Source organism: Ursus maritimus, unplaced genomic scaffold (assembly GCF_017311325.1).
Source record: "Ursus maritimus isolate PB19 unplaced genomic scaffold, ASM1731132v1 scaffold_10, whole genome shotgun sequence".
Taxonomy (NCBI): domain Eukaryota; kingdom Metazoa; phylum Chordata; class Mammalia; order Carnivora; family Ursidae; genus Ursus; species Ursus maritimus.
In genome coordinates this window covers 7,990,009-8,051,429 of record NW_024423344.1, presented here as the reverse complement: position 1 = coordinate 8,051,429, position 61,421 = coordinate 7,990,009, and the positions used below count along the sequence as shown (strand labels likewise).

The following is a 61,421-nucleotide window of genomic DNA, read 5'->3' as shown; positions in this document are numbered from 1 at the left end:
CATCTGCAATAAAGCAGGTAAAAACTGACTGAAGGAGTTATTTAAGGAGAACAGAGCAATGTGTTCGGCGGCACTATATCCTGTAGATGCAGTTTCCTCCCTCTCTAATTAGGTGGCTTCACTACGTCACGATTGCAGATGCCCACTGGGTCGCTGAGGAATTTCCTACTGAAGACGAGGTGAGAGGTGAGGTGACTGACACCAATAGCGCGACGGCGGGAAGAGCAGCCTCGCGGCAGGGGTGTGCCCCCATTCCGGCAGGTGACAGCCGGAAGCACCCGAGGTTTGCAACTGCCCTACTGACTCTTAACAAACCACTTCGCCACCACAGGCCCGTTTTCACCTCGGTGAAACTGACGGCCTGTCCGAAGCTCTCCCAGTTACAACATGACTTGAATCTTACACGCCTGAACCCACCTCCGGATCGGTCTCCGGTGACCCCGCGCTCGAGAATCTAGGGCAGTCTTTCACTTTCCGAGTCTGTTTGCTCAACTGCAAACCGGAGGAAGTGCTCCTTAAATTACAGGAACTATAAGAACATTTATGAATTAATTTATTCAACAGTAAATTAAAAGAGAGCGCCCGCAGGAACCAACCCTCGCCTCTGCACTTTTTTTTTTTTTAAAGATTTTTTATTTATTTATTCGACAGAGATAGAGACAGCCAGCGAGAGAGGGAACACAAGCAGGGGGAGTGGGAGAGGAAGAAGCAGGCTCCTAGCAGAGAAGCCTGATGTGGGGCTCGATCCCACAACGCCTGGATCACGCCCTGAGCCGAAGGCAGACGCTTAACCGCTGTGCCACCCAGGCGCCCCCGCCTCTGCACTTTCTGTCGGAGGACTTCCGCCTTCCAGCAGGACGGCGCTCCTCCCTGCGTCACCTTTCCTTTAAAAGATGTGGTCCGAAGCCCCGCCCACTACGGAGGACGAAGGGGGCTCCCCGCGGGGGCTGTCCCCCGGCTTCTTCCGCCAGACCTTACCAATTGCCGGCCCGGCATAGGTAAAGCTAAAGGCGAAGGGCGCCGTGCGGGTGAGGGGAGGCCGGCGGTGGGAGGACGTGGGCTTAGGCACAGGCCTGCGGAGGAAGCGGTTTCGCGCTCGGCTGTGTCCCTCGAAGGTCAGTGCCGCCCCTGCCGCCGGACAGAGCGCGGAGAGGCGCAGCAGACCCTGTCGCGGGGTTGGGGATTATTCGCCCGGTCTCTAGAGCCGTCTTTGGGCCCAGAACGCTGTCCCTACATCCGGGAACCGCTGGACCTAGACCCGGCGCCAACCCTCCGGGTCCCCTGGATGTCCCGCCCCGCCATGGCGGCGCACGTACGGGCACGCGTGCACGCACGCCGTACGTCCCCACGCTCCCTCTCTGGCCGAGGCGCGCCGGGGGACGCCTTCCCGGTGTGGGCGTGGCCACGGCCGCGGCTGACACACGTGACCGTGCAGTTCCCCCGCGGCAGCGGCGGGGGAAGGAGTAGGGGCTAGGTTGTTCAGTGTATGAGGGGTTTCTTTTTTTCCCTATCTGTCGTTTAATAGGCTCTATGGCATAAGACTCTTGAAAGAAGCAAATAAACTTTCCTACTGAAAACTCGCAGTTCCACATTCGTATAATGAAAGGTTTCAGTCTTAAGAAAGTACTGAGAGTGGAGGGGCGTTTGAAAAGTCAACGACTGCTTATTGTACCAGGGACGGGACAGTTAAGAATAAATCATATTCTTTCCCAGCCTCAGAGAACTTACTGTCTAGTGAAGGAGAGGAACGGCAATAAAATAATCACAAAATTGTGATCGTGATAAGTGCTAAAAGGGAAAGAGAAACTGTACTACGCGAGCATTTAATGTTGAGCATTAATGCTGAGCTCAACAAACAGTTGAAGGAGCAGGGGGAGTGGGGGCTGATTGGCCTAGTTTGGAAGGTAATCAGAAGAATGTCCGGAGAAAGGGAGCACTAAGCAACAATCTGGCGTTTCCTAAACCTAAGGGAAGAGCATTTCAAGAATCTGGACTGCCAGTGTGTTTTAGGCAAATAGGAGATTTGGTATAGAACGAGGCTGGAGAGGTGGCCGAGCCTCTAGGTTTCGTGAAAGATGTTGGCCTGTAATCTGGGGCAGTTTTATGGTGGGGAGGGTGGGGGTATGTGGTGACAGCAGTGCAAAGACAACGGATTGCAGTGTTTCAAGTGTGTAAATCCTACTTAGGAGACTGGTGGGAATACACACGAAATGGAAGATGTCTTAAACTAGGGTGGTGGCAGTGGGTATAGAGAGAAGTGGCTGGATTTAAGTGGAATTAGGAAGTAAAATTTATGAGACATGGTGTTGGGTTAGCTAGGAGAGTGAGGGAGAGCGGAGACGCAAAAGATGGCGCTCTGAATGGACTGTGATGCTGGGCATTGAGATAGGAAGTTCTGGAAGAGCAAATGACCATGTAGAAGATTCATGTACAGGAATAAGTCCAACTTTAATACTGAGTCTGTAGCTCTGGATTTAAAAGCTTTTTAAGAAACATTTCCTGGATGGTCATTAAGCTAGTTCAATAGAATAACTAAAATATAAAATAAATTAAAAATCTTACAGGTAAAGAAATATGGTTAAGTAATTGACCAAAGATATATGTTGGCTTTTTCCAGTGTTGTAAGTCGGTGTTAGAGCTCTTAAAAAGCCAATCTGAGTAAGGAGAATACTTTGTACCCCTTATGGAAGAGCAAAACCAGAGCCAAGGGGGAGCACCATGAAGGCTCAGTGACCATGGTTCAGTCCTCTGGTATGAAGGCTGGAACCCACTGGAACAGAGCAGAGGGACCTTTGGCAGGTCTGCAGGCAGAAACAAGGACTTTGTGAAACTCCTTTGAAAGGTGTGAGAGGGGATTCTTAAAGTCACAGGAATTGGCAAAATTACTTTCACAAATATTTAGTCCACTAGAATCTATGTAACTTTGAGCCAGCCTCCCTGGAAATAATATCAGTAAGTATGAGCTTGTGAATATCAGCTGTATAGGCTAGAAGAGCGGTGAGCATGCAAGCGACTTAATTTCTTACAGGGCAGGACTCCCTCATAACCACATACTTAAATCATATTCCAGGAAGTTTCATTAAAAATACATTATCAGTACCTCCTGAAGAGGTGCTATAAAACGTAATGCAAAATAACGTGTCGTGAGGGGAACGCAGCCGTCCTTTGGAGCAGTAATCATTTGATCACATTTTTTTTCTTGTACAAAAATGTTCGTAGCAACTTTATTCATAATAGCCCCAAACCAGGAGCATTCTAAATGTTCATCAACAGAAAACTGGATTTAAAATTTGTAGTATGTTCCTATACTGGGACAATTCTCAGAAATAGAAAGGAACAAAGTAATGACACGTGCAGCAACAGAGATGAATCTCAAAAACACGCTGAGATGCCTTACAGCAGAGCACGTACTGCTTGATGACATTATATGAAATCTGAGAACAGACTGATAGAAAAATATCAGAACAGTTGTTGCCTCTGGGGATGGAGACTAACTTGAAAGAGGCATGAGGGAACTTTCTGGGGTAGTGGTAATATTCTACATATTGACAGGAGTTTTGGTTACAGAGGTGTTTATACTTGTCAAAACGAATTAAAAGGTATGTTTAAGATTTGTACATTTCTTTCCCTTTTTTTAGATTTTATTTATTTGAGAGAAAGCGGGAGACAGAACACGAGCCGGGGGGAGGGGCAGAGGGAGAGGAAGAAGCAGACTCCCTGCTGAGCAGGGAGCCAGACAGGAGGCTCCATCCCAGGACCCTGGCATCCTGACCTGAACTAAAGGCAAACGCTTAACCGACTGAGCCACCCCAGTGCCCCTGTACATTTCATTGTATGTAAATTTTGCCTCAAAATGGAAAGAATCATTAACAAATATTGCACCCAAGTTAATGGAAGGCGTGCTCAAGTATTTGAGGATAAAGGATTTGAGGATGCCAATGTCTGCAGCTACTTTGAAATGCATCAAAACATTAATGAAATGGATAAAAAGAGGAATAAGTAGATGGGTAAATAAAGATAGCAACATGTAGAATCTAGATGAATGGGTATTGGGGTGTTCAATGTACAGTCTTTCAATTTTTCTGTATATTTAAACATTTCCATGATAAAAGTCGGGGCAAATACTCCTCAAAGAATATTGTTCATTTTAAACAACTGCAGACTTAATGTGAAAGTATAAAGAACACAGCCCCAAGCTCTCCTGAAATACACAGCGTATGAAAGTAGCCATATATTTATTTTGTAATTTCCCATTTTATGGCGTACTATTTAAAATCCTTTCAATTTCTCATGACATGTGTGGAGCAAACACTGAAATTACTCTGTGTTGTGTGCATTTGGAATAATGCAATTGTCATTTTTCTTACGTGGTCCCAGGCAAGTTAGTGATGGTGTTGAAGAGGTCCAAGCAGAGGAGCGAGGACTGAAATTAGTGGGAATTGCTAAGACAGAAGAGTGAAGGGGCTTTGAGGGCGCTTGTACATTTATCCTCCAGTGCTTGCAGGATATGGCGTTTTTCAGTGATCCAATCTCACGTAAATAAGGAACAGGAAAAGAGAAGTTCTATGTTTTCTCCCTACGATGTGGAGTCAGCTGCGGGATTTAAAACTCCCACCAGCTGCAGATCCTTCAGCACAGGATGATCTCGATCAGGTCCGAGTTACCGTGAAACCAGACATGGAAGTCTCATACTGTACAATCGTGCACTTTAAGGAAATGACTTTAAGATAGTTGGCTTTTCAAATAGTTCTGGATGTCTCAGGAGGGATAGCTGTGGAAGTAAGTGACTAAAGGCACCCATATTGTCCTAAAAACATAAGAACCTATTTCAGTTTAGACTGCTGGTTCATTCAGCCTACTACTTGTTTGACAGAGCTATCAAAGATATTTAATTGGAGAAATTTCATGAGAGAGCAAGGCTTTCTATTTTGCATCCACCTTGAAAGCTTTCTTAACCTATTCTGAACCTCTGCTCTTAAACTCCCAGGCAGCCTAGCTTAAACCACTTGAACCACCAACGTTATAATGTTTTATCATTTATTTTCTTATGTCTTCTTTTTTGAGGGGTTCTTGACCCAGTGGTTCTTAACAAGAGAGGAACAAGGAAATATCTCAGGTTTTGAAAAAGCATCCCCAGGTGATGCTGGTAGGCCTCCAGTTTCTGAGAACCGCTACTGCAAAACATGTTCACTTTTAACTACTAGTTAGGCAAACATTGCAGAAGTTCTACTTCGAATTGAAACCATCTTGATATTTATGATGGTGAGACTGCTCTGATGAAAACCAGATGGAGAATAAAGATGATTTGCATTACTAAACAATTCAGGCTTTGAAATCTAGAAAGCTCCCTAAACACAGGCTTCACTTAGATACAGCCTTGAAACTAATGAAGAGAACATTTTTTGAAGACGTATAAAGCCAGAATGCCAATTGATTAAATTATAGTGACGTATGTAACTTACACAGATTGGAACAGTCATATTGACATGACTAGTGAACATTTTCCTTCCTGTGCGCAGCTGCTTCTCTTTTAACTTTTTAATTATGAACAAAATTAAACATACAGAACAGTTGGAAGGCTCAATAACTGAACATCCGGGTAACCATAACGTAGATTCAGCAAATGTTGCCATGCTGCACGTGTTGTTTTCTGCTAAACCCTGTCAGAGCAAGTGGCAGATGTCATGGTCCTCTACACTGAATACTTCAGAGTCCCCTCCCAAGAAAGGCATTTTCCCACCTGAGACAATCACAATACTTCTCGGATGGCACCCGGTCCATCAGGAATCTCGTCACCATTCAGCTTGTCCCCTGTATCTCAACATCTCTTTGCAGTTGATTTTTTCAAACACATTGCATTTTATAAGTATGTCTCCTCTTTTTATTCAAGAATAGCCCCCCTTTTTTTTCATTCCCCATTAACATTGACTTTTTTTCATCACCAAGCCAGTTGGCTTGTCCCACAGTCTGTATTTGTCACATTGTTTCCTTGTGGTGGTATCTGATTTGTTCCCGAGTCTGGCCCTTGTATTCCTTGGAAACTGGGAACCAGGTCTAGAGGCCGGACCAGGTCCTGGTTAAACCTCTTTTGGCAGGACTGTTTCACAGAAGGCACCACACTCATGCCGTGTCGCAGAAGGAGGCGTGCGCTAGGGGGTCAGGTTGTCCCATCGCTGGAATGCTGAGTCTGACCTTAGGTTAAGGAGGGTGACAGCCAGAGTGTGTTTTTCCCATTTCACTTTGCAAGTAATCTTTGAGTCACCCTTTGGCACCATACGAATACCCTGTTTCGTCATTAGCTTTTTACCTAACGGTTTTTGCATCCACCTTTGCCTGGATCTGTGATTTGACTGAAGGTGGCAAAATGGTGATTTCTAAATTACTTTTCTTCTCCATTTATTAGCTGGCATTCTCCTCTAACGAAGAGCTTTTCTTCACCACCTGGGGATGATTGCTGTTTACAGTTCTTCCTAAAGAGGTAGGATGACTGCATAGTCCTTTTCCTTTACCAATTTTCACAGTAAGGAGTCCGGGTAATAGTCATGTGCAGTTCTGGCAAATGATCTTTCTTTTTTACAGATTTTTACATATTCTGTGTGTTGAAATAACCTTCAGCCATTGTTCTTTAATATTGAAATTACTGTACATTTGGCCAGTGGGGAGTCTGTCCATGCTCCCAACCTGTGAAAGAAATGTAAACAAATGAAATTACAATACTGTGGGGGAAATCAGAAAACTGGATATTTGATAATATAAAGGAATGATTATTAGTTGGGATAATGTTATTATGGTCATTAAAAAGACAAAAGAGGCCTCACCGCTTAGAGATGACATACTGAAGTATTTGCTGGCGAGATAGGATTGACCTTGAAGTGGTTCATGGGTGGCTGGGGGTGCAGGCGAGTAGTGGAGGCAGAGAGGGAGCAGGTTTGGCTACATGCTATTAATTAGGAAGCTGTGTGATGGGTGCTTAGGGCTTTATTATACTATTCTGCCTGTACATGTTTGAAACTTTCCCTAATAAAAAGCTTTTTAGGGGCACCTCGGTGGCTCAGTTTGTTAAGTGTGTGCCTTTGGCTCAGGTCATGATCCCAGGGTCCTGGATTGAGTCTTGCATTAGGCTCCCTGCTGAGCAGGGAGTCCGCTTTTCCCTCTCCCTTGTGTGTGTGTGCACTTGCTTACTGTCTCTCCAATAAATCTTTTTTTTTGTTTTTTAAGATTTTATTTACTTATTTGACAGAGAGAGACAGCCAGCGAGAGAGGGAACACAGGCGGGGGAGTGGGAGAGGAAGAAGCAGGCTCCCAGCAAGGACCTGACGCGGGGCTTGATCCCAGATCGCTGGGATCACGCCCTGAGCCGAAGGCAGACGCTTAACAACTGAGCCACCCAGGCCCCCCGAAATCTTTTTTTAAAAAAAAGCTTTTTAATTATTAGAATTTAAGTTGATATTTGCAAATCAAATTTAGTAATCTCACAGCTTTATTTCTTAACGTTGTATTTATATTCTATCTGTGAAAAGCTTGTTTTGAAGAAATATGTATATGTTCAGCTTTGCTGACATAAAGCCAAAATTTAGCTAGTATTGGAGCTTAATTGCTGTATAAGTCAAGAAAATTTAAAACTTTTTAACATTTAAATAACGGTGCAGAACTTAAAGAAAAATATAGTTACAGTATCTTTCTACTCTTTACCTTTTTCTTTTCCTAGAAAGTGTTTTTAAAGCTTTAAAAAAAATTCTACATCATTTTTCTGAAATCATCTCTATTTTGTAAATAAATGTATTTCACTTTCTAGTATAAAAAATATTTCTTCCATGTAAAAGATCGAAAGGAGAGGGGGAAAAGATCACTTGTGCCCTCAACCACAAACATCCAGGGTTTTCATAAATTTCTCTTCATCTTTTTCCTGTGCCGAGTCTATTTATATGCTTACTTGTTTTTAATAATCCTACATTTTGAAAAAAAAAAAACGCTACATTTTGAAATAGTATTGTCTGTTTTAACGTGATGAGGATTCACCACCGAGGCCGCAGGCGCTGTCATCCATTATTGTCAGCGCCATCCTAACTCAGTAGTGAAATTTGGTGCTGCTGCTATTTTTCTGATGATAAATGGAAGATAGTCTTCTCTGGTCTCCTCAGGCTCTCCTGCTTTTTTGGTTTGGGGGCTTTCTCCTCCAACAAATATCTGACTTCTTTCATTAAACGGTAGTGTCTCAGCTATTTAAAATCCAGTCTGGTCTATTCTAGAGCCTTGACCACACCTACAGCTGGAGGCCGCAAGCAGGTAAGGACAGAGCGTTCATGTCCTTCGCGGTGGGTGGAACACCTGGCCGTAGATCTCACTAAGGGCAGCGGACATCTGAAAGGCCAGCCCGAATGTGAAGAGCACGGGTTACCAGCATTTGTGTGTACTGCTAGGGAATGACGCATCTGGGGACCCTGGGGTCAGACACCAGCAGACATGGCCTTCTCTCCTGGCTGTTCCCTTTGGCTCAAGCGTTCACCATGTCCATGCTGACCAGGGCTCTGGGCTCTAGTGTTAGGGACACAGCAGTGAACAAAATGGACAATTATGTTTTCTCATGAAGCTTGCATTCTAGTGAGGAAAGATTATGAACATGTGTGCAAATAACTGTGGAATATGCCAGGCAGTGGATTTGAAAGTGATGGGGGTACAGTATTCTACCAAGTGGATGGGGAGTCCCTGCTGAGCAGTAACACTTGAGCCGAGGCCTGAGGTCGATGAACCAGGCAGCTGGGGGAAGGGAACTCCTGGGGGGGGGGCAGTAGGCCCCTTCACGGGCTTGGCGTCTCCCCCGCGCGAGATGAAAGCCGGTGGAGGGTCCTAAGCAGAGGAGGGACGTCATCTGCCGTGTGCATTTTGAAGGGATCACTGTGTGTGCCATGTGGGTGATAAATTATAGGGGGTAGGGGAGAAGCAGGAGGGCAGTCAGGAGGCTGTGAGTGTAAACCGGGAAGAGAGGGTGGTAGTTTTGGAGTGGGGTGATAGCAACGGTGAAGGTGAGGAGCGGTTGGATCCTGGATGTTTTTAGAGGTTGAACAGCCGGACGCACTGCTAAATTGCTAAGAGGAAAAGGAGAGTGAAGGATAACCTTGCTGTTTGGGGCCAGAGTAGCCGGAAGGGCATGTGGTCTTTCTAGGACCTAGGGAGGACAGAGGGAGGAGCCGGCACGGGGGGAGAGGGAGTAGATTGAGAGTTCGGTGGGGGACGTGTTCACTGGGGGTGACATTAGAGATCTAAGTGGACAGCGTGGGCCGGCATTCAGCCCTACAAGTTTGGGGTTCAAGGGAGAGTCTGGAGGCAGAGCAGGAAGTGTGGGTGTCACCCAGCTCAGTGAGGACAGAGTGAGAGTATGTGCATCCCATCACTTCCCATTCAGTTTACTGTGTCTGTTTTGCTTTTTTCCATATCACTCGTCGCTAGAGGCATGAGGGAGGGGTGATGATGGGGGTAGGATACGTGGTTGTACAGCCTGGTGGGATCAAAGCTAGGGACCAGAGGGCTTTTCCAGTTGTGGCAAACGCTCCAGGTGACTCTCCTGCAGGTGACCCGGGGACCATTCTTTGAGAAGCACTGCTGAAGGCCCCTCATCCCTCCCTCTTTGGTCGTGGACAGGCTCACCTCCCTGAGTTCTTGTGTCGCTCAGCAAACCCCAGGTGACCCGAGTGGGTCCTCTCTTCTGTCCTCCAGCCTGCACCTCTAGGCTTTGCCCAGCGGGTGAATGGAAGGAGAAAGACACTTACCTGGGGAGAGAAGCAAGGACAAAATCAAAATGCCATTTATAAGAGCAGCGGTTATTCCCATGAAGTAAACCAGGATCACCACGTGGGCCTAATGCTTAGTTCACGTTTGCTCGTCGTGCCGTCCCTAGTGAGTCATCGTACAGTTCATGAGGTCAGCCCTCCGATTCACGTCAGGGTATTTTCTTTCTGAGAGTCTCACTTAGTGCTCCCAGGGGGTCAGCTTCCTTCATGGGGCGTTCCCTTTCCCAGAATAGTGCTCTTGTCTTCTGTATACCAGCGGATGTATTGATAAATTGTTAGTAGTTGATTGTATTAAAAGCTTATGAATTAGTATTTATGAATCACCAAGGATTTTATATACTGCATTCTCTTAAATAAACCTTTAGGATGATCCTTGCTTTTGGAGTTGGCCCTACAAGCTTGGGAAGTAGAGTCAAATGAGGTAGGATTGGGGGGAGAAACGATGGGAAACGACAGTCCTGTGCAAGTATGTTCTCACAGTAACTTGCTCTGGGGACAGTACCTCCATGAGTCAGTGTGACCACAGTCACCTGACAGTCCACGTCATTGGCGTAAACTCCCCAGGCCGGATCCACAGCGTTCACAGATGACACAGGCCTGCAGCCTCACACACGCCCTCCCTGTACCACGGCATCAGAGCATGGGGATGAACGGACTGAATTGTAACAAACCTTCCCCCTCTTTTTAGGATGGCTGCTCTTCTTCTAAAGAGGCTAACATTACAGACCGTAAAGACTGAAAATAATTGCCTAAGAAGGTATCTTGGTAAATACATCCTGCACGAGACCCTAGCAGCGCGGCTGCCCCTCGGCGCTTCGGTCCCCAGACTGTCCCACCTGATTCACGCAAAAGCTTTCGGTACCGTTGCGGACACCCAGGACGAAAGAAAGAAGAAGAGAAAGAGTGCACCAGCTTTTAGCAACATCGGCAGAAAAATTCACGAGCGAGTCATTCACGTGCTGGATGAGGCAGGCAATGACTTGGGAAACATGCACCGAGCAGACGTGATCAGGCTCATGAACGAGCGGGACCTGAAGCTCGTTAAACGGGACAGCGGCGCCGAGCCTCCGCAGTACCAGCTCCTGACGGGGACGCAGATTCACAAGGAGCAGCTGAGACTGCGGGAGCTGGAAAAGGCCCACCCCAAACCTGGTAGGTGTCGTGCTGTCTGCGCCCTGAGCCCTCGGGACCGCACACCCGCAGTTGAGAGCGGCATGGGCCAGGCTGCCCCATGACCACGGGGGTGTGACAAAATGGGGCAGTTCACAGTCTCACCACCGCCGCCCACATCTTTCTTCAGCTCTCCCTTATTTCCATTCGTCGTCTTGTCTTTTTCCCTTCATGCCCTGTGGTCGGCATCTCTTCCTTTAAGCCTGTATAAAAGGAGGGGAAAATGAGGTAAACACCCCAAAGTGATGGGACCTCTTTTCCCCTTGGATCTTGGCTCTGTCTCTGATGCCGGGGTGGCAGAGCCACTGGCGGCGGGACTGAAAATTTGAGACTCGGGAGAGGTGGATTGGAGTCCCTGTTCCAGGGCCAGGCCACCCTTCCCCCCCGCCCCATCCCCCCACATCTCTAAAGTGGAGGTCCTTGCTTAATTGCTCGGAAGCACTTCCTAATGTCCGAGCTGGTTCGTAGAGCAGCTTTCACACCCCAGTGTCCTGTTACTGTATTGGTGAGCAATGACACCCCAGTGCCCTGTTACTGTATTGGTGAGCAGTGACACCCCAGTGCCCTGTTACTGTATTGGTGAGCAGTGACACCCCAGTGCCCTGTTACTGTATTGGTGAGCAGTGACACCCCAGTGCCCTGTTACTGTATTGGTGAGCAGGACACCCCAGTGCCCGGTTACTGTATTGGTGCGCAGGGACACCCCAGAGCCCTGTTACTGTATTGGGGAGCAGTGACACCCCGGTGCCGTGTTACTGTATTGGTGCGCAGGGACACCCCAGAGCCCTGTTACTGTATTGGGGAGCAGTGACACCCCGGTGCCGTGTTACTGTATTGGTGCGCAGGGACACCCCAGAGCCCTGTTACTGTATTGGGGAGCAGTGACACCCCGGTGCCGTGTTACTGTATTGGTGCGCAGGGACACCCCAGAGCCCTGTTACTGTATTGGGGAGCAGTGACACCCCGGTGCCGTGTTACTGTATTGGTGCGCAGGGACACCCCAGAGCCCTGTTACTGTATTGGGGAGCAGTGACACCCCGGTGCCGTGTTACTGTATTGGTGCGCAGGGACACCCCAGAGCCCTGTTACTGTATTGGGGAGCAGTGACACCCCGGTGCCGTGTTACTGTATTGGTGCGCAGGGACACCCCAGAGCCCTGTTACTGTATTGGGGAGCAGTGACACCCCGGTGCCGTGTTACTGTATTGGTGCGCAGGGACACCCCAGAGCCCTGTTACTGTATTGGGGAGCAGTGACACCCCGGTGCCGTGTTACTGTATTGGTGCGCAGGGACACCCCAGAGCCCTGTTACTGTATTGGGGAGCAGTGACACCCCGGTGCCGTGTTACTGTATTGGTGCGCAGGGACACCCCAGAGCCCTGTTACTGTATTGGGGAGCAGTGACACCCCGGTGCCGTGTTACTGTATTGGTGCGCAGGGACACCCCAGAGCCCTGTTACTGTATTGGGGAGCAGTGACACCCCGGTGCCGTGTTACTGTATTGGTGCGCAGGGACACCCCAGAGCCCTGTTACTGTATTGGGGAGCAGTGACACCCCGGTGCCGTGTTACTGTATTGGTGCGCAGGGACACCCCAGAGCCCTGTTACTGTATTGGGGAGCAGTGACACCCCGGTGCCGTGTTACTGTATTGGTGCGCAGGGACACCCCAGAGCCCTGTTACTGTATTGGGGAGCAGTGACACCCCGGTGCCGTGTTACTGTATTGGTGCGCAGGGACACCCCAGAGCCCTGTTACTGTATTGGGGAGCAGTGACACCCCGGTGCCGTGTTACTGTATTGGTGCGCAGGGACACCCCAGAGCCCTGTTACTGTATTGGGGAGCAGTGACACCCCGGTGCCGTGTTACTGTATTGGTGCGCAGGGACACCCCAGAGCCCTGTTACTGTATTGGGGAGCAGTGACACCCCGGTGCCGTGTTACTGTATTGGTGCGCAGGGACACCCCAGAGCCCTGTTACTGTATTGGTGAGCAGTGACACCCCGGTGCCCTGTTACTGTATTGGTGAGCAGGGACACCCCAGTGCCCTGTTACTGTATTGGTGAGCAGTGACACCCCGGTGCCCTGTTACTGTATTGGTGAGCAGGGACACCCCAGTGCCCTGTTACTGTATTGGTGAGCAGGGACACCCCAGTGCCCTGTTACTGTATTGGTGAGCAGTGACACCCCAGTGCCCTGTTACTGTATTGGTGAGCAGTCACTTACATGTATTGCCAGTGACCTTGCAATGCCCTTGTCATGCATGCCTCATGGGGCCATGAACTGGAAGGTAAGGGAAGATTTTTCATGATTCCTGATATGTGCTGATCGTTAAGAAAGCTTGTTTTCTGGAAAACACCCTGGGACAGGGACCAGGAGACTGGTCCCGAAACTGCCACAGTGAGGGTTGTGTCTCTTCAGAAAATCACACACTCTCTGTGGCTCAGTTTTGTAACATCACAATCAACAAGGGTGTTGACTAGAAAACTAAAAGTATTCAGAGGAGGCCAACTAGAATGATAAAGACTTCAATCTGTATCACAGAAAAATCGCTGAACAGCCCAGAGAAGCTTGGAGAAGACACATGTTGCTGTTGTGAGAGATACGTGAAGGGCTAAGGTGTTAAAGGTATTATTTTGTTCTGAGAGAGATCTAGGACCAGCTGCAGGGGCTTGAAGGAAGAAGGAGGTGTTAATAAAAGGACTTTTTTAAAAAGAAGATTACTTTTGTTTTGGGAATTAGAAAGCATACAGAAAAATATGAACACCTGTTATCCATCATCCAAAAGGAACAAGCATTAATATTGTTGTGCTTCCTTCCCTGTAAGGTAATTTTCAAATAGTCGGGATTTCCATTTCTGGAGTACAGGACGTAGGGAGCTCCCTCCTGTCTGATGCGGTCTGGTTGACCCCACTGTCTCTAGGAGGCCATCACAAAAGGAGTCAGAGGAGAAGAGTACTTCCCAGATGCTGCTCTGATCAGAAGGAAAAATAAGGATAGTCAAGTTTATCATGAAGCTAGACTCGTTCCTTTTCAAGGACCATTCTTTTGTTCTTTCATCAAATGAGGGTAATAATAATGGAAGCATTTCATACATTACAGAATATCTGTTTTGCTTTTAAAGTCTGAGACCTAAATACTCTTACTTGGCAGGTAAAAAATTGGTACCTTTAAGTCTGTCCATCTCCCTTGTTTAAAAAAGTGTTTACTGGCCTGTGAAACTAAGTCAGAGAGGAGCGTTTGGGCCCCTGTGGCAACCTGATCTCTCACGAAGTGTGTGATCCAGCTCAGGTCTCGTGAGGAGACCAGGAACAGTCCTAGCACCAAGTCTTCCCTGTTCCAAACTAGGACCTGCCCTGACAAAGGAACTCAGTTTTTCTTCAAATATTGGACAACATGATTTGGACACAAAGACTAAACAGATTCAGCAGTGGATTGAGAAAAAATACAGAGTTCAGATCACCATAAAGAAAGGGAAGAACACAGAGGAGCCAGAACATAAGATGGTGAGTAAAAGCGGGTATGAGGGAACTGCTCGTGGTGTCCGTTTTCTGATCTAAAGATACAATTGTAGAAAATCTGGGGAAGGTAAAGGCAAAGACAAGTAACTGCTAATTCTACCCAGTTATGGCAGTAGCTTTCCAATTCCTTTTTCAAAAATGTAAGCATACTCGATGTACATCACCTTTTTAAGTATTTTGTCACGTGAAAACACTGCACTTCGTAATTTCAGGGCTATATACTATTGCTTTACAAATTGTGCAATATCCATAGATTCGTTTTTTAGCCTGTCTCCTGTATCTAATGTCCCTGAGCGGCATTATATATAAAGTCAAATTGTCTATCTGGAAAGTATCAGTTCACACTCCCTGGTGAGTTTATAGAATATCTCGTTTGCTTTTGGAATCAGAGACCTTAGCAGCTAAAAGGCAGCACCAGTCTGGTGGTTTCCGACTTCATTCCAGGTTAGAATCACGTAGGTGTGGGTTTCAGTCCAGAATCTCTAGAACTGGGTGTATTTCTCTAATCACCCCGTGTTAGCAATGTTAGGAACTGCACTAGACTGACAGTTTGGGAGATAAAGAGGTCCGTCGCCAATGCCCAGACCCATTGCTTTGTACATCTTTTTTCTGAGAGGGTAGCTGGGGCCAAACAGCCCCTCAATGCCATGACAGATGGGAATTTAAAACCATCAACCTTTAGTGCATTAGTTTAGTTACATGGCGTTTGTAAAACTGCCTCGTTATCGTACCGGTTTCAATCAGCTTAACCAGATAGGCACAATTTGATTTAGATAATCACTTAAATAACATCAATTCAGGAATGCTGATTTTTATGTGTATTAGAGCATTAAGAAAGAATCAAAGACATTGGTTTTACATTAATCTTTGGCTGTTTTCCCTTTCTAGGAGGAGATCTGTAATCAAATACTTCAGACTATGCCTGGAATAGCTACCTTCTCATCCCGGCCACAAGCTGTTCGGGGTGGAAAAGCTGTAATGTGTGTTCTTCGTCATTTGAGCAAAAAGGAAGAGAATGCGTACAGAGAAACTCAAGGAACCCAGAAAGGAGACCCTTTGAACACGGAAAATCGAAACAATCAAGAATCAGATGTTGTGCATCAGTGATTTTAATAAAGAAAAACGTGCTTCTGGGAGGAAATAATTGAGCTGGCTGGTGTGTATCATTTAAACCAAGCCATGTGAGGTTCAGTTGAGGGTAAGAACTGCAACTGTCGAGAGCACCTTGTCCTCAGTACAGTTCAGTGTCTCTCCGTTTTTAGGTGCAGATAAGCCTCGTTCTTGCTTCTTTTTAGGTGGAATATAGCCACTGAGACGAGAGGCCAAACTCCGTTTTTCACGAGACCGTTTTACCTTTGGAAATAAGAAAACAAGATAATGGGAATTCAAAATCAAACTGTGAGAACTGATCTTCTAATAGCTGTCCCCACCCCCCCCGGCAGACAGCGCTCCTTTAGAAGGAAGCGAAGGCCGTGCCACCCCTTCCACAGCAGTGCAGGCTCACGTGCTAATAAGGAGCTGAAACATTCTAGATTGCATCTGGCTGAGGTCACTGATATTTGAAATTAACAGCTGTCCTAACTCAACTTACTTTGAGCTTCATTTTCTTCTTGTCAGGGTCATGCACAACGGCATGCCTAGTGAGACTCTGCTACAATGAAGGAAAAAGAAAAAGTTACATCTTAAAAACACTGCCATTTTGGTGTCTATTAATATGAAAACTCCGTAAGTTATTTAAATAAACTGTCAACCTTCTTTCTGTTACATACCACTGAAGGATGTGACCTCTACCTACAAAGATGCCCCCACCAGAGCAGAATTCTTCCTCAAATCCTAGACCTAACCACTACCATTCACAAGGACCCAGGTTAGGAACTTACACAGCTCACTTTGAATGAGCTATTCCAAGCTGAAGAAGGTTCTTTTAACTGAATCTATGTCAGCAGCATTCCCAAACACCAGTGGAAAATCTGACCAAGGTGTTGCTGTCCTCGATAATGCTGACTACCGTTAGCCCCCAGTTGTTTTCTGATGGTCTGGACACATGCTGAGCCTGCCTCACTGGTCTCTTCGGTCTTTCTTACAGCTCACAGTTCGCACTTGAGAGAGCACCTGCCAGAGTGAGGGTCTGCAGAACTGCACAGGCCCTCCGTTTACTGTCACGTTCTTACCTATTCAAATCACACCAAGATCCAGACTAGATTCCCAAGTGCTATGGTCCCTCATGTTCTTGTTTGCCCACTTCTCTCAATCCCTAGAAGATGACAGTCTAAAAGGACACCCAACTGTCAGCAATCTCTTAGAAGAGCAAGTGGTACCGCAGGCCACTGTTTCTCAAAGCTGGACATGATCGCCTAGAGGGTTTGTTAAAACCCAAATTACTAGGCCCCATCTCCACAGAGTTTCTGATTCAGTGGGGGGAGCCTGTGGATATGCATTTCTAGCAAGTTCTCAGGTGATGCTGATGCTCCTGGTCCAGGGCCATGCTTTGAGAACCACTGGCATAGGCAAATCTGGTTGTCTTGCAGACTTGAGTTAAGCCAGAGTGGAAGGTCCAGACCACTGGGCTTTCCCCATCTGTAGGCCCTGGGGCACCATCTTGGAATCCAGGGCTCCCAGAAACCCAGCAAGGAAGCCACAGACCTAAAGGACTGCATTTGTGAGCGCGAGTACTTACTTTCATGGCAAATGTTTTGCCACAGCCGGGATGTTCACACATAAATGGGCGCCTTTCCTCGTGAAAAGAGAGAATGTGGCTCTGGAGATTAAACACCGTCGTGTAGGTTCTACCACAGCCTTCTCTTGGACACCGGCATACGTCCCTTTCTGGGGCATGAGTTTTCATATGCTGCTTAAGGTAATCCTTGCGCTTAAATGTTTTCTGGCATACTTCACATTTTAGGTCCTCTGGTGGAGTAGACACACAAACTTAACCAATTTCGCCAGGTTATCACCCAGAAAGAATCAATTTGAATTTGTAAGTAAGGTATTTGATGCTGAAAATATCATGATTATCGTGAGAAAATTAACTCCAATTTTTATTGCTTGGAAGTTTGTCTCAATTTTCCCACGTTCTTGTATTACGTAAAGTCACTCTGTTCCCTTACCAGGGAGCAGGGGTTCTCAGCATGGTGGCAAGGGGAGATGAAGAAGACCAGTTTCCTTCCTTGCCCTCCAACACCTAAAGCACTGTTTCCTAAACTGTCCCACAGAACACCAGTGCTTCCCAAGGTTCCTGACTTGCCAGAGCCTTTCAAACTACTAATTTAGGGGCCCCTGGCTGGCTCAGTCACTGATTAAGCGTTTGCCTTCAGCTGAGGTCATGATGGGATCAAGCCCCGTGTGAGGTTCTCCACTGATCGGGGAGCCGGCTTCTCCCTCTCCCTCTGCCTCTCCCTCCCCCACTCATGCACATACTCTTTCCCTCCCTCTCTCTCTCTCTCGAATAAATAACATCTTAAAAAAAAAAAAAAAAAGAACCTAATTGTGCACAGCAGCTCCTGGCATAGCTCCTCCCAAACCTGGAACCATACCTCTGCTCATTCGTCAAACAGCTGAGGTACCCAGCACGTCACAAAACATCACCCAGAACGGTTATTATTTTAAGGAACATGTTTATTATTTCACTCTTTAAAAGCAGTTCTATAGCGACAAATATTTACACTGTGCCATACATGTCTGCCTTACCTTTATGGGTTTCTCTCACATGTTTTAGAAGCTCTGTCCATGTTTTTGCCACAAAGGAACATTCTTTTTGACACATATAGCCTGATTAGAAAAAAATACATTGGTACATTGTCTTTTGTGAATATTTAGTGTAAATACCAATTGTAATTAGAAAGGAAACTTACAAGCCTATATAATTTTTCTCCAGTCTTCCAATAATATTCTGTTAGTCTTTAGATGTGGGAATAAAAACTAAGTCTTTTACAGTGAAACCAAATAATCGCATAGCAAGGTACTCCACACAGAGTTTTACGTTCACAGACTTCACAGAAGCACGCCGTCCCCGGGAAGTTGTGTTTAGCGCACGTGGACTCCCGGCTGCTGTCCTTCCCCCACCTCCATGGCTCGCAGCCCCTTGCCCCTCCCTGCTTTATGTCTGCCTCTTGTTTTCCTCAGTGAGAGAGCTCTGTGGTCCTCTGTGCTTGGCAGACCAACACTAAGTCTCAGCGGTTGTGTGCCTACCCCTGGCCTCTAGTCTTACTATCTGGTAAGTTCCACAATACAGGAAAGACTCAGGGTGCAATTAAGGGAGAAAATAAGAACCCAGAGGAAATGCTGCCAACAAAAATGGACATCGTGTGAAGCACCAGAACTGGAAGAATCCGTCAGTTTTACAGCCAACCTGTGTTTCACCCACTAAGCAGAAACGAAAGGGAACGAGGCTACCTCCAGCTCTTCAGCTACTAGTCTCTTGTTTAAAAAAAAAAAAAAACAACCACCATATATTCTATACTTAGAAAACTGGAATACAGAATTAAAAAAATCCCTCATGGAAACAGAACAGATTTAAGCAGTTTAATCAAGTCTTTTTGAAAAAGGCACAATCTGATTACTCTACAACGTCAAACTATTATCCAAGCCTGGTGAGTGCCAGTGAGGAGAAGAAAGACCCAGGCCGTAAAGAGGTAAACAGGGGTGAAAAAGCCAACCGTGGCTGGAGCGCTAACACTCTCGGAAGCACAGAGCGCCACCAGGCACTTGTGGCAGACAACGACACATTCGCTGTGAACAGCGATGACAGGAGCGGAAGAACAGGCAAGGATGTGCAGTGCCCTGGTCGAGTCTAAAACCTGAACCAGCGCACGCTGCCCCTGCTGAGATAGTGTCGAGTTTCTCCGCGTGACCATGGAATAAAACAGAAAGCACCTTCCAGTCGAGGAACCAGACACACACACACTATTGGGCTCTCCTGGAAGCGGGGGCCACCGGGGAGCGCCAGACATACCCTCGTGGACCTTGCTGTGTCGCTTCAGCCTGCTGGGTGAGGCGAAGTGTTTCCCACATCCTTCATGGGCACACCTGGGTTAACAACACGTCACGTGTGAGCCAATCCATTTCTGTGGAGCATCTGCTGAGGGTGAATATTACTCTGTCCTCTTCTGCTACCAAAGTCTCCCCACAACCAAACCAATCATAAAAAGGAGATTTAAAATTGAGACCGAATCACAAGTGAAATTCAAGTTATTTGACCAGCCTTGGGACAAAACAAACAGAGAAAAGAGGGAGGACTGTTTTGTTTGGTTTTTTTTTTGCCTCTGTGATCAAATTAAAGTTTTCATCTTTATCCTTCTGAGAACGGACTGTTTTGCTGGCAACACGATGGCTGAGGTAAACCCCCAAGGCATTCTGAACCATCTTTGCTGGGTTTAATGCCGCCGCCTGGAGACGGTGTGGGAGGAAAGCAGCAGCAGACCCGTCGGCTCTCGTAAGCCACACAGGGGCACGGCCGCTTCCATGGGAAAGGCCCCAGCGGCACAAGAGGTGGCAGGCCTGCCAGCGAGGACAGACACAGGCCCTGCAGTGACCCCAGGCAAGGCGCAGCTCTGGGGGAGCCGGGAAGGCACCGGGCAGGACGACAGCACACAGAGTGGCCAGCCAGTGTCCTTCAGGACGCCCCTCTGGGCAGGCAGCTGGGGCTCTGACACCCTCGGCATGTCCACCCCCATGTGTCCAGTCACCGTTCCTGTTCCTCAGGAAGGCCGCTCTGATGCATGCTAAGCCCCATGACTTCTGCTCCGTAGGAAAGGAATGCTTCGTGTCTGCATAAGGACAGTTCACACAATTAAAAGGGCTCTTTGGGCTGCCTGGCTGGCTCAGTCGGTTAACTGTCTGCCTTCAGCTCAGGTCATGATCCCGGGGTCCTGGGATGGAGCCCTGCATTGGGTTCCTTGCTCAGCGGGGAGCCTGCTTCTCCCTCTACCTTCCGCCCTCCCTGCTTGTGCGCATGCTCTCGCTCTCTCTCTGACAAATAAAGTCTTTAAAAAAAATAAATAAACAGGCTCTAACTGAATAAAGTCATTTCTTAGTTTTCCTTCAGGCTTAACCACAATTGTAGTAATCTCACAAATCATTTAGAAACATTGATTATTTTTGTTAGAAAAGAAAAGCAAAAGCAAACTTCGGAAATGCCCCACTCTATAAATGGGCATTCACGGTATAGAAAAGTGTTGATGAAGAGATGGTTTCTGAACACCTGCATCCAACCTTCACGTCTCAGTCTTACTCCCACCTGAACTGTACGAGATCTCAGGCACACGAAGCACCTACTTGAACAGCGGCTCACTGGTGTGCTGGCACTGATGGATTCTCAGCTGCTGGTGTTTCTTAAAGGCCTTCGTACAACCTTCAAAAGCGCACTGTTTAATAAAGGTTCATTAGTCTGGGAAAAATCAAAGAACCGTTCACAAGAGAAGTCCCTCAAGACTCTATATCGTGGAGACTTTGTACTTGCTACTTGCTCCCATGGAGTCACCGTCAAATTCTAGGCCAGGAAGCTTTAAAGATGAACACATTTGAAACAGCAAAAGTGTTTCGTTTTGGGGCAGTCTATTAATAATAAACTTCCTTAGCGCAGAAATGTTTGGTTTCAAAATAAGCCGTTATTATGATAGCTAGTAGTTGGGCTAAGTTCAGGTGTTTGGCAGACAAACTCTGGTTGATGAGCATTTTAGAAACATAGATAATAAGCATAAAAATATTCAGAGAATTTAAGCATAGAAAATCATTCATACTTACTACATATTGTTTTTGCTGATTTTCATGTTTGCGTTCAAAATGTTTCTTCAAGTTTGATTTTGTGTTGAATTTCTGATCACAACCACTAGCCGTACAACTGTAAGAAAGTGTATAAATCAAAATATTAACATGCCGAGGGAAGAGAATTTTTAAGATGCATATATCCTCCAACTTTATAAAAGTACTTTCCAAAGTATAGTATAAAATAGTCTTTAGTTTTAAGTCAGTGTCAGCCTCTCAACTCTGATGTGATTACCATGTAATGAGATGCATTTTCATGAAGTCAGGCACAGTGCATCAGAGGGAAAGTGGAAATCACTAGCTCCAAAAGCCCAAACCCTGCTTAGGCTTCAATCATATTTAAGTTAAACTGTTCCCAATTTGGAATCTGATAATTTTGCTTGAAATGTCACAATAAGCTGCATTTCCCAAAAAAACCTCAAAAACACTGGTTTCAGCTTACCATCAGAGGTAAAAACAAGTATTTAGAGCAAAACCACAAACCATCATGCCCTCTGGCATATCATCAAGCCATTCTAGTCCCCTTTAATGAGCGTTTCTATATCTTGCCCTTGAATTATCTAAATTCTTTGTGCAGTTGCGTTTTTTTAATGTGTGCTCTTCTTGTGAGGAGTTCTCCTAAACCTGGGGGATGAAGCAGGACCTCCCTGAGAGCCCTAATCTCAGCGATCACTCACGTATAAACACCAGATGATAGTCCTGTCAGGCACCGTGCTGTCCACAGGGACAGGCGGAGACACACGGGGTGACAGTGCGCAGGGCTGTGGGAGCTGTGCCACCAGAAGCACACGGGAGGGGCGCTGTGGCAGACGCCACTACGAATTCCAACAGGTGCTGTTTTTGACCGCAGGAACAGAACGCGGAGTTTAGCTGGGTACACAGTCAACAGAAATAGAGCTTTTTCTAGCATCCCCTGCAATTAGGGGTGGCCACATGGCTGTCTCTGGCCCGTCCTGTTCGACAAGCACAAAGTGTCTGAAAAGGGGGCACACCTCTTTTGCTCCTTCGTCCACCATGGTGTCTGGAACGCCAGCAGTCCTCCTGGACCAGGATGTCGAAGCCCCAAGACGAGGATGGCAGAGACAAGTTACAAGGAGCCCAGGTCCTCCTGACTGTGGAACGCCCTCAACTATCCACCTCTGCACTTTTGCATTTCAGTTAAGCAACAAAAACAGAGACTGTCTTGTTTAAGCGGCTAGTGTGTTGGGTTTTCTGTCACTCTGGACCTCACTCCTGACCCAGGCATCTAACCCAACACAAGTGTGGGGCAAGAGGACAGGGCCCAGAAACATCCTGACAGGAAGCAGACAGCAGGCACAGGGGCCCAGAAGATGCAGGCGGAGATGCAGGGGGTGCTGCTGGTCAGGGAAGCACTGCTGGACCACAGTTTCGTGTCGGAGAGTCAAGCAAACGAGGCAGGATCATAAAAAGGCCAGTCACCAAGGTCACTGACACAACTTACTAAGATCCCGGATATTGTTATGAAAGCCACGCTGAAAACCCGTGCCCAGCTTTAAGAAGGGAAGCAGTGTGGACGGAGAGAAAACACTGTTCAAGTGGGAGTAAGAGGCTGCAGGAAGACCGTGGCAGCTGGAGGGACAGGGTCTGAGGAATGAGTAACAGAGCCTGATGAGCCGCCCACTGCAGAGGATGTCTGAGAGGGTGAGGCGCCCCGGGGGGCGGCCCTGCCTCTGCTGGGAGTCGTCGGGTAGACAGGGATGCTGCCTGACAAGAACGAGGGAGAGGAGGACCAAAGGAAGCAGAGCTCAGACTGGACTGGGAGGGATTCGGCCACAGGGAATTTAAGGAGCCAGACAGACAGCTGGGGACCTGGAGCTAAAGATAGGCTGGATGAGAGAGAGAGAGAGCGCGGCAGGGATTACCACAGAGCTGGCTCGTTCCACAGGGAAGAACCCTCAGCTTTCCCAGTCACCCTGTGCATCTGTACCCAGCCCCAGTTTTTCTTGAGCATTTCGTTTTTTAAATAGTATACGGTAACTTAGCTCAGAAACCAAAAAGCATAAGAAGAGACACGTTGCATGACTCCCCACCGCTCCCAGGACAGGTGACATTTTCGGTTTTATGAAGTAACTTTTAGAGTTTTATACAGACAGAAGCAAATACAGATTCTTCCTGTCCACCTCTCCCTCCTCCTCTTTATACACAAAAAGGCAGCCCTCCGTACACACTCTTCTGAACCTCGGTCTTTCAGTGGACATGCCTTAGAGATTCTCGGTTTCGCGGACGACACCTGCCTTCGTTTTCCGGCCGCAGAGTACTCCACTGCGCTGATACACTCTTCAGTCCCTCGTGACGAGCTGGTGGCCTGACTGCAATGCTCTGCGACTACTCACAGTGTTGCACAGAACCCCGTACGTGCATTTAATACACGCACGAGCGTAAGTGTAGAATAAATTTCCCAAAGCAAAACTTCCAGGTCAAAGACGATAGCCCAGACCACGCTTAGTGACTCTCTGCTGGGCTACTTGAACTACATTTTGAAATACATGAAGCTTTGCTTGGAGTCATTTATTTTGATGATACACTGTGAGCTTGAACGGGGGGTGAGATAAGGACATCTTCCCCCTCAGTAGTTTGTCCCATTCCTGCTGGCTACCACGCTGGTCACACAGACAGGTGGCTCTCCACATGGAAAGTGACGGTGAAGACGATCCCGTGTCAACAACTGACAACTCACCCTCCTCAGACTGTTGGGACCTCAGTGAGACATGCGACACCTCACCTTCACCATCATCTTAAAACTAAAAGAAGTCAACTCAGATCATCAGAAAACCTCACTGCGCGAGGAACTGTCTCATAGAACACAATTATGATATCAAAGTCTAACATCTGCAAAACCGGCCACACAGCGAGTTCTCGATATGGTCTCCTTTACGGAGCTCTGCAAATCTAATAAATTATTATTTTTTTCAATGAAACTAAGTGTTTGTTCAGTGGTTCTCCAAGTGTGGATGTCAGACCAACAGCATCAGCATCACCTGGGAACCTGCTAGAAATGCAAATTCTCAGGCCTCACCCCCTACCTACCAAATCAGAAACTCCGGGGTGGGATCCAGCACTCTGTTTTAACAAGCTTTATTGGTTCATAAAGGCCCAGTGCCTGTGGAGCCAGGACTCTGTCCAGCTAGTCTGCATGGAGTTTTCTTTTGGGGGTGAATTTCCCAGTTAGTATATACTTTAAAGGGAGAAGAGAGGCTGCAAACCTAAGAGAACTTCAGATGAACTCATTCCTGAAGTTATCACACACAAAGGACCCACAAAACCCCCTCCTCTCTTCCACACATTCAAACCCAGTCTCCTCTTATACCAGGGGATGCAAATGAGAGAAGGTGCACACTCTTGGTCTCGGGAGTGAACAGTCCATTTTCTTACCGGGTCTATATGCCAAACACAACCACCTCAAAGGCCTCAAAGCTGTTCTCTACTTACACAAATGGCTTTTCCCCGGTGTGAATCAGGACGTGGCGGCTCAGATGGTAGTCCCTGACAAAGGTTTTGCCACACCCTTCGTGGTCACAAACAAACGGTCTCTAGCAGGAAGGAAAGAAAAAAAAACATGTCAATCCTGCCCTAGTCACTCCGGTATTATTTAAAGACCTAAAATGTGTAGCAGGCAGGGCCATGGACGCTGCCTCCAGAGATGGTCTCCATTCCGTAAGTGCTGAGCACCCAGCTAGATAATGGTGTTTTACAAACGCCACAATGTTCTCACAGAGGCGGTGCAGCAGATTTTGTTCTCTGAACAGCACAGCAAAGAAGCAGGTAGCCTTCACAGTAAGAGACAGCACTGCTAACCGGCTCCTAACCTGACAACAGGCCTCAATGGCAACCCCCCGAAGATGACTTGTCCGCTATCAGCACAGCCTGTGTGCACGCGTCTCCACTACAGCGTGTTTTTATCCATTCGTAGCCTAGGGCAGAGGAACATGCAGATTCCGTCTCATCCCAGACAAGCCCAGTGTCTGCTAAGAGAATGCCTGGCACACCTCCAGGAAGATGTTCACAGGGGCCAGAGCAAAGCAATCAGCTCTCAGCCTAACTGCAACCACCACTTGGGACCCAGGGAGGAAGGGTCTCCATTCTGAACCTACAGGAAAAGTCAAAAACATCCCCCCAAATAACCAGTTTTGTTTATTTAATTATGAAAAACATAACCTCAGGAGATTCTAGGAAGGAGGTACCAAAGCCTCAAATATTAGTACTAGCAGCAAAGCAAGTAGACAGGAAGACAGAAGAGTTGTATTACTAGCGGAAGATCCACAGAACTTTGCACAGTATTTATCAGTCTTTTTTTGTTGTTTGTGTTGTTGTTGTTTCAAAGACAGGGCAGAGCTGAGGGATGGGGTTGCAGAGCTACTTTCCTTATGCCCCAAGGATACAGACAATCTATCCTTCCCCTGGGCCATGGCTCTGGGGGTGGCCTACAGAAGGGAGAGGAGGCTCATGCTGCCCAGGGGTTCTCAGGGAGGGACACAGAAGTGACCACATGCTTCCCTACTTGGACATACAGGTTTCAGAACCCACAATTTGAGGGATGGAATGGGCAAGAGAAAGGACAGGGTGGCCAAACTTAATGGATGTCTTGAGTGAAGATAGTCACTGGGTAAGATTGCCACGACAGCTGGGTGGCATGGGTAAAGTCAAGGGCAGAAAGGAGCTGTGAAAACAGTCAGTGAGGAAGAGGAAAAGAGTTGGAGGAAATGGTCAACCTTCCAATGCTGGAGAGGGTAAGGAAGATGGGGACCATGAGGACACATGAAGGAATAGCCCGTTATACAGATGCTAGGAGCAAAGGCAGGGGCTGCAGGTCCCTGGTTTAAGACATTAAGGGCCTTCAGGGGCACGTGGGTGGCTCAGTTGGTTGAGCATCTGACCCTTGATTTCAGCTCAGGTCGTGATCTCAGGATTGTGAGACCCAGCTACACACTGGAGTCTGCTTGAGATTCTCTCTCTCTCTCTCTCCCTCTTCCTCTTCCCCTCCCCACCATGCTCTCTCCCTCTCTAAAATAAATCAATCTTTAAAAGAAGGAAAGGGAAGGGGAAAGGTCAAAGGAAAAGGAAAAGGAAAACGGAAAGGAAAGGAAAGGAAAGGAAAGGAAAGGAAAGGAAAGGAAAGGAAAGGAAAGGAAAGGAAAGGAAAGGAAAGGAAAGGAAAGGAAAGGAAAGGAAAGGAAAGGAAAGGAAAGGAAAGGAAAGGAAAGGAAAGGAAAGGAAAGGAAAGGAAAGGAAAGGAAAGGAAAGGAAAGGAAAGGAAAGGAAAGGAAAGGAAAGGAAAGGAAAGGAAAGGAAAGGAAAGGAAAGGAAAGGAAAGGAAAGGAAAGGAAAGGAAAGGAAAGGAAAGGAAAGGAAAGGAAAGGAAAGGAAAGGAAAGGAAAGGAAAGGAAAGGAAAGGAAAGGAAAGGAAAGGAAAGGAAAGGAAAGGAAAGGAAAGGAAAGGAAAGGAAAGGAAAGGAAAGGAAAGGAAAGGAAAGGAAAGGAAAGGAAAGGAAAGGAAAGGAAAGGAAAGGAAAGGAAAGGAAAGGAAAGGAAAGGAAAGGAAAGGAAAGGAAAGGAAAGGAAAGGAAAGGAAAGGAAAGGAAAGGAAAGGAAAGGAAAGGAAAGGAAAGGAAAGGAAAGGAAAGGAAAGGAAAGGAAAGGAAAGGAAAGGAAAGGAAAGGAAAGGAAAGGAAAGGAAAGGAAAGGAAAGGAAAGGAAAGGAAAGGAAAGGAAAGGAAAGGAAAGAAATTAAGGGCCTTCTGATGAGACATTGTGAAGCCAGGCTCTGTCAAACACTGGGAAACTGGGCAGATTCCTCAGTCTCCATGAGCTTCCCTTTCCCCAGGGGTCATCTTCCAAAGGCTTCTTATTGCCCTCAAAATAAAACCTAAACTCCAAACCCTATTTCTACCCTGGCCTACAAATGATCCCACCAGACTTGCTTCTCAGACCTTCTCTTGTATGGTCCCCAACTCAATCACACCCAATCACAGGTTCCTTTTCTGCCCAGACTCTTTTTCCCTCGTGTCTGCATGAATGGATCCTTTCCTTCTCATTCAGGTCAAGAGAGACCTTTCCTGACCATCCTTCAGGAGCTCTCATTTTACTGCGTCTCATTCTTACTAATTCCTTTGCTCCAATTAAAGCATAAGGGCGGTGACAGCAGATGCCTTATCTGTTCTGTTCACTACTCTCTCTTCAGAGATAGAAAGGTACTGAATTATGAAGCAATGAATGCATGCTGCTCGCCAAACCTCCAGTACTTAGAATTCTGTCACCCTCCATGAAACATGAGAGACTATGGACTCTGAGAAACAAACTGAGGGCCTCAGAGGGGAGGGAGGTGGGGGAATGGGATAGACCGGTGATGGGTAGTAAGGAGGGCACATATTGCATGGTGCACTGGGTGTTATACACAGCTAATGAATCATCGAGCCTTACATCGGAAACCGGGGATGTACTGTATGGTGACTAACATAATATAATAAAAAATCATTATTAAAATTAAAAAAAAAAAAAAAGAATTCTGTCACCCTCCATTCCAGTTCCAGAAGGCCAGGGATAGTCAGGTGTCTGTTGGGGGTAAGCGTAGGGGATGTAGAAAGCGTGAGAGTAAATGAATCCTTCCTCTGAACCTATTTAGATTATCGGGAGGTGATGACTGGCCAAGACTGAAGATCAAAGGGGTGGCTGCGGTTTAGTAAGCCCCAAGCCTCCTCCGTCTCAGTACGCGTCCATCCCTTCTCAGCTCTTTCCTAACCGAAGGCCGAGCTGGTTCGCCCCTGTGATCCAGGGTGCCAAAGGTGAACATATCTTGCAAAGGCATGTGCACCCACGTGCTGCCCGGGGCCTCACGGACAGAGCCCACCTAGCGGGCCACCGCGTCCTGAGTCCCTGGACCTGGACGCCACGCCCCTCCGCGGCCTGGCCGGCGCCCGGTTACCTCCCCCGTGTGCTTGCACAGGTGCGCGTCTAGCTTCCAGGCCTTGTTGTAATTGGCGCTGCAGTCAGGGAAGGAGCAGATGAACCTCCTATTGAGCGCGGAGGGCGGCGGGGCGGGGCTCTCGCCGGCCGCGGTGAAGGCGTCGGCGATGGTCAGGTATGACACGGCCTCCGCGACCGAGGCCGGCGGCTCCAGGGCGCCCGGGGCCGTGCCTCAGCCACGTGGCTAGGCACGTGCAGCGAACGGCTGCGCGCGGCCGACGCTCGGCTCCGCGCCTTCCGTTCCCGGAGGACCCAACGCGCGACCCCGTCGCACTTCCGGGAGCACGACACCAGCGGGGCGGGACTGGAGCGCCGGCGCGCGCGCGCGCGGGCAGCAGGCCCCGCCCCGCGCCGCGCTGGCGCCACATTCGCGCATGCTCCCGGAAGCCGCTCGCGGGCAGGCGCCCCTCCCGCGCGCGGTGCTGGGTGGTAGGGCTTCCTCTTCCTTAGGAAGAGGCACCTTTACCTAAGCTGCAGTACAGAGCAGGGGCACAGCTGGCTTGCGACCTGTCTCCCATCCGCCACCACCTTCTGCAACGCACTAGCCGTGCATGATTTAAACGATCTTGTCCTGAGTCGGTTGGTTAAACGTCTGCCTTTGGCTCAGGACATGATCCCAGGACTCTTAGATTGAGTCCCCCGTAGGGTTCCCTGCTCATAAGGGAGTTTCTCCCCCTCCCTCTGTGCTCCTCTCACTCTCTGTGTCTCTAGCCCTCCGTCTCTCAAGTAAATAAGATCTTTTTAAAAAATAAACTATCTCGTCCTTAGGACATTAATAGTTTGTCTTCTTTATGGATGTATTTGGTCGTATGCTTTTTGTGTACTTTCTAAACTTGTCTGCAGGTTAGAATCATGTGGAGATCTTTAATCCCAAACCCAGAGTATGCCCCGGACCAATTTCTGGAGGTAGGAAGTAGGAATCAGAAGTTTTGGAACCGACCACAGGGATTCCCGTGTGCAGGAAAGTTTGGGAAATACTGTCCTAAGGCCTTGCTTCTCCAAATATGGTTTGCGGACTGGTAGCACCGTTAGAAATCAGAACCACAGACCTACTTGAATCAGAGGGATCTCCAGGTGGTGCGATGCACATTAAAATTTGAGAAGCACTGTTCAGAGACTTGAATGAATATAGGTGTCTTGGTTTATGTGGATCACATGTTTAACGGATGTCTTGAATGGGGGATTGTCTGATGTTGTGCCAGGTGTGTTTTTTTTCACATCCTATATCAATTGAAATCATGAAACAGGTCTTTGTCAGAGGGTGATGAACAGGTCCCTGCAGAGAAGTGCAGTTTTGAAAACAAGCCAGGGCCTATTGGCCAGCCCTGATCTGGGATCTACGCACGTAGTACTCACTCCCGAGCTCAGTCCCCTCATCTTTACAGTGAAGATGATGATAATAATGCCTGTCTCAGGGTGTCATGAGGACTGCGAGAGGGTGTCTGGGACGTGGGTCCACCTGCTGCTTTTCTTGATTGCTGCTCTAGCCCGGCTCCACGGGACAAGTCCACACACATCCCTCCTTCCCACAGCTCGGAGAGTCTTAAATGCTTTCCTTTGTGTTGGTTTTGGCTCTCTCCTCCTCACACCCCCTGCACCCTGGATATGGCATGGGTACTGGGTGAATCTCTTCGAGATACTCCCTTAGCCTCCTGACCCCATACAGTGGACCCATGGCTCTCCTGCCTTCTTAATTTTTCCGTGTCTTTAGTTCTTCCAACCTTCTTAGCTCAGTACCCACATTCTCGTGCTCAGCCCTCTGCTATGATGTATTGTGGTGGGACAGCCTCTCACTACACCTAACTTTGGAGTCCAAATTTATTAACTGTAGGAGTTTGGCTAAGGTTCTTTGACTCTCTTTTCTCACCTTTCAAGTGGTCTGTTAATACCCACCTGTTAATGGTCATTTTTGGGATGAATGAGATTATACGAACCAACAGTTCCGTTTATTACAGGACACTGTGCTAGGCCCATTGACCACCAAGTTTCGGTTTTCCCAGCAATACCGCATATAAAGCAGCTAATAGGATCCAGGCCATGCCTTTTCCCCTCTGTCTCTTTCTTTCCTGGAAACAGATTCATTGCTCCACCTCTTTCTTTCTGCAGTTTACTCCCCAGTGTGTTTTTCTAATGCCCACGTTTCAAATGACAAGTGGATTTTTTTTTTTTTTTTTACTTTAACGCCAAGCAATCAATCTTATCTCCTCCAGCTGGCTATACCTCCTTCCCTCTCTTGCCCTGTCAACAGTGGTAGAATTCTGTCTCCCACCCCTAAAATCTTAGAAAAGTGGTTCTCAACCCTGGCGGCACACATGAGAGTCACTTTTGAAAATGATGACAGTGAAATCAGAGTCCCTGACCCTCCTCCTTCCTCTGCCCATCACTGGCCTGGCTGCCTTTTATGCCTGTCCTATCTATTGCACTTCTCAGGCTCTGTTTAGCTTTTCTGCACTCAAGATCTAGACACCCGAAACAGCGTGTCATGCAGCTGCCAGCATCACCTCCCTAAACATCCGAGATTTTATAGGTTTACGTGTACAAGACTGGTAATTGCAAAGCATTTTCAGTCCTCTTGGCTATTATGCCTGCAGCTCAGGTAACAGCCCTTAGGTGGGAAATGGGGGCCCTGAGCTCAGCCCCCCAGCAGGCACCTTCCTACTCTGGACAGATCGGGTCCTACTTCCTTACCTGGTTACTGCAGCCCCCACCTATCTTTTCTGCCTTGGAAGTTCTGTAGCCCTTTCCTTCTATAGCACTGAGTAGAACGTTTTTGGATGTCTGGGTTATCTTTAACTATTCAGGCTGTAATTTCCTGTTAACTCTTCAGGCTATAATTTCCTGTTTCCCCAATCTTGATTTAATCTCCATAAGGGCAGAGACCGGATCATATTTTGAATCCTCAATAGCAAGATGGCTCCTGCACCATATTTGTTAGTTAAAGGTCACAGCCATGAACTATTGCGTGAAACCTTAAATTTTTACATGAATGTCTTCACCAAGGAATCTTTCTGTGCAAGGAAGACTCAAACTCATCTACGTGAAAAGAGATTTAGGGTAAGCATCCAAGGGGATCTCCCTGCACCGACTGCAGAAAGGCCTCATAGGATCATAGTCAGCCGTAGACAGTCCACTCCTCAGTCTGACTGTCGCTAGTTGGGTCTGCCATCCTCCTTAGCTCTCTCCGGCATCTCTTAGACTGCTCCAGAAAACTACGTGTTTCCTGCATAGGTGTGTGCCTGGGTGTGTATGCGTATGTGTGCATGTGTGCCTGCGTGTGCATGTGTTTTTCCCTTCCCCCTTCTCTGCCAGACTTCATGCCCTCAGAGCCCCGGGTCTCTGGTCATCCCTATCTGTTTCTCCACTCTTCTCTGTAAATCAGCTTCTTCAATGAGATTCCGAGTTTCTGCCCTTGTGACTGCAGTTTTTCAAGGGCTTTGGCTCAACCCAAGCAATGCTGACTTTATATAATCTGGCCTCTTAACTCCCCATGTCTAATGACTCCTGAAAGAGAACCTCGGGCCCACCCGAGGTTCAAGCTCTTTTCTCCAAATCCAAACAGCTTCAGCCTGGAAGGGATAAGACTATGCATCTTGTAAGTCAAGCCAAAAGGTTAACATAGATAGAATTCTGATATGCCTCTTCTAGCTAGAAAATTGCATTTACTAGCCTCAGCTTTTTATCCACTCTTTGCCAAGGGACTTTGTTCCTCCCATCAAGGGAGCTGGAGATATTTTCTCTCTTCTTGATGCTAAGCTCAACTGTGTGACTTGCTTTGGCTTGTAAGTTAAAGGTGACAGTGTGCCTGTTCCAAGTGTAGGCCTCAAGAGAACTTATGTGTTGCTCTCTTAGGCTTCTTCCATTGGCCCCAGGAGGACATTTCTGCTTTAGCCTGTGCTAGGGAAAAGAGAGATGTGAGGAACAAAGCTGAGTCATCCCCGCTGAGCCCAGTGTCGATCAGTCTACCATCAGCTGGCCCTCCACCTATCTATACATCTTGACCATAAATGGTTGGGAGCCATTATGTCATAGGACGGCTTCTTACGCAGCAGTTTTGTGTCAATGGCTAAGTTGTACTCTCTTCTCTAGTGCTTTCCCTCAGCCAATAAACATGCTCTAGTGTCTCATCTTTAAAACAAAAAACAAGAAAGAACAAAAAACAAAAAACTCCTTTATGTCTCGGTGCTTCTCCTATCCATTGCATGGTTTCATGTCCTCCCTTCCCAGCCAAGTTACTGAGAGGAGTAGTCTGTGCCCTTCTTCCTCTTTGCCTCTTCTTCCTCTTATCATCACCATCATAATCATCTTCATCATCCTCAAAATTTTAAGCCTACATAAAATAGAGTGAATAGTACAGAGAGACTCCTGGACCCATCACCCCACTGTGACAACCATCAATTTGTTGTCATTCTAACAGCCTCCGTCTCCAACTTTCCCCATGTTTTTTTTTTTTTTTTTGCTAGAGTATTTTAAAGCAGTCTCTACATCATCTCATTTTGAGAATTGGCTCTAACTGCTGGTTCTAATTATATAATTATATCTTCATTCTATTAGCAGACCCAGCAAAATGAACAGTAGATCCTTAAAATCATCTAACACCCAGAGACGCTCAAGCTCAATGTATTCGAAACTTCTCTCCTCTTCTCTCCTCCTCCAGGGTCTTCTGGTCCCAATGAGTGCAGCCACCAACCACGCAGCAAACTAAACCCATGGCCTCTTCCCTTCTCTCACGTCCTGCATTTATTAAATGGCCCTTCACAGTGGATTTCACCACCCCATCTTCAGTTACACCCAAGGAAGGCCCTGATCCTTCCAGTTGCCGTTGTGGGCTGTGATCCCATCAGAAAAGCAGTGTTCAAATTAGGCGACTCCCCAACCGTGTGGAGAGAATTTTGCTCAGAGCTATCCTCCTTCAAATGCTCCAGATCTCCCCAGTCCTCCCCCAGTTATTCCAGCAAGACTTAGACCTTTTAACATGAACAAATATGGTACTAAAGAAAAAGAGCGCAGATAATAGGATTAGAACGGTGAGTCCTAAAGTCAGAAAGGCACACTAAGAAAGATACATTGTTGTCAACAGAGTGGGAGGTCCAGGCTCAAGGGCGTGACCACGGGGCCAGAGAGAAGGAGGCAAGTAGGAGACATTTGAGAGCACAGGTAAAAAGGAACCTCAGTGATGGATGGGCTTTGTAGTTTGGCAGGTCTAACTTTGAATCCTGGCTCTCCCATTTACTATTTGACCTTGAGATAGTTCCTCAATCCCTCTGAACTTTGTATTATCTGTACAATGAGAATAATAATATATATGCCACAGAGTTGTCATGAGAATTACATGACACAGTTAATTCTTGTGTGGTGCTCAGCACAAGTCTCAGCACATAATAAGTAATCCAAAAATAGTAGCCTTTTTTTTCTTTTTCTGCCCATTTGCTGCTGCCTTAATGCCTTTCACTCTCAAGCTGGAGTTGTGGTTGGCAGGCTTCTGTGATAGCCTCCAGTAATCACTACTTCCTGGTATTCGTGTCCTTGTGTAATTACCTGTGGACTGGACCTTGTGAGTTGCTTCTAACTCATAGACTAAGACAATGGTGATGGGCTATGATTAGGTTACAAAACATTGGGACTTCCCCATCTTCCTAGCTGACTCCCTTCCTCTTCTTGGCTTGTGCACTTTGATGAAACAAGCTGCCCTATTGGAGAAGCCCACCCCAAACAGCTGAGGGTGTCCTCTGGCCAACAGCCAGCTAGAAGCTGAGGCCGTCACTCCACCAGGGCTGAATAGGAACCAAATCCTGCCAACAGCCATATGGGCTTAGAAGTGGATCCTTCTCCAGCTGAACCTTCAGATGAGATCCTACCCCTGGCTGACTCCTTTATTACAGCCAGGGAGAGACCCTGAAGCAGGCAGCCTACTAATGCTATGCCTAGATTCCTGACCCACAGAAACTGTAAGATAATAAATGTGTGTTGGTTTAATCCATTAAGTCTGGGGGTCATTTGTTATGCAGTATAAGCAACACATAGAGTCAGAATCTTTCATTACACAAAGTAACTGTAGACCTGGTGGTCCTGAACTCACACTAAGGGGAGGGCATCTGAACAAGGAGCGTTCTGGCAGGTGAGGGGACCCTGACACAGCATCCAGCCATTATACCAGTCTCTTCCTAACCAAGTCAGGTGCACAGTGTCACAAGAATCAGTGCAATTGCAGTGATTACTGGACAAAGTAACTCAAATGTGTACTGCTTTGGAAGACCTTTAACATGTGGTTCCTTTCACCCCAATTTTACTCTCATCTCCAATGTTTACTTCTCTTGGATTGGTCCAGCGCAAGCAAGGTGGTTAGCCAGAGCCATTGCCCTTTGGATCAGGCAAGGAACCAAGACATCACCCCTGAAACACACCTTTAACTTAAAGAAGCAGAGCCACATGCTCTTTCTTCTCTTATAGGAATGTGATAGCAAGAGCTTTGGATTGGGCCCAATCACCACTACTTGAGTATGACTTTGGGCAACTCTTCCCAACCTGCTTTGCCTCATCTGTAAAACAGAGGAGACCCTGCCCTACCTCCCTCACAGAGTTGTTATGAGCATCATGTAAGAACTTGCTAAGTTCATAACCTCTCTGTACCTCAGTTTCTTTATCAGTCAATTTAGAACAATAGTACCTATCTCACAGGTTGTGAGGACTAAACGAGAAAACACATGTAAAGCATGTAGCAAAATGCATGGCTCAGAGGAATTGTTCAGTGACTGTTAGCGCTTGTCACCATCATTACAGCCATCTGCATGAACACCACGAAGTGTTATACACCTGTAAACTGTTACTGACACTAGGTTCTCAAATATGGGCTCAAACCAAAAAATGAATGAATGGCTGAGCACTGTTGCATTGGCCAAGGTCAATCCAAAGTGAGTTGGAAGACAATGGCTAGGCAAAGTTCCCTCCACTTTGCCTTCAGATTGAGCAAGAGAGATTCCACCCTTCGGCCACATTCTCACTATACTGCCCATCTCTCAAGGAGCCTTGAGGAGTCACTGATTGTCTAATTGCCCAGTTAAAAGAGATCCCCCAGGCTGTCACCTGTATCTTTGTCCTTGCTCCCAGCTGTGCTGTGTCAGCAGATTTCTTGCCCTCTCTCGGCACCTGTTCTTTGAACGTCCCCCATGACTTCCCCTGGAATCATCCGGTGCACAGTGCTTAGACCCGGTGCTGTTTTCCTTGTTGGTCGTCTACTCACCATGCAGTTCCAAGCTGGCTTCTCAAATTAGCCCTCCTCTAGCTTCGGTCTGACCATCACATTTTCCTGCAGCTGTAACTGTCCCACCAGGGTACCGCCACAGGCCTGGATCTCGTCATTCCCTCTCACTTCAAATCCATTTAGTCTGGAGTGGCCAGATTCCATCTAGCGAGCAAGGCCTAATTACCCTCTGATTACCCACAGGGGCAGGTGCTTGAATGCGCAGTTTCCACCCACAGCCAGTACAAGATTTCTGTGTTTGATAATTTCCTCCGCTAGCTTTTTTCACTGAGACGCCAGACACCACCCCTGGCAGAGGTGAGCAGGCACCTTTAGGGAGTCCTTGCCCCGTTTCTGAATGGATTTTTGGTTTCCATGAGGGGCAGAATCCATCCTTTTCCCTTCACCTCCATAGCCAGCATCGAGGTCCAGCCCATCATTACTCCCGATCTCCAGATGCATTCTGCATCCAGGCTCACTCTCCAATCTTTTCTCCGCATGACTGCTAAGGGGTCTTTCCCAAATGCCAGGGATCACAGTGGCATCCCATAGCCTTTAGGACAAAGTCCCAACTCCTTAGTAATACCCTTGCAAGGCTTCAGAGAAACCAGCATTATCTCCAGCCTTATTCCTCTCCACTTCTGCTCTGTCCAAGCTGTGCTTGCTTCATTCCTCATACCTGCCCATCTCTCACTTCCCTTCAGACCTCCCCAAATATTTTCCTTTGGTTTGCATCACTCTCTCCTTCTTGCTCCCTGCTGTCCCTCAAAACTAGCAAATGTCAATTCATCCATCAGGCGGCAGCTTAGGGTCAATTCCTCCAAAGAGTTTGCCAGACCTGCTCCAGTTGGCCAAGTGGACTTGCTCCGGACCCCACAGTGCAACATCCAAATGGATGTAGATGCTTTACATGGAATTGCCCTCAATCATGAAATCCCAAAATCTGCAGACACAAGACATCGCCAGAACAATGATATGACAAGGTGTCTTTTCCAAAGCAGCCCTCCTAGAGAGGATGAGGAAGCCTGGGCTCTCCAGCCCAAATTACTGGGCGGCTGGTGGTCTCCAGCCTCTGAGGAGTAGGGTTTTAAAGTGGAGGCAGGCTCTTTCTCTCTTGGAGCTTTCAAACTATAGCACTTGTCTTATTCCAAAGTTCATGTTCAAGGGATTCCCGGCCGCCATGTTGATCTGACCAGCAGTGCAAGACAAAAGTCAATGATAAAAGCATGGGGTTGACCTCACTCGATCCCTTCTCACTGGTCTCTGGGCCAGCTTCAGAGATGAGAGTCATCTCTCTTCAGGTGGAGGGTTGCACCCATTGGGGTGGGAAGAGGAGGGGTCTTTGTACTCCTTGGAACACTTGGGGCTGTGTTTGAGAATGTGCAGGATACATCCTGGAAAACCAATATTCCAATGTCTGTGATGATACAAACTTGGCCCAGAATCTCAAAGGGATCTCTATTAATGCTGACTTACCTAGGGATAAGGGAAAATAGCTGGTCTTAAATGTTAATCTTCCAAAAACAGGAATTTGAGCAGATGTAAGAGCAGCTGCTGCCCCTCCCATCTATGTCCCTGCCCCTGTATAAAAGGAGAAATGCCTTCATCTTTTTGCAGCTAGAGCAGATGAAACAGTTGCATTTGACTTTTCTGTTTTCCCAGCTTTTTGTCATTCTTTCCCCTGATGGCGATACTTCCCCTACCAAATGTACAAAAAACCAAAAACCAAAAAACAAAGCAAAACAAAAAACTCCAATGCACATCAAAAGCTCCCCTTTTGTCACCCTTCCTGCCTACCGCTACAACTGGGAGGTCATCTCCAGGGCCCCCTCCCCAGAAAATACACATCTAAGCAAAAAAACTGTCCAACAATCTCATGGAGTTGGACCCCACATTAAGAATTCCTGCCCCAGGGCCACCTGGGTGGCTCAGTAGGTTAAGCATCGGACTCTGGGTCTCAGCTCAGGTCATGATCTCAGGGTTGTGAGATCGAGACCCATGATGGGCTCTGTGCTGGGTGTGAAGCCTGATTAAGATTCTCTCTCTCCCACTCCCTCTGCCCCATCTTGCCCTGTTAGCACACACACACTGTCTCTCTCAAAAAAAAAAAAAAAAATTCCTGCTCCAGAAGGTGAGTAGAAAAAGATTTTTCATAAGTAACGCTTAGGGCAGCTGAAAAGAAATGGAGGCAGCGACTTGGTCTGGAATTTTAGATCTTTCTGTTGATTTGTTGTGGTTGTTGTTGTCATCATTTTAAATCCTAGAGTTAGTGACGACTTTGAACACGTTGTCTCCAGCTCAGCGGTGTGCTCCAACATCCAAAGGGTGGGCAGCCCAGGAGGGGAAGCACTGTCAACTTAGAAGGGAGCGTGTTCTCCTGTGTGATCGTTCGTGACAATAAATCTTGCCCACAAACCGGCGGCTTGCTTATTCACCTCCCGCAGAGATTTACCATTTATTATGGTACGATTGCCACAGAGCGAGATGTGTTTATGGTATCTGTGATAATGGGAGGGAGACTGCGCGTAATGGCTTCAGGTTGGTTCCTTCAGATATTTATTGGGATCTCTGTGTGAGATGCTGTGCCAGCCCCACGTAATGCTTGGGGTGTGTCCCACAGAGCTTTCCAGCCGACCACCAGGGCGCCTGGGCCAGTGCCACTTTAGTGGTAAAAAATATAAAAAACATGAGTGTGAGAGCCCTCCTTGTTTACAGCAGGATTGCTGAAAAAAGACTTTCTGTGAATTTCAATCATGTCATCACATAAACTTTTTATTAAGCTTCTATTTAGCAATCAATGAAAGTATGTAAATCTGGAAGAAAGGTAGGGCAGTGTCCTCTGGAAAAAAACAAAGGACTAGTTTTTTTCTTTCCAAGTGATTTTGAGCAATTGAGAATCTTTTGTAATTTTCTGTTGCTGGTTGTATTTGCCCAAAAGTGCTGTTTGAATATTATAATTGTACTAAAATATACTTAAACACTATTGTTTCTATCTAAATTGCTTTCGGGGAAATATACAAATGTAGTGATCCGAAGGGGCACCTGCACCCCAATGTTTATAGCAGCAATGTCCACAATAGCAAAACTGTGGAAAGAGCCCAGATATCCATGGAAAGATGAATGGATGAAGAAGATGTGGTATATATATACAATGGAATATTACTCAGCCATCAAAAAGAATGAAATCTTGCCATTTACAATGATGTGGATGGAACTAGAGGGTATTATGCTAAACGAAATAAGTCAATCAATGAAAGACAATTATTATATGATGTCACTTATGTATGGAATTTAAGAAACAAGGCAGAGATCATTGGGGAAAAGGGGAAAAAAAATGAAACAAGATGAAACCAGAAAGGGAGACCAACCATAAGAGATTCTTAATCATAGGAAGCAAACTGAGGGTTGCTGGAGAGGAGGTGGGTAGAGGAATAGGGTAACTGGGTGGTGGCCATTAAGGAAGGCATGTGACCTAACGAGCACTGGGTATTATATAAGACTGATGAATCACAGACCTGTACCGTTGAACAAATAATACATTATATGTTAAGTAATTGAATTTGAATTAAAAAAATAAATAAAATGAAACAAATTGCTTTGAGGCGGATGACAATAAATAATGAGGCTATATTCCTTGAGCAGCAGTTCACTCATAGCATTGAGACTGACAAGGCAGGTGTGACGGTCTATGTGGAGTGATTTCAGGGGTTCAAGGAAGAACTCTACCCCATGCTTAAACGTACACACTGAGGTACTTAGGTACCTGGGGAAAAAAATTCCCTGGAAGGCTATCTCAGCACCCTCCAGCCTCAGACCTCTAAGAGTCCCCGTAGTTGAACAAGTTGGGTTTATTGCCCATCCCAGTGAGGTCTGGAAGAGTCTGGCTGGAGAAACAAACTGGAGAGTTTTGAACTCTATTTTTAGGACCTTTAGCTATCTAAAGGCCACCAACCAGGTCCTTTTACATTTCTGAGGCCAGCTTTCTGGGGGTCGGCACCCAGGACCCTCTCCAGCAGAGGCGTGCCCTGGGGCTGCAGGAGCCTCTTCCACCTGAGGGCCTGTGGGAGCACCTGGCCGCCAGCCAGAGGGGCGGGAGAGGCGGGTCCAGCAACCTTGCCTGCAGCAGGGTCGGCCTGAGTCCGCCCCCGCCTCCCCCCCACCATCTCCCCCAGGAGGGCTTCCTTGCTAAATCCTGCCCGCAAATCCTTGTCTCCGGGTTTGCTTCTGGGGAACGGAGAGGCAAATCATTTGACAAGGCTTATTACGAAAAACAACGTTATCTCTGCGTTTCCCATCTTCACCCCAGGCTCCTTCCAATTTCTTCTTTCCCAGAAGCAACCATTTTATGTTCATCTTAGCTTTTTTTTTTTTTTTTGGTATGTTCATTTACATCCCCGAATCACATTTTTACAGTGTCATTCCCTTTCTATTGATTTTCCCAAACAGAATATGCGGATGACACATAGACGTGCGCACACACTTCTCCTTCCGTTCTCCTCAACGGTTAGAAAACGCTACATTACGCTCATATAGAACTTACTACATGCCAGGCACCGGTCCACCTGTTTCACACGTATGATTCCTTTACTACTTCCCCAGACCCTGGTTCTGCTATGATCCTCATTTTACAGATAAGGAAACTGAGTCAGGGTGGTTAAGCAAGTGGCCCAACCACACGGCTAGTAAGTGGCGGCTCCGGATTTGAAGCTGGGCAGTCTGGCTCTTGGCCGCCGCGCCATACTGCGGGGCTTGAGCAGGAGCTTTACTTGGACCCATCTTCGGGATTTATACTAACGTGATTGTATCAGTGCGATTAACGGTGGACCCAGGTGGTAACCTGTGATATCTCTTTCCTTATTGCAAGGCTTTTAATTTTATCCAGAATTTAAAAACTGCCTGGGTTTGTTTGTTTGTTCGTTTTGGGCATCCCTTGTCTTTTGTGTCTTATGTACTTACCTCCAATTCCACTTAAACTCCCCCTAGTTACGGAAATATCCTCTCAACGTGCTCAGGCACATTGGGTACTCGGTCAGGTTTACCTTCTTGGAGAAATGTCTCCGGGACTACTTCCAACCTGCTCCCATCTGCACTGGCTGCTCCCAGGACGTGGCCTGGGTCCCTTCTCTTCGTCATCCACAGGGCTCCTGTCTCCCCTTCTGTTCCCCGGAGCCAAGGCTTCTTCCTTCTTGGTTTGCTTGTCATCCTGGTGGAGCGCTCTGTGGCTTCCTGAGAAAGCGTACTTGGGAAGTCTTTAAAAATACCTTTTGTCTACCCTCCCACTACACTGTTTGGCTGAGGATAGAATTCCAAGTTTGAAATGTTTTTTCCTCAGGATTTTGAAGACATGGCTTCATTGCCTTCTCATCTCTAGTATTGTGCTAGAAAGTCTGAAGACATTTTGATTCCTGACCTTTATATAGTCTATGTCATCTATCTCTATGTATTTATATCTCCCTTATGAATTAATTTTGTTTTTTTCCACGAGGACATAGGAAACTTTCAGCATCCTCTCCTTCTCCTCGGTGTCCTGAGATTTCCCAGGGATATGCAGTGCTGCATCTTGCTGTTCGACTGCTGGGCCAGGCAGAGTGGGCTCACGAGTTCTGGAAACTTGTGTCCTGTAGTTGGAAGATTCTCCTTAATGGCTGCTGCTGCTTCTTCTTTTTTTTTTTTAAATTTTTTTCTTAATTTATTTATCTGACAGAGAGGCAGAGAGAGAGAGAGAGAGAGCACAAGCAGGGGGAGCGGCAGGCAGAGGGAGAAGCAGTCTCACCTCTGAGCAGGAAACCTGATGCAGGACTCAATTCCAGGACCTGAGCTGAAGGCAGGCCCTTAACCATCTGAGCCCCTCAGGTGCCCTGAGAAAAAGATCCTCTTAATACAAATAGCCAAAGGGAATAAGTTGTATGTTACAAACTGTATGCAGTTTCACCAGCATTGCATGTGGGGTAGAATGTCAGGCAGTGCACCCTCATTGGGAGGCTGATGCCACATGGATCCAGCATTTGGAAGAAAGCCCCGGGCATCGGAGACTTGAGAGAGAGGGAGGGACAAGGGGGCTTCACTCGCCCAGGAAAGGGGCTGAAGTCACCGGTTCAAGCTGCCTGTCCAGTTTTGATGATACCCCACCCAAGGGCTTGCGAGATGCTTCGCAACCGCGAATTGGTCCAGAGCCCAGGTTGCTTCTGAGAAGGAATGGTACAGAGCCATCTTGTGGTGGCAAAGGGACACACAGGCTTCAGGCGAAAACCTTTATTGGATTTTATATGACATCAGCTGGTGTAAATACATCTGCATACTATTGTACCCTTGATTCCTCCCATACGGTCGGGCAGCATTTTAAAGTGGTCAGCAAATGTTTACAGCAATCTATACTTGTCCCGCTAACACATTTACCGCAGGTAATTATCTTAACTACCTGATAAAAATGTAATTGGCATGTTGTAATGCTCGCTATTGTCTGAAAAGGCTTTGACTGACAGTCGCTCGCGTTGGATCCTTGGTTATCTTTATAGGCACATAATCCAATCCAAACGTGGTTATTAGTTTGTGATTTGATTAAAGTAAACAGCCAAATTGGGTAATCAGGATCCTGAAAGATTTGTTATTTGCCTCAATTATGTGGTTTTGATTTTTATACTGTAGGAAAATAAGAAATTTGCCCGACGGCTGCCAAATGCTGTGCAGCCACCTCTCGGTGCCAAGATTAAACCTGGTCTGTCGGAGATGATGCAAGGCGTGGAATAGCAGTTTGTCTGCTTTGTGGATCCCTGTCGCCTCGGTCATTTCTTGGGGGCCTTTTATCACCTTGCAAACAGCAGCAACACACGCCGCCTTCTGAGAGCGCGCGGAGCGTGACACTGGGCGTCGGGGACAGGCTTTCGGGGTGCCCACTGCAGAACAGCTGCTGCCTGAGCCCGGCCGCTGGCAGGGGCAAGTCTGCCCTGCGCCCCCAGGACTGTTATAAACAGCCTGCACAGTGATGAAGAGTCCGCCCAGGCGTCCGCTGTGACCGCTGATGTATGTGTGCTTTTCTGCATACAAACCTCAGGCCCCGGGTAGGCAAACCGCCTCCTGCCTAAGCTCAGCAGACGCTCCCGTCTTGGATACTCGTTATGAGAGACAATTTTTACATTACTTATTTATTTATTTTTAAAGATTCTACTTGTTGATTTGAGAGAGAGTGAGCAGTGGAAGGGACAGAGACAGAGGGAGAGAGAGAATCCCAAGCAGACTCCATGCGGAGCTCAGAGCCCCTCCAGGGGCTCCATCACGCGACTTTTGAGATCATGCCCTGAGCTGAAACCAAGGGTCGGATCCTTCACTGACAGCCACCCAGGTGTCCTGAGAGACCTTTTTTTTTTTTTTTTTTCCAACGTGATGACCGATAAGTTTGTCTCACCTTGTCTATGTGCTTCCGCTGACGGGCAACTTCTCAGCAGCCTGCCCATGGCTGGGAAGAGAAGAGCTTCTAGGCTGCGTTTAGGAAAGCCAAGTCTCAGGACCACGAACAACAGAACTGGAAGAGTCCCAGCATGCTATAGCTGTTTCCAGGCACCAAGGAACAGCCCCAAACCAGATGGGGCATGATCTGCTAGAAATGACTTTGGCCATGCTCTTGCAGTCAACTAAGACAGAGTTCAGTTCGATTTTTAAAACTAGCAGTTTTCTCCATGTGCTTAGGGCAACCCAGAACGTATTTTTTGCTTGTGCATGTTCACCCAGCCCCTACCCCGCACCAACTTGATCTTTGCCCAGCAGACACAGAGGCGCCTGCCTGACCTCAGCCCTTGGCCCATGAGGGCCTCTGAGCCCGATGACTTCCTGCCGAGGCGTGCCCGCCTTGCCCATGCCTTAGCTCCTGGCTCTGCTGGTCTTATGCTGTTGTCTCATTGTTTCACGACTGCCACTAACACCCACGTCTGCCCAGGGGGATGGCAAGTGCCTCAAAGGCAATGGGCAACAAGTGCAGAACAGGTGATGGGATCCATCTGGTCATTTGACAAATACGCACTGAGTTCCCGCTCCATGCCAGGTGCTGCTCCAAGCCCTGGGAAGACAGCAATGAACAAAACAGGCCAAGGTCCCGCTCTCGCGGAGGTTCGATTCCAGTGGGAAGACAACGAACAAAGAAATACATCATGTTCCAGATGTAGAATCCGAAGCAGGGTCCAAGGTCCCCCAAGAGTCTGGGGGCCAGAGATAGGAATAAAGTCAGAGGCTTCAATGATGAAAGTGAGTCAGCCTCCCCAGCTTTCAATGTCACTGGGTGCCACCGGGCGTGGTGCACACCGTCCCCGCGTTGCAGGTGAGGGGTAGGCCCTGGGTAGTCTGTGCTTTGCTAACATTTTGGGTACTCGGGTCTCGAATCCAGTGGTTCTCACAAAACATGCAGCATCTGTCCTGCCTGGGGGACTTGCCTGAGAGTGGTCTTGGGCACCACAGGGCTGTTTCCGGCTGTCTGATAACGCCTTGCGGCGCTCACCTCCGCACAACAGCCCAGCAGCAGGAGGAAATCAAGGTCGTTCGTGCTGCAGAGTTCCAATTACCCTTGGCAAATACAGTTCGCTTTATAGAGCAAACAGGATCACCCAGTTAACTTCTGGGGCAAAAGAGAAAGAACTTTACTCACCATTAATGTTTTACTACCTTTCTCAAAAAGTATAACCTTTAACCCCCAAATCAACCCTGGACTGTGGCGGAGGAGGTCGGCTGCTGGGTCAGTTCCGGGTGCCGTCTGTCACTGGGCCAACGCTGTTTCCATCGGGAGAACAAATAAACAGAAAGATAAGCTCTTTAAAGCACACCATGCAGCAGACCCAGGATTTCCCTGCAGAGATAACCTGCCGCTCGGCCCTCAATTGGATGATAGGGGCCTGTCTGTCTAAGCGCCTGGCACAGACCCGGGCCTTTGTAGTGACCAGAGTGAGCGCAGCCCTCCCATCCAGCTGGAGAAGAGGGGAGGTGCGGGCGACCGCAGACGCTCTGTGACTGATTCGGCCCCAGGGCTCTGATGACCCAAGGATCTGATGCTTCCACGAAGATGTGTCACTTGCTGCCAGGAACGACCAGCAAGGATCTTATTTAGCACAAGGACTCCAGAGTCTGAGTCAGGCTTGGCAGACAGCGCATTTATGTGTGAAACGTCCGTGATGCCACAGAGCTGCCTGGGACGTGGGATCCCCGGGCTTCCCTTGACACACAGCCCACGGGCTGAGCCCAGAACAGAGAACTTTCTCACGTGCCAATGACCAGGCACTTCCAGACACTTACATTTTTCTAGATGACTAATGCCTAATGATTTGTGACCTAAGCAGTAAGTCATTAGGAGTCAGTACAGCTTATTATTCTCGAACCAGAATTAGCCCAGGACTGGAATAAACTGACAGTTCCTCTTCGGTACCTTCCCGGAGCTCTGGCTGCGCAGCAGGGCTAAGCCGTGTAGCCTAGGCGTCGTGGTTGGGATTCCTGCACTTTGGGGGAGGAACACTCTGTTATCAGCCCCGACCTGAGTTGGTCGTGCTTTACGATTGCTGCCCTTCTCCTGCTTTTAAATGAGAACTCACGGTGGCTTTCGCTTCCTTATTGTTGGTGTCGTCTGTTGTGGGTTGTTTGATTACCCCTGCTGTGTGCAGTGGCGCATACCAGCATCTGCCTCTACTTCCCCAGTCATGACATGTAGACGCGTAAATGCGCTTGTGTTCGAGTGTAATCCACCCGTGCCCCTATTGCTGAATCAAAAAGGCGCATAATTCTGCCGAATGGACTTGAGGAGGTCTGTTTCTATGCCGTGTGGAAACTGAAGTAGGTAGGCCGTGGTTCTTAGCTTGTTAAAGTGGGCTGCCATCAAAGAAGTTTCTCGAGCCACTCACTGTCCTAGAAGTCTGGAGTACGCGGCAGCGGGGTGTGCGCTGGGGTGCTAGTAGATATTTAGAAACCAGTGCTCAGGGCTAGTGTGTATCTGTGTGTGTGTTTCATATATGTAGCTTTATTAGAAATGTAACCGATCTAGAAGATGTGTGACACACAATGTACAAATAAGAAAATATACAGTATTCTTTTTTTTTTAATGATTTTTTATTATATTGTGTTAGTCACCATACAGTACATCCCCGGATTCTGATATAAAGTTTGATGCTTCATTAGTTGCGTATAACACCCAGTGCACCATGCAATACATGCTCTCCTTACTACCCATCACTGGTCTATCCCAATCCCCCACTCCCCTCCCCTCTGAGGCCCTCAGTTTGTTTCTCAGAGTCCATAGTCTCTCATGTTTCATTCCCCCTTCTGATTACCCCCCCTTTCTTTATCCCTTTCTTCCCCTACCGATCTTCCTAGTTCTTATGTTCCATAGATGAGAGAAACCATATGATAATTGTCTTTCTCTGCTTGACTTATTTCACTTAGCATTATCTCCTCCAGTGCTGTCCATGCTGCAGCAAATGTTGGGAAATTGTTCTTTCTGATAGCTGAGTAATATTCCATTGTATATATGGACCACAACTTTTTAATCCAGTCATCTGTTGAAAGGCATCTCGGCTCCTTCCACGATTTAGCTATTGTGGACAATGCTGCTATGAACATTGGGGTGCATATGGCCCTTCTCTTCACTGCGTCTGTATCTTTGGGGTAAACACCCAGTAGTGCAATGGCTGGGTCATAGGGTAGCTCAATTTTTAACTTTTTAAGGGACCTCCACACTGTTTTCCAGAGTGGCTGTACCAACTTGCATTCCCACCAACAATGTAGGAGGGATCCCCTTTCTCCACATCCCCTCCAACGATTGTTGTTTCTTGCCTTGTCTATTTTTGCCATTCTAACTGGCGTAAGGTGGTATCTCAGTGTGGTTTTGATTTGAATTTCCCTGATGGCTAGTGATTTTGAATATTTTTTCATGTGTCTGTTAGCCATTTAATATACAGTATTCTTGATGGCAAATTCCATACAGCCAACTGACCCTCCCAGAACGCTTTCCGCCAACATTTGTTGAGTTCGCATATCCGTGGCCAAACTACAGTTGCAACTGATGAAAAAATGTGGTTCTGACATAAATGGTAGTTGATATTTTTAAGAGTAAGACAAGAGTAAAACGACAAAGACGATGCCAAAACTTCAGTTATTTATCACGGGTGTGTGTGACCGCTAAATCAGAAGCTGTTTCCAAATCCTGGGAGATTGTGTTTTCAATTTCTCGGCCATTCACAACTGAGCAGCTAGCATATGATACACTTTTAAGTTTCACCTGCATCACTGACATTTTCTCTGTCAGTTTCTTAAGTCCAGACAATCAATAGAACGATAAACCAAGCTCTGATTTATAGCATTTTGCTGACTTCTGTGGTGTAAACACTCCCATCGTGGCTGATTTCAATTGACTGCGGTGACGTCACTGAATGTGGGGGTGGGAACGATGCCCAGTTACACACCGTCCAAGAATGTGTCCACCGTATGGCGCAGTAACCCGAAGTACCTGCAGGACAGGGGCGCCTGGGTGGCTCAGTTGGTTGTGTCTGTATTTGGCTCAGGTCATGGTCCTGGGGTCCTGGGATCAAGTCCCATGTCAGGCTCTCTGCTAGGCAAAAAGTCTGCTTGTCCCTCTTTCTCCCTCTATGCTCACTCTCATTCTCTCTTAAGTAAGTAAATAAAATCATTAAAAAGAAAAAGAAAAACAAACGAAATGTAGTAAAAGCGAATTAGGAAGTGATCCTCTTTTAGTATTCTTTTGTTTTTACATAATTTAATTACCAATAATGGCCCTGTTGAATCACTGGTATGGGAGAGTCTTGTGAGCCTGCACTGGCAGTCCTGACCTACCACTGAGTGTCTGGCACGGGACAGCTGTGGCTTAAGAAAGACTAGTTATTTTTTCAGACATGGCGATTATATTTCCCATTCTCACTTCCTTCAGTTTATAATTTGGCCAGCAGCTAGGCCTGGGCTCACCCCCTTCAGCACCAGCCCCCCACCTGGAGGCCTTGTGCCCCCTCTGGGGCTGGCCCTGGCTGCAGCCATTCTGCAGGGAGCCCGGCTGGGCCGGTCTGCACTTGCGGCCCCGGAAACCCAGCCCCCGCCATAAAGAGGAAGTGCTAGGAGCAGTTTGAGAATTAGGAAGAGAGTGCCAGCCGGGAACTAAAAGCCTAGTGCAGCCATAAAAATCTGCCCCGGGTTATGTCTTGAGAAACAAGGTGTTGGCTTTTAAGGTGTTTAATTTTCTCTCTCTTAGAAACTTAACCAAAAACTTCAATTAACACAGGCAGATCATAAAACTCAAATTCCAGTGTCAGGGAACCTGTCCAAGGATATGTATGGAAGGCATACATTTTGCAATGCTTTATCAGATGACTAAAATGCTCTTCTTTTTTTAATTTTTTTTACCCTGTGTGAATAACTGCATTCATGCTATTATTGGTCAAGTGTGGAATTTTTTGAGTTTCATTTTTTCACCATATCTAATTGACAATGATGACAGGTCTCCATGTCTTTCGAAAAGGGTCCATCCATTGAAAAAGATAACAAGACAAAAACATTTCTCCATCTTCCACTCCCGCTTTTTTGCGGAAATGAACCGGCATCCTGCAGACCCCAGCCGAGGCTGTGTCCTTGCTCCCCTCCCATCCTGGACTGTTCTAGATATGCTCCCAGCCTCCCTTGCTACCCTCATTCCTATGAGGAAGTGTCCTAGACTTCGAAACTATGCTCTTCACAGAAGAACGCTCACCTGTGAACTTCTTGGGAGAAAAAGTTCAAATAAACCAATTACTAATTTGGAAGCCATCCTAGAGGTTTGAATGCTAAAATCTGCTCTTTGAAAGGAACAACAGGAAAATTACATTTAAATACTCATACTAGTAAGCAATTCTGTTCTAGAAGCACCTTCTATTCAGAACCGATATTTAGTAATAGGTTGCACAGGACAAAAGCAAGATCAACTATTCCTGAATAAGAAGCCTCCCAAAAGTAGGCAGCCTCCTAACTTCCTTTGTCCTTAGGGAACCGGCCATGTTGAGCTACAATGACCCGGTTTCCAAGAGGCACCTGGAGAAGTAGGAATGCAGGCAGCACTGTCTGAAACACAACTGTCACCTACAGTTTGAATAACTGTAACACTAATAGCATTTACGTACATTCAAATGAACTCTTTTCTTTGTGCCCAGATGGCGTATTGACATAACTGCTTTAATGAAAAGGTCTTTTGACGACAAAAGCATTTTAGTTTTTGAAGGAGGAAGCATTCCTTGTTGGGCTTAATTGATGAGGTTTCAATGTCCCCCTTAGGATGCAGGGAGCAGGGAACAGGGAGTGCCTGGTTCTGCAGGGTGCCCCCGTCTCCCAGGGGCTCACTGTATCTACCTATCTAGGGTGTGCCCTCTCTATACCTCCATCTCCACATCTGTTTCGTGAGTAGCCTACCATAGCAGTTACTTGCCTCCTGTTCCTGGAGAGGTTGCAATCCCTGTAAGACAAGCTCTGTGAGCATGCTTCATCTGGAATGTGCTATCACTCCAACTCTTTCTCTGATTTCCCCCAGCCCCAGATCCAGCCCAGGGGATGTGGGGTGGGGTGGGGTTCTACAACTGGCCAAGAATGGAAAACTAGCTATTTGAACCAAGGACTCTTTTATGAGTCTATGCAGGTGTCTATTATGGGAGCACAGTTAGTATGTCTTTAAACACCAGAAGTCCAAGTTCCCTTCTGGGGCTGGTGAGTAAGGAGGAGGAGGGGATAAAGCTGAAACTCCTTTCTGGGCTGTGGAACTGAGTGAAACAGTCTACTAGCAGCGCCTTGGAAGGATTAGCTATGAACCCTAAAACATCACTCATTTATCCAGAAGTTACTGACTCAATAATACGTAACCCAAAGTAGAAAACAATCCTCTGAACATATGGCCCGTATAATTATAGACAAAGGGCTAAAGTAGTTGGAATAAAATTCTTACTGAAATATTCCCATCTGTATTTTGTCCAGAGTTCATCTTTGAGGATAAAATCATGCACTATACCAACAACAACCTCGATTAATAAAAGCATGGGAGAAAACTAATGGAAACTGGAAATTTCTGTGACTTTTCAGAATTCAGAAGTTTGGGATGTGAAGTGAGCTATCACCTACGGAACCTGGAATTGAGAGCATTTCCTAAGACATTAGCAATAGGTATAGCTAAGTAGGGTTAGGACTCTTGGTCACATAGCTCTTCGATATTTTCAAAGACAGATAATCACCCAGGCTACAAGACCAACACACAACAAAAATGGAAATTTAATAAACATTTTTCATGCTAATGATAACGATGAGTGTTTTTATATTTGGATCAGTATGGTAAGATGCCTATAGGTCTATATCCGTGATGAGATCACTGGTCTCAGGTCCAAAGAAATATAATACTTCATATCAATGTGTCTGCAATATATACCACTGGGCTCTAACACGCTATACACGCAGGCATATATCACGCTTTGTACTATTAAAACACAACCTCATACATTTGAACCTTACAAAAAAACAATAAGAAAATGTATGACTCCCAGTTTATAGATAAATAAGTTTAGATTTGGAAAGTTTTCTCTGTTTTTTAAGATTTTATTTATTTAGTTATTTGAAAGAGAGAGAGTGAGCAAGAGAGAGAGCACAAGTGGTGGGAGGGGCAGAGGCAGAGGGAGAAGCAGACTCCCTGTGGAGCGGGGAGCCCAATGCGGGCTCCATCCCAGGACCCTGGGATCCTGACCTGAGCCAAAGGCAGACGCTTAACCGACCCAGGCGCCCTGAACAAGTATATTTCTGATAACAGCTCTTTTAACAAACATATGTATTCTAATACATTCTTGAACATTTTTTTATGTTTAAAAATTGTGGGAAAATGCGAATAACATAAAATCTACCACCCTAAATCCTAACCATTTTCAGCTGTACAGCTCAGTGGCATTACGTACATTCTCATTGTTGTGCGACCATCGCCACCATCCAGCTCCAGAACTCTTCTCATCTTGCAAACTGAAACCCCTTATCTAGTGAACACTAAGTCCCCATTCGCTCCTCCCACCAGCCCCTGGCAGCCACCATTCTACTTTCTGACTCCTTCAGACACCTATGTAGGTGGAATCATACAGGATTTGTTCTTTTGCGACTGGCTTATTTCACTTAGCATCATGTCCTCAAGGCTCATCCATGAGGTGTCGGAATTCTCTTTTTAAGACTGAATAATAAATATTCCATTGTATATACCCCACATTTTGTTTGTTCGTTCATCTGTCAATGGACAGTTGAATTACTTCCAGTTTTTAGCTATTACGAATAGTGCTGGTGTGAACATGGGTGAGCAAATATCTGTTCAGGTCCCTGTTTTTCATTCTTCTCAGGGATATACCCAGAAGTAGAATTGCTAGATCATATAGTAATTTTATTTAAAAAAAATTTTAATTGTGGTAAAAAAAAACCCATGTAACACAAACTTTATCACTTAACAATTTCCAAGTGTACAGTTAAGTAGTGTTCATCTATTTCTAATTTTTTGAGGCACCGCCATACTGTTTTCCATAGTCTCTAACACATTCTTGTTTTCATCAGCAGCAAATGAGATAAGACAAATGAAGCTCTTAGAAGAGTACATTTAAATTCAATAAATATTAACCAACAATAAGAACCAGCAACAATAAAAACAGTAACGATGCAATTCAGGGACAATTTATAGGGAGTTTTTATTGTGGGACACTGTGCCAGGCACCATGGATGATGTAAAAACCTGTAGGACACTCTCTTTGCCTTCACCGTGGTTATAAATCTCCCTGGAGGGACAAACATGTAGGCATCTAACTCGTTATGTAAGCAGAAATTCAGAAGGGCATGAAGAGGTGTGCCGGAGCCAGGGTACCTGGGCAAGAGCCCATCAGGTCCAGCTCAGTGGTGTTTTGAAGTCAGCCGAAGTGGGAGTGTTTCTACCACAGGAATCACCAACACTATAAATCAGGACTCATTTTTTCCCCCAAAGAGCTAGTTGTTACACATTTACCAGCCTACCACTGAGCACACATAACTGGAAGAAGAACCCCAAAAAGAGCATTTTTAGACTGGGGGATATCGAGGACATTGACTGATGAGAAGATATCTGAACCGTGTCTTGTAGGCAGAATGATATCTGTGCTTTGGAAAATCCATCCATGGACTCCGCTCTCGCCTGCCATTCTTTTTAATTAATCATGGGTTTGTTTCTCAGCTCCAGGCTCTGAAGGAGAAATGACAGTAGGAGCAGGTCTGTGGAGCATCCAATATTCTGATACGCATCCCTCTGCAACCAAGTCAGAAGTGCACAGTGATGAACCTGGGTGCTGGGATCAAACCAAGTGCCTTAAACGCTGAGCAGACGATCTTTCAAGTGGGACGGGCACAGCAAAAAGCTGATAAAAATGCAGCGCTGTGGACAGAAGTTCTCCCAATCCTGGACATTTTCCGCTCCGTTTAACCTAAATTATCAAAATCACTAAAACCACACTTCCCCTTCAGGGATGATCGGACTTAATGATTTACATGAAAAGAAAAGAAGTTTCTTCAAAACAGTGTTGTCGTAAAGATCACACGAGCTGATTGTACATCAAAAAGGTTTGTAAATTGTAAGACGCTGTACAAAATCAGAAACATGGTAATAACATATTTGTAAAAAAAAAAGTGAGGGTCCACATTAACCATTCATTTCACCTCCTTTTTATTGTAATTACATAAACTGCTTTTATAAGAATTATTGAACCATTAAATGTTTATGAAAGATATTTGGTGCCCAAATAAGACACTATGGCTTTTTGTACATATGTTCCCAGACTTAAATATAGATGCAAAGAAATCATGGTTATATTCTTAAAATGGGAAAGGCATGTAGGCTTGTTATATATCCTCTGATCGAGGGTTTCTAGCCAGCTGGAGCGTCTGGTGAGATTACTAAAATGTTTTCAGTAACTACCTATATTTGACTTTGGCACCTTTTTAAAAGTCAAAAGAGGCATTTGCAAAGAGCCATAAAAAGTCATTACATATGCAGAACAATTGAAACCCCTCCGCATCTGGGGAAGGAAACACATCTGTCTTCTGTCTATTTCTTCCCTAAATGTCTCCCTGAATCAACTTTTATGGGGGTGGGGGAGGTAAGAGGAGGTCGTAAATATCCCATTCTACTGGAATCCCAGCGTTAACAATACCCCTGTGACTATAAACACAAGATGTTGCATTTCAGGAAAGAGGTGCACTCAAGTAAGCAGAGATCTTTGTGACAGTGGCCTCGGTGCGGGCCAGCTAATCACATTACCATGAGAGCCAAGAGGTGGCCTGCAGACAGTGAAATAAAGAGGAGGGGAAAAGCAAGACTAATCTCGTTAAAAGGCAAGCTAAGATGGACGCTGCTTTTACACAGCTGCTTACAACGCCCCGTTTTCCCAGGACTGGGTCACCTGAGCATCCTCGGGGGCTAGGGCTGGTTTCCTCGCATTGTTCAGTTCGGCCAAATGCTGGGGCCTCACGGGCTCACTCAGACCTCGTCTCCAGAGTATTCTATTTAAGAAAAAAACAGACACCACACCCTCTCCCCACAAAAAGCCTTCTGGAGGTGCCATTTTTCCTTCATTACCCGATTTTCCGTTTACTATTCCCTAGTTTGTCTAAAAGGACAAGGTCCTTCAAAGACTTGAACAAAGAGTCAAGCTTGTCACGTGTTCTGCAACTTCGAGGAAAGAAGCGCTTAAATGAAATCTGAGGCAAGCCACCAGATGGGCAGTTCTCAAAGTGTGGTCCACGGATTCCTGGGGGAGCCCTCGCTTTCAGGGGGTTCTCCTGGTTCTCCCTTTTCCAACTGCAGAGCTGTGGGAGGTTGGGCTTCCTTACAGATTTCAACCCAACCCAACAGACGAGAACAGATCGAAGCAGACATGAGACTCAGCTGTTGACAAGACCTGCCAACTAGAAAACAAGGCGCTGAAGATTTGCACGAATGGAAGGCCATGCTACTCTTGTCACTAAATGTTATGTTGCCTCAGAAAATGGAACACTTTCAGATACAAATATTTATGTTAACACATAAAGGATACATTACTGCTATTTTTAAGTGAGTTGGTAAAATATTTTTTAAATTCCTTGGTTTTTGTTTTAGTGTGGTAAATATGGGTAGATAGAACCCACATAAACAAAAGGTCTTTGGGGTCCTCAGTAACTTTGAGGACTCTAAAGAGGTCCTGAGACCAAAAAGTGTCAGCACTGCCGCACTAGAAAGACGAGAACATTTCATTGTAAACATTGCTCATTGCTCTGAATCTCCATTTTTAAGACTGTGACGACACAGTGGGAATTTCCCTCAAACTGCTCCTAAGGCCCACTAAAGCAGGAGTCTTAAATTAGCCTTTGATCAGAGACACATGATGTACAAGGAATGAAGAACCGTAGAAATCCCGCGAGCCCAGGAAAATGGCGAAGTGGAGAGATATGTCACTTACGAATCTCTGGAGATTCACCCAAGTGGTGTGTGCCAGTAGCTTGTTCCTTCTTATTGCTGAGTAGAATTCCGTGGTGTGAACGTAACATGGCTCGTTGGACTCTTCGCTTATTAAAGGGCATCCAAGCTGGATGCAATTTGAGGCCATTACAAATAAACATTTGCATACAGGTTTTTGTGTGAACCTAAGTCTTTACAGCATGGGGGTGCATTTCCAGGAGTGCCTGGGTCATATGTGAGTTACATGTTTCGTTTATAAAGGAACTGCCAGACTGTGTGCCGAGTGGTGGTACTATTCCGAGTTCCCACCAGCAATGTATGACCAATCCAGTTTCTCCGCAACTTCATCAGCATTTGCTATTGGCTCTGCTTTTTATTTTTACCATTCTGGTAAACGCAGAGGGGCTCTCACTGTGATTTTAATTTGCATTTCCCTAAGAGCCAATGATGTTGAGCATCTTTTCATGCACTTATTTGCCATCTGTAGGTCTTCTTCAGTGCACTGTCTTTTGCCCATATTTTAGTGAGATTGTTTGCTTTCTTCACTGTTGAGTTTTAGGGACTCTTTATATATCCTAGATAGTAATCTTTTATCAGATACATCATTGTAAGTATTTCCTCTCACTTTGTAGCTGGCTTTTCCATCCTCTTAATAGCAGGGGTCCTTCACGGGCAAAATTTTATTTTATTTTATTTTTTAAGATTTTATTTATTTATGTGATAGAGAGACAGCCAGCGAGAGAGGGAACACAGCAGAGGAGTGGGAGAGGAAGAAGCAGGCTCCCAGTGGAGGAGCCCGATGTGGGACTCGATCCCAGAACACCGGGATCACGCCCTGAGCCAAAGGCAGACGCTTAACGACTGCGCTACCCAGGCGCCCCACGGGCAAAATTTTAAATTTTGAAGTCAAATTTATCAGGTTTTTGGTTTTTTGTTTTTTGTGTTTTTTTTTTGGAACATGCTCTTGGTGTAAATCTAAGAACTGACTAGCCTTGGATCCTGAAGATTTTTCTCGCACCTTTTCTCTAAAAGTTTCATAGTTTTACTTTTTACATTTAAGTTCATTTTCCACTTGAGGTTAGTTTTTCTATGAGGATGACCATTTGCTCCAGCCCCCTTGTTTGAAAAGGCTACTCTTCCTCCACTGAATGGCTTTTGGTCCTTTATAAAAAATGAGTTGAATGTATTCATGTGGGTGTATTTCTGAGTTCTCTCTTCTGGTCCATGGAGCCCAGTGTTTGTCCCTCCACCAATACTGCGCACTCTTGATTATCGTAGCTATACAACCGGTCTGGAAATCAAGAACACTGCAATGAACTACAGTTTGAAAATTTATTTACAGACCTAAGTGCTTGGTCTTCGTTCATAATAAACGTATTAATTAAAACATTTACATTTTCTTGACATCTTGTTGATGATCACAATTTGTGCTTTTTTAATTGAAATTCACACTTTTCCCCAGGTCCCGACGCTTACTTTGTGCAAGTTACTTGACCACGCTGGATCCCAGTGTCCCCGTCTGTGAAATGGGGGTGAACAGTCCATCCTTCAGTGTTTGTACATACTTAGTGGGAGGCACTGCCGGTCCAATCATATGAGGTCACGTGGAAAGCACCGAGTATGGGACCAGGCACGTGCACCCATCCTCGTTCTCTTTGCTCAGAGTGATTCTGGTACTTACGCTGATAGTATGTGGAATTATCCCTTATATTTCTGCCACTTGCTCTTGTTTCTCAAACCCGGTACCATGAGAAGGGATACGCAACTCTTGTAATGATCCATCACTAAGCTGTACTGTATTAATCAATGTTGAAATCTAGAAATGCATCCTGAACTGAGCTGTTGGCTGGATGATAGCTGGGACAATTTGGTTCTGGAAAGGGCTCTGCTGGCTGCTGATGGCACCGCAAATTCGTAAGGACCTCCTTAGGCTGAGCTGGCAATAATAGTAGGTCATTTCCTCCCTGTACTCAAAACAGTCCCCTCTGCTCTGCCCTGCATGCACACGCCTGAAAGTAAAATAGTTTTATTCCAAGCCCTCGTCACTCCCAAAAGCAATATATTTCAGGGCTTTCTTTTCTCTAAACATCTTAGTCTATCCCTGTGAGCTACTGATTTTTTCCATTTTTATGTTTTTTCTTTACAATTCATTATTTAACCTGGACACACACAGATGCATATTTCTGAACCGTCAATTCAGCAAAAAGCACTGTTGTTAACACACTTAGATGTTTGGCCTCCCTTATGTACCTCTAGTTTCTCTGATGTGCTCTACGTAAGTGGGATTTATATGACTCAGCAGTTTAGTGACTTTATAGACAATTATGTCCACAGCGACTGTTTTATAAGTGATGTATTTTTTTTAAAGATTTTTTTTTAAATTTATTTAAGAGACAGAGACAGAGACAGCCAGCGAGAGAGGGAACACAAGCAGGGGGAGTGGGAGAGGAAGAAGCAGGCTCATAGCGGAGGAGCCTGACGTGGGGCTCGATCCCACAACGCCGGGATCACGCCCTGAGCCGAAGGCAGACGCTTAACCGCTGTGCCACCCAGGCGCCCCTATAAGTGATGTATTTTTATTTATATTTTTATGTTTATGTTATTTTGTTTATGTTTATGATGTTTATTTTATGTTATGTTTATGTTATTATGTCATGCTATCATGTTTATTATTGTTTCCCATGCCTTTTTAAAATTCCTTTGCTTAACCTTTTTATTGTAACTTTTTAATTGAGAGATGTAAAGCCTATCCAGAAAAGTGCACATAAATAAATGTTCAGCTTGATAAATCATTTAACATTGTCTGCCCATGCATTTACCAACCAGGACGATCAAAAGAACATTTCCAGAACCCCAGATGTGTCTAATGTGTCCCTTCTCGTTTATTTCCCCTTCCCCACCAGATAACCACAGTCCTGTCTTCTAGAATGATCACATTCTTCATAGTGAATTGTGGAGTTTAGCACTTCTCTGTGTGCACCCTTTAGCAACTTATTTATAAATAATATAACTGTATCTTGTTTTTCTTGCTTCCTCCACCAGCATTACTCTTGTACCGTTGATCCGTGTTGCAGAATGTCGCCATGTTTGTTCATCTTCATTGCCGTATGATTATCTGATACATCAATATTCAACTACGTATTTATCCTTTTCATTGCTCATGAACATTTGTGTTGTTTCCGGTATTTGGCTGGTATTGGTTCATTGCTCATGAACACTTGCTTTGTTTCTGGGATTTTGTGAACAATCTTGCTCACACATTCTTTTGTACCTGTGCCAGGGTGCACATATCTCTGAAGTCTATCTCAAGAGCTGGGGTTTGTGGGTCATGGCATCTGTATCTTCCCTGTCAGTCAATACAGAGCTGTTTCTCTAAGTAGTTATATCTATTCATGTTTAACAGGTAATATATGTTGTCAGTATTAAATTTAAAAAGGAATCAAGGAGAATATATTTGTTTCCCTCCTCACTAATTCCAACTATCCAGTTCCATCTGTATTTTTTTTCCTCACACAATTTCTTAAGTTTTGATAAGGACTGACAAAGTACTAACTTCTGGTGAGCAAAAACCCAATCTCTCCGTCCTCAGACTATGCCATCGGCTGCAGGATCGAGGGCTGGCTTGAAACATGGCACAAAAATGACCTTACTAAGTGCTGAAGAGTGGAAAGGGCAAATGAGGGGGCCTGTAGTCTGCAATCTGTAATGTTTGTTTCTAAAACATTTGTTGGTCAAAAATAAAAGGGGCTCCGTAAATGTGACACTTCTGGCATCTTACTTATTCTGTCCCTTTAAAACGCTTAAGAACTTCAGGGACCGTCCAGAGCAAATTCTGGGCAATATGCTAGGCTAACAGTTACAAAACAGAGTATTTCAACCCAGCTTTTCAGGAACTCACTTGGGGTGTAAATCTGGCAAGCCTATATGGGACCTTTAAGTCCCAGGGAAGGATATAGTTCAGTTACGGGTAAATGTTTACTGGAGAAAAAGATCAGCAAAAGCACCTGGCCCTGAGCCACGCTAGTACTCTGCCCACTGCAAAGCATTTTCTCTCTACCTGTGACTTCTGCTGTCCCCACTTCTGGCTGCAAATTTCTTTAGGCAAAGTACCCACTTTTCGCTGAATCTGGTGTTTTTTTTTTTTTTTTAAGTCTCATATTGCTCCACATTTCACAAAATTTAGAAACTCAAACCCCTTTCTCTTTTTCAAAATTTTTGTTATGGAAAATTTTAAACATACATAAAAATAGATAGAATGACAAAATGAGCCCCCAAGTACCCATCACTCAGTTTCAATAATTATCAAGTTATGGCCATTTTATTTCGTCTGCCCTCTCACCACCACCAGGATTACTTGGAAGTCAATAAAAATCATAATTTCATCTGTCATCACAGGATAAGAGCTCAAAAAAAACCAACCTCTCAATGCTACTATCAAAACACACACACACACACACACACACACGCACGCACGCGCACGTGCGCGTGCACAGACGCAAATCAACAGTAACTCCTTAATTTCATTAGATACCCAGTATGGGCATTTCCTTGGTTTTGATACAAACCTTTTTTTTAATGTTTTCGTTTCAGTGAGGATCTAAACAAGATCCATGTATTGCAATCGTGTAAATCCTCATTAAAACTGTAAAAATACGGCTTGTACACCAACAATAATAACTGGGAAAACCCTGGAAAGGAGCCACACTGGGGACAAAACAGGACAGCCTGACCATACATTAGAGTATATCATAAAACTTCTATAATAAAACTGTTTAACTTGGGCCCAAGGACAGACAGGCAGACCAAAGAACCAGGAAAGAAAATTCAGAAAGGGATCCAACTGCCTATGAGAATTCAGTAGACTGTTAGGAAGACATCTCAAATCCACACACCAGACATGGGACAAAGTTCCCTAACCCTGTTTCATACCCAGATGTAGTAAGGGATTGATGAACTTGCTTGTATAAAATAAGGAAAACAACAACAAATACCTTTTACATGGCACAAAGCCCTATTATAAAGCAGAAAGACAAAAGACAAAAGGAATCATGTTTGCACCCTTATCACAGAGGGTTCTCAAGGCCAACCGACCTATGGAAAAATGGAGGGGAAATGAGAACATGGTTCCCAAGAACTGAGAGAGGCTGTCAGTCACCCAAAGGCCTCAACCTCACTCAGATGGAGAGAAACTCAAAGCTAAGGTGTGCTGAGCTGTAATTTCTTTGCTAGCAGGTGAGCGGAAATGCAGCCATTTGACACTATGTGATGCTAGCAGGGCTGGGAGGAAGCAGCTTCTCCTGTACGTATGGTGGGAAGGGAACTGGGGAATATCTAGGAAAAAAATGATATGCATTTCCCTTTGATCCAGCAATTTTCCTTCTACAAATCTATCCTAAGAGTAGACTGGGCAAAATCCGAAAATACGGGGCGCCTGGGTGGCACAGCGGTTAAGCGTCTGCCTTCGGCTCAGGGCGTGATCCTGGCGTGATCCTGGCGTTCTGGGATCGGGCCCCACATCAGGCTCCTCCGCTATGAGCCTGCTTCTTCCTCTCCCACTCCCCCTGCTTGTGTTCCCTCTCTCACTGGCTGTCTCTATCTCTGTCAAATAAATAAATAAAATCTTTAAAAAAAAATCCGAAAATACATATGCATTATTTGTAATAGCAACAATCTAAACATGATCCAGATGTCTGCCAGTGGGAGATAGGGCGACTGAATTATGGTACTTGTAGCCGCTGCAGCCATGCGAATGGACAAGGAAGCTCTGTGCATAAGCCCATGCAAGGGGTCCCTAGGGTATATTGTCAGCACAAAAAGCCAGGCAGAGAAATTATAGGCAGCTGTTTAAGAAAAGATCACACACACACATTATAAAAGAATGAATTTTGTGGTTTGTAAATTATATCTCAATACAGCTCTTATACAAATACGTACAAGCATTTAAACATGGAAGAATAGGGGCACCTGGGTGGTTCAGTCGGTTAAGCGTCTGCCTTTGGCTCAGGGCGTGATCCCAGAGTCCTGGGATCCAGCCCGAATTCAGGCTCCTATGCTGGGAGCCTGCTTCTTCCTGTCCCACTCCCCCTGCCTGTGTTCCCTCTCTCGCTGGCTGTCTCTCTCTCTGTCAAATAAATAAATAAAATCTTAAAAAAAAAAAAGAATAGCACCATTTTGCATCTCCAAATAAATGAATAAATCCGGATAGTGGTCATCAACGGTTAGTAACATTTCACAAGGAGAGGAAACTGGACATCATATACTTGCTAATAGAAATACACCCCACCTATAAAGCAGTCTTGCACACAAACAGCCCCACCTCCAACCAAGCCTCTAGATCTGCAAATATAAGGGATAGAGAGCAGGTTAAAGTATATTTTAAGGATTCCATCAACAAGATTCAGCCTGTAGGAAACTCTAAAGAAGGGACAACTTAACTTCTGAGGGGTAGGAGAGGTTGTAGGGACCTATAGATTAAAAGACACTTCAGAGATATATGTCAGTGCATTGACCTCTCGTGGACCCCAAATCAAACAAACTGTTTGCAAAGGAATTATTAGGCAATCAGAGAAATATGAACATTGACTCTATATTTGAATGATCTTGAGGGATTATTATTCATTTTTAGGTGCAATATTATTGTAGCTATATTTTTTGAGAGTCTTTATCATTTAGAAATACTTACTAAAATATTTAGAAACCATGAGCTACCGGGGATTTGCTTCAGAACAATCTGGGTGGTGGTCAGGGACGGGTTGTCAAAGAACAAAACAAGCTTGGCCGTGTGGAAGCTGGGGAATGGGTAGAGGGGCATCATTACCCTATTCTCTGTGCTTAAGAATATTCTAGTTTGTTCAGTGGAGACCCGATTTGCCCTCCTACTCAAGACTCTCAATAACTCAAGCAAGGCAGACAGTAGTTCCCTGAGAGGAGTTTAGACAGAACAATAGGATGGTCCATCTATTCCCCTTTGGTTGCAAAAGGGAGGCTCTGCGGTTGCTTGGGGCCCAGCACGGAGCCTGGCCCAGACACATACAAGCGGGTAAATTGAATGAAGGAATGACCAAGTACCAAGGTGGGGGAGTGGTAGGGGGGCGGGGGATGGGAAAGCCGTTTAGCATATTCCAATCAGGAGATAACAGATCCTTAACTACCTGGATAACAATCTCAGCTTAGCTGAACTGAGATGCATTATTTATTTTACCAAAGCCGATTACAGATGAGGTAAACTAGGTCAAAGTTGCCTTAAGAATAAAGAGATGCCAAAAACTCTGTTTCATTTTTTATCTGCTAGAAACAGCACTTTCTCCCTCTGCCCCCAGCCGTGCTTCCCTTCCCCCACCTCCCACTCTCCCCACTTCTCTTCTCTCTCTCAAATGATCTTTAAAGAAATAATAAAACCGCTGGTGTCACTGCAGCTGGGCTGGGCATGTTGCAGATGATCAGAAAAGCCGCCATGAGATGCTTCAAGACTTGAAGTGGAACCATGTGTGTTCAGCATGA

General features: G+C 46.1%; 2 protein-coding genes across 7 annotated transcripts; one reads left to right on the top strand and one right to left on the bottom strand.

The window, feature by feature from the left end:
• Positions 1-684: 684 nt before the first annotated feature.
• Positions 685-15,619, top strand: MTIF3 (mitochondrial translational initiation factor 3). 6 transcript variants are annotated; one of them, XM_040621728.1, is made up of 6 exons: positions 857-1,115; positions 6,404-6,478; positions 8,250-8,286; positions 10,477-10,940; positions 14,303-14,460; positions 15,364-15,619. In XM_040621728.1, the coding sequence occupies exons 4-6, from the start codon at positions 10,478-10,480 to the stop codon at positions 15,580-15,582; spliced, it is 840 nt and encodes a 279-aa protein (XP_040477662.1). In that variant the 5' UTR covers positions 857-1,115; positions 6,404-6,478; positions 8,250-8,286; position 10,477; the 3' UTR covers positions 15,583-15,619. The 6 variants fall into 6 exon arrangements, with proteins under 6 accessions (XP_008690399.2, XP_008690397.2, XP_040477662.1 ...); XM_008692176.2 differs by having other exon boundaries at positions 984-998; XM_008692175.2 differs by lacking the exon at positions 8,250-8,286 and having other exon boundaries at positions 686-998.
• GTF3A (general transcription factor IIIA) lies at positions 15,567-28,387 on the bottom strand. The gene is made up of 10 exons (XM_040621738.1): positions 28,178-28,387; positions 24,688-24,788; positions 21,217-21,313; positions 20,749-20,837; positions 20,160-20,240; positions 19,427-19,500; positions 18,163-18,243; positions 17,153-17,382; positions 16,067-16,126; positions 15,567-15,828 (listed from the first exon to the last, which is right to left on the bottom strand). Exons 5-10 carry the CDS (start codon positions 20,204-20,206, stop codon positions 15,664-15,666), a joined length of 657 nt encoding a protein of 218 aa, XP_040477672.1. The 5' UTR covers positions 20,207-20,240; positions 20,749-20,837; positions 21,217-21,313; positions 24,688-24,788; positions 28,178-28,387; the 3' UTR covers positions 15,567-15,663.
• Between the last annotated feature and the right edge of the window lie 33,034 nt (positions 28,388-61,421).

Excerpts from the sequence above, each read along its gene's own strand:
- MTIF3 (XM_008692175.2), top strand. The coding sequence starts at position 733 with ATGTGGGGCTCGATCCCACAACGCCTGGATCACGCCCTGAGCCGAAGG. Across the intron at positions 999-6,403 it reads CAATTGCCGGCCCGGCATAG|CTGGCATTCTCCTCTAACGA; the intron begins GTAAAGCTAAAG and ends TCCATTTATTAG. Across the intron at positions 6,479-10,476 it reads TTACAGTTCTTCCTAAAGAG|GATGGCTGCTCTTCTTCTAA; the intron begins GTAGGATGACTG and ends CCCTCTTTTTAG.
- GTF3A (XM_040621738.1), bottom strand. The coding sequence starts at position 20,206 with ATGGGGCTTAGCATGCATCAGAGCGGCCTTCCTGAGGAACAGGAACG. Across the intron at positions 17,383-18,162 it reads TGTGAGAGAAACCCATAAAG|AGGACCTAAAATGTGAAGTA; the intron begins GTAAGGCAGACA and ends CTACTCCACCAG. Across the intron at positions 16,127-17,152 it reads GCAAAACATTTGCCATGAAA|CAGAGTCTCACTAGGCATGC; the intron begins GTAAGTACTCGC and ends CCTTCATTGTAG.